Raw genomic sequence first — 69,954 nt, 5'->3', positions numbered from 1 at the left:
TGTGCGTCTGCAGCAGTTGGATCCAAAGGATGATCAGTTTCGGGACTACGGGAACAACCCGCTGAAGTTTTTGGGCAAAATGATAGTTACACTCCAATCCAATGAATGGACAACCACTGCAACCATCAATGTCATCGGAGGCTGCATAAAATATATTATCGGCCGGGACTTGGTGCCTGAACTGGGATTGATGTTGGTTCAAGCGCCATCGGACTAGGGGGCGCACAATATCCAGCAAATTGGTAATACTAAGGAGTTGGATGACGATTTGGATGATTGGCAGAGACATTTCAGTAAGCAATTTCACCATCTTTTTCGCAGGGTAGGGTGCATCCGTAATTATAAAGTGCAGGCAGAATTTTTCAAGAACTTAATTCCGATCCAACAAAAGGGCAGGCGAGTGCCCATAACATTGCAAGAAAAAGTTGATAAAGAGATCGAGAAACTCTGGGAACAAGGTCATATCTAAAAGTTGTAAACATGTTCAGATAAGCATTTTTTCTCCCCTATTGTCATTACGGTGAAAAAGGACGGCTCCGTGAAGCTTGCACTAGAATCAAGAAAACTGAATAAGCAAGTACAAAAAAAAACAAATATCAAATGCACAATTTTGAAGAAATAATGGATATTGTGTGCCAAACAATAAGCGAACGGAAACAGGGGGATGTTTTCTTCTCAATAATGGATCTCACATACGCATACGGACAATTACCACTAAGTGAAAATCCTAGCAAACATTGTAATTTTTTTTGGTGGGAGGTCGCTCCACCGGTACGTATCGTTTCAAGACGGGATTCTATGGGTTAACAACTATTACGGCGGAATTTCAATGGGTAATGGATACTGTTCTTTCTGAATTTCCGTGCAAGCACGCTTTCATAGATGATATTATGGTACTTTCAAAAGGTACCAAAATTGAACATATTGCCTGAATGGAGAAGATTTTATCGAAATTAGATAAAAAACATGGCTTTGAAGTTGGAAAAATGTCAATTTGCGAAAAATGAATGCAAATGGTTAGGACATCGGATAACGAAATCTGGGATTACGCCAATGGTTCGTAAATTGGACCCGATTGATAAGTTAGTCGCTCCGAGAACTCTATTGCAACTGAAGTCATTTATGGGTTCTATTCATAGTCTTCACAAACATTTACCCTCGTTAGCGGAAATTTCGGCGCCACTACGCCCGCTGCTTAGTAAGAAGAATGATTTCGTGTGGAAAAACGAATGTCAAGTAGCATTTGAAATGCTCAAGAAGCAAGTCGCGAACATTGTAGAACTAAAGCATTTTGACGTGCACAAAGATATCCGAATTGTGTGCGATGCGAGCCATAACGGGCTAGGAGCAGTACTCAAACAACTCGGCACCGAGGGTTGTCGACCTATTTCATTTGCATCTCGGTTTTTGAATGCGACGGAGAAGAAATATTTGACGAATGAATTAGAAATGTTGGCCGTAGTTTGGGGTTCGCAGTGTTTTAGAAATTACATTTTCGGTACAAAATTTACTGTTGTAACAGATCATAAAGCTTTAGTGTCATTATTGAATGGAAACAATAAGAAAAACAAACCCCTGGCATATGTTCACACGTTCACGCTTGAACATATGCCAGGGGCTAAAATCGGTCTGGCGGATTATTTATCAAGGCACCCGGTGGGGGAAGCTAACACGATTAACCCGTTGGATCGATCGAATTATTCCTTTTGATTTTGTAATTGAACATATGCCAGGGGCTAAAATCGGCCTGGCGGATTATTTATCAAGGCACCCGGTGGGGGAAGCTACATGGGTGAGCCTTTATGTAACACGTTCACGGTTGCTAAATTGCATTCAATTACCAATTCGCTCGGCTATAACAAGCAGAAAACCACCGGAGGGACTATTAACACGTCAAGGAAATTAGTTGTTTCAGCTAATGAGCGCCGAATTGGAGCAATTAATCTAAATTCTCTACCGGAGGAGGACGGCAAAACGCGTGACCATCGGTTAGCCAATTAGAATGCAGTGACGCGTATAATTGAGTGTAATGACCGCAAAGGCGCGAATATCGTCAAATCGATCACTGAGTGTCAATTACAAATTACAAGTGGAAACAGCAGTGAAGTGGAGTTGGTGGATGCTAGACTGGAGGCGGAGACAACACATACCCGAGATGTTAAGTGCAATACGGTATTCTCAATTCCTTCGGCGTTTGGGGGGGGGGGATGTTTCCGGCGGCATACCCGGGAAACGTAATCATGTGAGTAATCCCCAGAGATTGCAAAAATGTTAAGAAGAGCGATGCCTTACCTGAATTACTCAATCTCATACTCGTGGAGGCCAATTACAAATGGGGCCCCCAAATGCGTACTATCAAAGAATTGGTGGAGAGTAAAGAGCCTGAGCTTGAGCGGAAAATAAAAGCAATGGGTGCTTATCTGGGACAGCATACCCACGATTTCCACGTGCGGGAAAATTGTCTGTGGATGGACGACGACTCGTCATCCCAATTCCACTCAGAAAGACGGTGGTCAATAGAATCCGTTGTTTCCACCACGGGTGCTCAAAAATGTTCGATGCGGCGAGGGACGAGTGGTTTCCCTACATCCACCGGAGTTTGGTGGCGGCCGCAGATGGGTGCAAAGAGTGCACCGAAGCAGGTAAAAGCCTTAAGCTATTGTGCGCCAAGGGTGACATTGGAAAGGTATATGAACCTAAAGAGCCTAATGAATGCGGGCAATTAGATTTTTGGGGTCCGATTAAGTAATTAAATGAATCGAGTAAAAATGTCTTGGTATCTGTTGATCGATTTTCGCGATGGCCTTCGGCGATGATTTTCGGGAATAGTAAGAGCGACAAAGTTCTCAAATTTATGAAACAATATTCCCCTGTAAACGATCATCGAGCCACTGGCTGTGTCTGAAAAACTTTGTTTTAACCTACGCAAAAGAAAAAGATATTGGAAATCTCGAATCGATGGTGGAACGAGCGCTTAGTGCTCTTAGATTTGCTCCTAATGCTACGCTCAAAAGATCGCCGTTTGAAGCTCACCATGGCCGGTAGGCAAATACTGTCCTTCGGAACCTTAAAAAGAAGCCGTCGTTGCAAAACCTAAACCGGAACAGCGTATTGAAACAGAAAGCTGCCTGTTTAGATTCTGATGACCCGGGGGCGATCAAATTTCCGCCACCAATGACAACTGATTGGGAAGATCGATCGGACGTAGACTATGACGTCGAGCATATAAATCACCCCAGGAAACTTGCAGGTGATCAGTTGGTTTCGGTTGCTGATCGTGGCTCGGCGCCGGTGGTTGGATCCAAATACTCCCTGGGAGTGAAATCGCGGGACGCAGATGCACAAACGCCAAATCGTCAAACACAAGCGGACGGAGCTCTTGTTTCCGCGCATCAAGGATACCAATAAAAGGTATAGACCTTTAAAACAAAAAGTAGTTGTGAGTCTCAACATATTTTAACCTTATCTAATGGCTCTGTGCTTAGGAAAGGTGGGGTCGCGGGTAAAACGCTGAATCCAAATGCACCGAAATTCTCGGAGACGGTAACGCCAAAGCCTCCAACGATGGTTGCGTTGAAATGAAGGGCCGATCTAAAGCGAGCAGAGGAAAAAAAGGCCGCGGGTGCGAATGCGAGGAAGACTATACAAGCTGGGACGCGCGCTAAATCGCAAAATTGGGATAACGAGGACGATTCCGATTCGGCTTCCGAGTACGAACCATTACAAATTTCGCGATATGCCGGACTACAGGGAACGAGGGATGAACTGGGGGCTGGACCCAGTGATGGCGACATATCGAATACACCGCTGGCGAGGAAAAATACAGAAGGCGAGGCGGAAACATCCGGCGGAGGCGGTGCGAAACCGTCCGAAGGACACGATACGACGAGTAAACGACCAGAGACTAGTATCGGAAACGGGGAAAGCGTCCCTAATGTAAGCGGCGATGCACAATCGGGAAAGATACCGAAAAAGAAGGGGGAGCGGGTAAGAAGACAATGATTAGTGTCGTATTCAAGTCAGGAGTCTCAGGACTCAGATGGGGAGGGGTCGAAAAAGAGTTCTAGGAAACGAACTGCAGTTACCAAATTCGGAGGCGTAATGATTGACAGCATTTTCAAATCTCGGAGGAAGAAGGGGGAAGGAGACAGGAAACGTGACACGAATTAGGAAGATGAAACCAGTCATGATTGGAAACAAAAACTTTGATTAATAACTCAAAACTATGTCCACTGTAGGTCTAAAACTCAAAAAAATTTGGTTCATTGGTTAAAATTATAAAGTACGATTTAAAAGTGTTATTTGAGGGAATGTCATATATATATATATATTATCAGTTAATTCAGTTCATTCAGTCTATATATATTGAGTTCATTCTGGCGCCATCGGTGCTGGCCAGGTCCTTGGTGCGGTTTTGATAAGTACCTGCCAGTGGTGGTCGCATACACTTGACATCTGAAACAGTTGAAGTACCATTGAATTTATAGTTCAGTTATTCATTACGTTGGAAACTTACAGTCTTGAATTCTGCGTTTTTCACATGGCGCAGCAAGCAGGATACGGCGCGGGAACAGTAAAAAACCAACTCGCAATTACGGCGTTTTGGCCTAGTAAATGCACGGAAGTACCAATGCTGTGGGAGTACTGGATTACTCGTTTTACATGGGGAGTAATAGCGAAACCTTAATTCAATCCGACGGCATTCTATTTTAATCGGGCATTGACCGCGGCGCAAATTGCGGATCTGCCGATAATCTAGTAAGCAAAGAGGCAGTTTAGCAGATAAGTTTTCCTAATCACCACACAGCCAGCGGGGTATAGCTATAAAACTTTTAATTTACTAATGGTACAGTCTTAAGCAATTCGATTTTCAAAAAAGATCCACAACTTCTTTTAAATTGAAAAGTTTGCTTTGAAAAATGAATTTTTAAAACTCGTTTTGCAAGGAGACATTCAAACACGCTCTTAATAAGAGTGACAGTTTCGCAAGAATGTCTGCTTACTGACGAGCACGGGCGGATCTAGGATTTTCTTGAGGGGGAGGCAGATATTCAAATAAAAATCGAAAATTTTGTTGAGCTGTTTTGACCAAAATGCGCGTTTTTTCGGCGCGCGCTCTCCCTCAAAATTAGTATATATTGGCGTCTAAGGCGCCTTTAGAACAGTTTTGTGGTCCGTCAGCCAAAATTGGACATCTCAAAATAGTTCATAGGGGGAACCCTATGGGTCGGTAGGGGGTCGAATCCCCGAGGAAGGGGAAACGTCCCCCGCGCCCCTCTAATTCCGCCCCTGCTGACAAGTATGATTTGATAGATATGAAATATGATTGTCCGGCTGGCCGCAAAGGAACTTATAAACAGAAATGACAATAATATCTAAATAGTTGACAGTTAGTGGTTGCGATATTGAACAAAAATAGTTACTGGACGACAAATTGGTATGTTTTGACCGTCTCGACCAATATTTTTTCTATTTTTCAATGTTTTCGACCAAATTTTGGTATATTTTGACTTCCTCGAACGAATCTTTGCATATTTTGACTTTCTCGATCCATGAAAAAAGTATACGACTTTGTTCGACCCAGCTCACATGTTTCGATTTTCTCGACCAAAAATGGGTATGTTTCCACTCTTTCTTTTTTCTCGACATAATGCCTTTATCTATTCCTGTACGTCTTTTTTGAGCAATTTTTTGATCAATTTCTGCCTCAAGCTTAATTGAACTCTTCAAAAAATTAAGATTTTTGAAAATTTAGAGATGGTTGACCTTAAATACGAATGTGCTCGACCTATGTTTCGATTGTACTCGAACTATGTTTCGACTTTCTTGACTATCAGCTGACATAACTAAATTGAAAAAAATGATAATGTATGCCTTTCGGGTGATGTTGCTTGAGATGAAAATGAATTATAAGAATCAGAGGAAAACAAACCTCTGGCATCAAAAAATATTTTTTTTTAAATTAAAGTTTTCAAGTTTTTTTTTTAATTTTTTTTAAAATCTGGACTAAAAAAGTTAATCTGAACATCTGAACTGATGTTTGAAGAAAGTTTGGCAAAATTTTTTTTTCCCGCCGCAGGAACTCTTAAATCTCGAAAACTTGAAGATTCCCTCTGAAATTTTTAGTTTTGTAGTACGCATGTTTTATCAAAAGTTTGTTGCTGATCACGATTTTCTGATGGACGTCTTTTTTAGGCAATTGTTTTGCTCAGTTTCCGATTTAATTTCAATTGAAATATTAAAAAAAGATAAAACATTGAAAATTAAGATTGTGCTCGACCTATATTTCAACTGTGCTCGAACTATGTTTTCACTGTTCTCGGCCTATGTATCGAACTTGATGACCAAAATCATGTATGTTTCGATAGTGCTCGACCTATGTTTTGACTTTTCTGAGCAAATATGGATATGTTTCGACTTTGTGCTCAACTTAAAATTGCTTTTTGACCGCGGAGTTTCAGCCGGAAATCTGCGCATTTTTGACTTTTAAAGTCGAATTATAAGTCGAGCACATTGACCAGGGGCCGACTACTACTGTCTTGAACCAAATATTGATCGCCGCATTTCCAGATCAGAAGTGCTGTGGACAGAATACTGAGGGCCGTTTAGTTGGGATATGAATGAATTTTTTAGTTACGTGAAATTAAATTACACTTGAAAATAAAAAGTAAACACTCCCTTTATTCTTCCTCTGAAAAAGATTTAGATTGAGAAGACGGTTTAACCCAATTAGGAATTTTTTTGTCACAGAAAAAATATTTTCTTAACAACCCGAAAATGTTTTTTTTTGTTCGTAATTTATGATGATATCTGCGTAGTAAGTGGATTTCTTACAAACTTATTTCATATGACTTAAAATTAATAGTTTAATGGTTCAATTCAGCGCTTCGCCGAACTGAGAATGTAAGTTTACCAAATCAAAAGAATTGAGCAATATCAGGATTATAAAAGAATAAAATTTGAAACGCTACTATCTTCAATAAAAAAGTATTGTCTTGACCCCCCAACTTTTTTTTCAGGTATTATTATATTGTAGCCATTTATGTGCATATAAGCGACACAAAAAATGTTACACAGAGGCGAAACGGATAGAAAAAATGAGCCAGAAGCAAAGCGTAGAAAAAATTACTGTAAAACACAATAACATGCTGCCTATTTTTCAAACAATCAAATTATCAAAAAAAGTAGGTATCCTCTGGCCAATTATGAAACCTTATATGCCATAAAAGCTCACTTGATAGACGCAAACCATGTGAATGAAGCCGTAGAACATGCATATACATGATTTCTAAAAACTAATAAAACTATTGCAATTGGTAAAAATCAAAATTTTAAGGCAAGGCGTTGATAAGTTTTTTCTTCCAAATAAAAGAAGAATACAAAGACAAAAAGAAAATTTTCGAAAAAATGTAAAAATAAAAACAATTCAAAAGCTATATTTAAAACAATTTCGGCAAAATTTCTATGAATGTAATAACTTACACACAACTGGGATTAATTGGAAACAAAACATGCTTACATTTTTGACATGGCAACTAAAACGACAAAAGTTAGCAAAAACACAAAAAAAAATTGTCACGCGAGAAAATACTTTCCGTTTGCAAGAAAAAAAACAGGTCCTGCGCGAATTTTTTGAGCTTGTTGATTTTGACTTCCAATGAACCGAGGTGTCAAATGATTCAATTAATTGTGTTATGTTAACTAGTAGTAAAACTGAACTAGAATCCAGAAAAATTTTGCAAGCCATAAAAAAACAGTTGGAAAACTCATAACTTGCCTCAATGTGTTTGTTTCCCAGGGCCATAAGTGGTCGAAAGGTTTCAAAAAACAGTTTCTACAGTTTCTACAAAAACCACGAGATTCTCAAAAGTTCTAGCATTCACACTATGTACTTCTGATTGGGCTCAGCAGCAGCTCCAAAAATATATCTCAAACTATTTTAAACGGTGTTGGATGCGATTCAAAAAATATTCTCGAAGTAACTCTTTGATGGTTCAACTTAAGTGAGAATCTGACCTCAAATAAGAGCTTTTCATATGAGATCAGAATCCAAACTGTATCCTAAATAAAATAAGGTCTTCATCCAGATGTATCTGAATGATCGAGCGTTCATGACATTGGAAACCAATAAATCACTTGACTCGGATTTCGGATTTTGTCGAGAGAAGGGAAGGATTTTCAAAAAATTTTGATAGCTGTTTTAGGTCGACCAAATTGATTTTCCGAGCTGTCCTGAAGCACCAAAAAGACAGCAGGGTGTACACTGCATATGAGATAACCAAAGCTTACTGTTCATTTTCATAGTTTAGCCATTTTTTAGCTTCCAACGGTCGCGCTCTTCTTATTAACCCAGACAGAAAGAGTTTTTTGAAATAAAAAAGAAATTATCTAAGCGAGATGCATAAGACCTATTAAATAAAATCAATTTTTTTCAGATGTTTTCTTTTTGTTCAGTTTTTTTTAAGTTTTCAGAGCTTTCTGGTAGCTCTGCATTAAACTTAGCCCCTAATTTCAGTATTCCCTAATCAAAACCTTTCCATATGGTTTTTTCACGCATCACAGTACGGTATGGCTCACCTCTTTTTGTTATGGTATATGCACGTGCTCTAATTCAGACAAAACGTGCACGCCAACACCGATGCAAAAGAACACCTGTTTAAACTACATGCTAAAAAACACGCATTCAAATCAGTAGCATAAGCATACCATCTTAATACATAAATTCAATTGACTGCTAGCTGAAAAAAGAGAAAACAAAACAAACTCGGCACTTTAGGAGAAAAACAGGAAAAACATGGCTAAAAAGAAGCAAGAGGTTGCCCTTCAAGTGAGTCACATTTTTTTTAGAAAAAACATTCTTGGTTAAGCACAGTGCCATGTATTATGTTCATACTTTTAAAAAGTATTTCGGCCTAAAAAAGAAAGCCAGGCTATAAAAACAAACGTAGAAATTAATAATTCAGTAGTATAAATTTTTAATTTTTTGGAGCAACTTACAAAAAATCATTTTATTCTTTCCAATATATTTTTAACGTTGATTTATCTTTTTTTTTTGCTTCTTTTTCGTTTCATTTTGTTCCCACTAAACAGTTAAAAAAATTTCTGATGAACCACGTGAGTTAAAAAACTTGAATCAATTCCGCATTTTTTCAGCCTCAGAAATTCGAACCAAATGTGAATATTTTCAAGAATGGCTTCTCTAATTGAGCTTTTTGGCGCTGCAAAATTGCAAAAGTTAATTAAATAAACTATATTATGTTCATGAAGGAATACAAGAAATAATTTTTCATCTACCATTTGACGCTTGGGTTATTTTAGTTTTAGAAGATTTTAAAAAAATTTATCTTCAGTATTAAATACTACGGTTGATTTAATTGCTGAATATTTCTACTCCCTTAACATAATCCATTTTCCAGCGACGAGGACAGTTCTACGGGAAACGTGCGTCCATTCACGGCTTTTTCGGGCGGAAATGTTTTCAGAAAAGCTCAAAGACTTAAATTTTAGCCAATTTTTAAATCAATATTAACAAAATTTTCCTCATAGGAACTTTCTTCTCATCAGGTTTTATTTTTTTTCTTAACTTTTGGGTCAAAATTACACATCAGTGACAAGTAAGAATGGACGCACCTGAAAAATTGTCTAAAAGTAAGTTAACGTTTGGTAGTTTGAGCTTTTAGACAGTATTAAAGTCTGATTCTTTCTGTTTCTTTTAGTTTTTTTTTCATATTTTGGGCAAAAAAATTCATGCTATTCGAAGCTCATGTTCATTTTGTTTTCGGTTTGATACAATTTTTCAACATTATTGCCCAGGTAAGGGGTATTATCATGGGCGAAGAACCGAATGCGCTAAAATTCTCAACCAATCAGTGCCCTTTAAACTGTCTTAAGCTGATTGGTTCAGCTATTACTCAATTCTTTCCAACTTATCAATAGTGCATTCTGGTTGCTCATTCGGTCCTTCAGACATGAGTAACGCCCCTTTCGAAGTAGAGTGATTGGATGTCGTGTTTACTAGATACCTGAATCGGGACTTACTTGAACTAATTTTCAGAAAGAGATTCTGAATGATGAGCAATGGGAAAAAGAGTTGGAGCACAACGGAATTCTAGGTAAAGTACTACTATCTTGAACCATGGAAAAAATCGAAACTGCCAAAATTCAGTTGAAAAATAGTTCTCGCTCACAACGGTTTAAAAAAGCTGTCAAATTATTTTTCTCCTGCTTTTCCGATGGTTTCTAACTGGAGCAGTGATAAAGATCTTTAGGGACAAAATAGTCAATACAGTTGCGTTTTTGATATTTTGAACCACTTTAAACTTAATCTCTTCTGAAGACTTTTAGCTAAACACTAGACTTTTTAGGCGCATATTCATGATAGAAAAAAATCATAGGAAAAAAATTAATTTGATTGATCAAATATTGAGTTCGTTTGTAAATATCATAATAAAAATTTAAGTAAAGAGGTCAAGTTTCTGCGGATATCTTCAAGTGAAAACCTGAAATTTTACCTTTTTTGCCGCTGCAGTGATTGATGCGTATCAGAAGTGGGCAGGTCCTTGCAAAGCAACCGTGGCTCTGTTCCGGAGGGTGAAGAACGAACTTGGAGATGACCTACTGGGCTTCGCCGTGGCAGAGACAGACAACATATCCGCCCTATCTTTCTACAGAGGAAAATGCAAACCCACTTTTCTGTTTTACGCTGTAAGTTAGGAGGCTAAAAAGTTAGAGACCAAGTGATATATTTTGTTCTACTACAGAAGGTGGACAAATTGCTAAAACTTTGGGAAGATGCTCGTAAAATTATTTTCATCAAAGAAAACCTCAAAAAATAGACGGAAAAAGAATTCTTCTTTGCGAAATTCTGGTTACGCACTGGTGTTTGCTTAGAGGCTTGAGCCCATTTGGCAGCCGACAATGGATGAAACCACCACTTAATTATTTAGGGCGGTAAATTGCAATCAGTGGTTCGTAGTTGCAATGCACCTGCACTGGAGAGGACAATCCAAGAGCAACTGACCAAGGAACACAAAGTACAGTCGGGAGATGCAGAGCGGGCAGAGGTAAGTGATGAGTCACCTCAAACTCCGACTTTGACTCAATTCAGACGTTTTCTTAACTGAAACATGACTTGAATGACATTTAGATTTGCAATTTGGAAAAGTGTAGATAAAGCTCATTAAACGCGCATTTTGCCTTTTACCTGAAAAATTTCTCAAGAACCAGGAGCGGACTAATGGAGGGAGGGAAGCGAACCCCCCTTCTCAGGGATTCGACCCCCTGCCGACCCAAAGGGTCCCTATTTGTACTATTTTGAGATATCCATTGACTCGAAAGACTTGTATGGCACTCTTTTGAGTCAAGAATGTTATATGAGCTCCTTTAGCTAGCTGGCCCTTTTAAAATACGCAAAAATTTCCAAAACAGCTTCCCGATTTATTCAAATATATGAATAATATAGTATTTACATACTTGTTCTCTGGCGGCTGAAATGACTTGTGGTGATTTTTGTACAGTACGTGGATCCACAATTGGAAGCTCAAAGACAGGCCGAGGAAGACGCGAGACTGGAGGCTCTGAAGCCGAAGCCAGTTCCCAAGACATGCTCCGTGTTCGTCATCAAGCCAGACGCTGTCGAGGCCGGTAAGAAACTCTAGAAGTCTTTTCTGAAAGAACTATCATACACTATTGTCATGTTCATATAAAACACACATAACGGAAATCAAGATAAGAATTCTTAATAAAAAAACGGTGGGTGAAATCAGATTTTTCTAAAATAAAATTTCAGTAATTGCATTTTTAGAATTTTGATTTAGTTTTAAAAAGCATTAACTTTTATTGGACTTATCCGGCAGTTTCATTGTGAAATGCAATATTTTGGGGAAACAATCTCATATTAATTAGAATTCAACAAAAACAGTGCCAGATCTCATTATAACCTCAAATTTTTCTTATGATAAAAAAACGTGGTACACAGAGACGAAGTGGAGCTTCGCATCAATTGCGATACAAAACAAACATAAAAAATATTAGAAGTACAAAAAAATGTTGAAAGCAAACCAGGTTTACTAAAATTTTCGTATGTCTCGATAAAATTTCAATCTAGGAAAACATGCCAAGCAAAACATTTGAATTTTAAAGTAGCAACTGAATAAAACTGACGAAGCCGAAACAAAGCCGACAATTTTTCAGCAGACACCAGTTCAGCCGAAAAAAAATGATTTTGAAGTGATTAAAAAATTTGAAGTCTCCTACAAAATGAACAACACTTGCAACTATAATGAGCATAGCCATCTGACAGTTGGAAAAAACAAATGAACGCAAGAAAACTAACTTGTATTTTGAAAAAATCTCAACCTTCGAACTTCGAAGAACAAATAGATGACTTAAACCTCTTTGAATTTCTAGAACAAATTATATTTAGCACTTTTTGATGAAGCTAATTCAATTTGAGAAAACTGGATCATTGGGTAAACTTTTTATTCCGCAGGGAAATCTGATAATTAAATTCCGATTTTCAAAATTAGAAGTCACGTTTCTCGTGATTTTAACAACCGATAGTGGAGTTTGCCTTCCTTTTACTAAAAGAAATGAACTGAATTTAAAAAGAAATCAAAAAGTCAAACCGCGAAAAAGTAAGTTTGAGCCTGAACAAAGTTTGAGACTTTTTCCTGAAAAAAAAACAAATCATCGCGACCTATATAAGAGTTAGAAAAACTGACATAGTCTCGGATTCGAAACCTTGATCCTTCGCGACATAGAAATAAAAAAAAATGATGATCTTAAACCTCTTTGAATTTCTAGCTCCTACTGGACACACATTTTGCTAAAACTTACCTTCATTAATAAAGCAAGCTATCAAATGATTCAAGTGATTCTGTCAAACTAGTTGTTAACTAGAAAAAAGTCTATATTCTAGTTTGATAACGCTTGCTTACCACAAACGATTTTATCGCAAGCGTTATAATGGTATGATGCGTTCAGGGGTGGATCTATGAGCTTCTCGAGGGGGGGGGGGATTTTCAAAAAAAAACGAAAGTTTTGTCGATCTTTTTTTTAATTCGACCAAATTGATTTTCTGAGGTCTCCCAAATCACTAAAAAGACCCATTTTGACCATGTTTTCTGCGCCGCATGCAAATTTTTCGAAAAAAAACAGGCCAAAGAGCATTTTTAGGCACTTTTTTGGAAAATTTTGACCAAAAAATCGCTTTGTTTTTTCAAAGCGCGCTCCCCCATCAAATCTAGTATATATTGACGCACCCTCCCCCCCCCCCCCCTAAATCCGCTACTGGACATGGTATGGTTAGTATGACTCTGACGTGTTATAGGTCACGTGGAGGAGATCTTGGAGAAGCTGCGGGAGAATGGGATGGAGATCGTCAAATCAGAGGAGAAGCAGTTGACGGAGGAGGAGACGAGGGAAATGTACAAGGTGCACGAGGAGGAGGTAACAAAAAAAACAACCACCATTATAAAGTTTTGAACGGAAACTATTTTCGATCAGTCTTGCATTACTCCCCGTAAAAATGCAATAAATTTTCTTACACTTTCGTGATTTTTTAATTGATGGATCTTTTTAATGACATTAATTAAATAGTTCACCCGGGAATCTGAACGACGGAACAAGTATTAGCCGGCTTTTCTTAATGTTCCTCCAGAAACCAATATTTAAATAGTTGTTTGGTAAGTTTTAGGCTAATTGTTCTTTTCTTGAAAAAGAGCTTGTGTAATATGGTATTTATGATTTAAATCGGAGGAAACAACGCTAATTGGATAACAAGGATTTAACTGAGGAATCACTTAGAAGGATTGTACTCTTGTTTTCAGCCGTGGTTCGAAGAGCTAATTGAGCTGATGACTGGAGGCCCCTGTCACATCGCCATAGTGACCAAGGGTGCCACGGGCGAAGAAGTAATTCCCGAACTGAGGAAACTAGTCGGACCAACCGACGCCGAGAAGGCCAAAGAGGAGGACCCGGAGTCCCTGCGAGCACTGTACGGCACCAGTAAACTGGTCAACGGAGTCCACGCCGCCGATTCCAAGGAGCAGGCAGCAAAGTGAGAATTTTACTCTAAATAGTTGAATTTGTTCTTTAGTTCTCGAAAGTTCGATCAGTTTCTGTTTCAATGAAATTCCAATCAAAAATTACAAGTAAAAACGGATAAAACTGTACTGCAGAAAATGATTTTTTCTTGATCTGACGAAGTCAAAAAAAGTTTCCAATAAAATTTTAAAAAAATTTTAAAGGAAAAATTTTAAATCAAGAATTAAGTGTGCTTAGAAAATAGTGGGCTAAAGTTATTGCCGAGTAAAATTTTATTCTTGCATGAATAATTGTTAAGGGGTAAAAATGTATATAAAAATTCAATGTGAAACTAGAAAAAGTGCAAAAAATATAGAATTTTCTGAATTTGTTTTTGTTCTAGCGAGCTTGCATTCTTCTTTCCCAACGCGGACCTTCCGATGCAGGAGCAGAAAGAGCCGGGCAAGCTGCAGCGTACTCTTGCCATCATCAGACCAGATGCATACCGGGAGAGAGGGGAGGAGATCCTGTCCCAGATCAAGGCCAGTGGCTTCGACGTGGCCCTCCAAAAGGAACTCCATCTGACTCGGGAGCAGGCAGAGGGATTCTACGCAGAGCACAAGGATGAACCGTTTTTCCAAATGCTCGTCGACAACATGACAAGGTAACGTTGTGTACACACAATTTCACCCGCACAATTTTCATTCCATTTAGTTTAGCGAGCATTGTTCATTTTTTTTCACAATTTGGCCCTGGCTTATGGGAGGTTAGGGTCGAGCGTGCAAGAAAATAAAAAAGGCGATAATAAATAAAGGCGATAATAAAGACGGTTTTCAATTAACAACTTCTATCGATTTTTTATTAAATTTTGCCATTTTTACAACGGCCATACGTATGACTATGAACCAAATAAGAAAGCAACAGAAAAGTAATGAGACTTGATAAAACCAAAACAATTTTGGATTCAATAACTTACAAACAGCCGCTGAGAAATCTGATCAAACTAGTAGTTAACTTGAGATATCTTATAGCACTCCTTTGGCGAAAAGAGACATTTTGTTTCGAAGTTCCAATGTTATTTTTTCTTCATATTCAGTCGAGTTCAGAACTTATATTCTTAAGGCGATTATATTCTTTAATAGACTTCGTATTGGAATTGTTATAAAGATCCAAATTGATATGAGCCTTTGTTTGTAGTGGTCCAGTGTTGGCATTGGGCTTGGCGCGAGAAGACGCCATCGACCGGTGGCGAGGCATGCTTGGCCCCAAGGAGAAAGAAGCGGCCCAAGAAAACCCTTCCTGTCTCAGAGCCCAGTTCGATGTGGAGGCAGCCCAAGTGAACCAGCTGCACGGATCGGATAGTCCGGAGGCCGCAGAGAAGGAGATTGAGTTCTTCTTCCCCAAGGAAAAGACTCTGGCTGTAATTAAGCCAAACGCTATGAACAAGAAAGGTTATTTTTTAATACAATTTCGTTCTCCGAGTCTTCTCTCAATTCTCCCTTTCACACCCACTGAATCGTAACAATTAGTTGAGATTTTTAAGGAAGGTAAGACAAATGTTTTCTTTGAATTTCTGTGGTCAAAAAATTTGATTAGTGTTTAACGAATAAAAGCACTAAAAGCCTTTTGAATCTTCAAGTTTTGAATCTCGTGTCTTAACAGAGGCATGTTTATTTGGCGTGTTTTCTGTGTTTAGAGGAGATAATGGCGCGAATCCGAGAGGCTGGGTTTGAAGTGTCTTCTCAGAAGGAGTCGCACTTGACCAAGGAGATGGCAGAGAGCTTCTACGGAGAACACGCTGACAAGGAGTTCTTCGACCAACTAGTCGAATTCATGTCCAGGCGAGTCATTTTACATATAAAATTCAAGAAGTGACAAAAAAAACTTATTTATTACGCGGCCAAAAATGTGCACTTTGTGAATTATGAGCGGATTCCAGGACGCTCCCTTTGATCTTCTTTTGTTCTTTCATTTTCTTTGAGCGTTCCGACAAAATTTTAACGTGTTTAAAGACTTGTCTCTGGAACCCAGGAACATGCAGACACAAAATTTTGCGCCTATACAGTGCACAGTTTGGCCTCGTTATGTTTGAAATCAGGTAATAAAAAGGTCCGCTGTGCGAACAGCACAGTATGTTTTGGCCTCACTGCATACCATTCCAATGTTGCCCAATTAGACTAAATTGATAAATTTAATAAATAGAAAGCAGAATGAAAAGAGATTAATTTACCAATTTTTTCTGCACCAGAGAGATCAATAGAAAGCCTCAAATGCATATCGACCTGGAGTTATTACGTAATGAGAATGGATTTTTCTTTCTCGGAACAACAAGTCGGAACACTGACGGACGCTTTCTTGTAGTTTGTTAGATTCATTGCTGAAGCAAATTCTGATGAAACGATCAAAAACTTAAAAATAGAGGTCACACTTGTCCAACTTAGAGATCAAATTCAACAAACGAAATGCTACACCTCTCAAGATGCTGTTATACAATTATCCAACACAGCTACATTTTTCAGATTTTCTAAACCATTAATTCGGCATTTCATTAAGCCAGCAATGAATTCAGTAAAATTCAAAGTAAAATTCAGAGCGTTTGAAGCTCTTAGAGCGTGGAAAAATGTGTAAGGCAAGCTGTGATAATCAAATTTGCATATTTGCGGAACAAAACTAAAAGCCATAACCATGGTTTGCAAGGAGCCTTAATCCTCAAAATTGAACATCGATTTTCATTTTAAAACGGTTCTTAATAGCTGATCATACAGCTACTTGAAGTTCACGGGTTAGAGAATTCGGAAAAAGTAGGATTCTTACAGCAAAGTGGGCGTGGACTACTGATGATATCAATTGATATCATCAGTATTGATATCATTATATCTAAAATTTATTGATTACTGATTTCATGATATCTAAAGTCAATTGATGATATGAAAGCGAAATCTTCAAAAAACTAGAGATACGAATGAGCGAAACACTTCGCAAATCGCATCCTTTCAAAAGGCACAGAGTCCAACTTAACTTAGGAAAAGCCGATAACTGTGTTGAAAAAAAAACATCATCTAGGTGTGTTAATAAAGCATAATCGGAATTCCTCGCTTGAAAAAAGCATCCGTTTTTTTAAACAATGGCTAGAGATAAAAACACGATTTCTCATAGAATTCCTGACACTGACAATATCAAGAAATAAATAAGACTTGTCTCTGGAACCCAGGAACATGCAGACACAAAATTTTGCGCCTATACAGTGCACAGTTTGGCCTCGTTATGTTTGAAATCAGGTAATTAAAAGGTCCGCTGTGCGAACAGCACAGTATGTTTTGGCCTCAGTGATCAATTAGAGCTTTTTTTCTGCATGTGCGAATTTGACCATTTAAGTGCTACCTTGCTAGACACAAAAACATTTATGTATTTTATATAACCCTCCCTCACTTCTAATTAATCACTTTTGAAAAAGTTTTTAGAAAAACGGATCGAACCAAACGAATCATGCTGGGAGACGTTTATTGTTGAAGATGAGTTTTTTTAAGCTATGCTAAAAAATATAAATTGATTGAAAAATGAGATCAAGTATGTAATCATAAAATTACAAAAGTTGCAGCAATATCATCAAAGTGTAACGAGCAATTTGTTATAAAACTCGTCGAAGATGAAACGATAAAAACGAGTATTTGTAGTTACTGGGTGGAACATGCAACCGCAGATGAAATGGTTGAATACTAAACGCAAACAAAGTTCGCAAAATTTGACAAAGATTTCTCGGTTGAACCAAAATTTGCAGCACCAATAACGAATCCGATGCCGCCACAACTTCCTGAAGCAATATCGGCTTTAATTAAAGATAACGGATCCAATACCGCCAAAAATTCTATTAACGATGTCGACTTTACTTTTGTAATAGAAAAAATTAGCGAAGAAGAAACTTTAAAAACAACTAGAACATAAAAATTCAGCTTGTAAAGAGTGCATATCTAGCAAAATATCAAAATTGAGTGCACTAGCCAGTAACGAGTAGTAGGCATCCTGTTGAAACAAATGTTTTGGTGAGGAATATGTCCCTGATGTATTTAAACTAGCCAAAGAAGTTGCAGTGTTCAAATAGCTACTTAAAATTGATCTATCCAACTATCGGCAATTAGTCTTATAATTAAAGTAAGCCAAGAGTTAGAGAGATTTTTCAACAAGTTCTTTATGAAAAAACATGATAGATTGCTTAAATAACAGCTCGGGTTCAGAGAAAAACATTGTGTTCAAGCAACAACACGAATCCCAGTTTATGTAAAAAACTATTTGTGAAGTCTTTTTGGTTTATCTAAGCAAAACATTTGACTCTGTCCATAATGGCATTTTGCCATTAGAAGTTGAAGATTATGGACTTGGGGAGAAAACATGCTTCCTCTCGGAAAATTATTTGACTAGCATATAACAAAATGTAGTAAATTTTCAAGGCAAATTTAGGTGAGATCTGCTACAAAGTTCCGATCTGCAGCCTTTTTTCTGCTGTACAAGCATGATATTAATGGCGCCCTTTGAAGTAAAATAAGCTATCTTGCTGACGATAGCACACTGGTTGTCTCACAGCAAAATGAAACAAGACTGCTCGTATCTGGGCGAAGCCCCGAATGTTTTTTCTTCTAAAATTTGAAATTTTTTTATGAAAATCATCCCCCCACACGCCACATAAAGTACAAAAAGATAGATTTCGTTCCTTGTAACAAATCAATTATGACAAATAAGCTTCGTTCAACCAATTTGGAACGATTTATAAGACGGATTAAATCTCGCTCACGCGTTTAGCGCGAAATATGTCGCGCGTTAATTGTCCCAAATTGGTCAAAATGGCCAAAATGGCAATCTTTAAACCCTCATAACTTCACGAAGAATGATCACAGGTGAAATATCTTTTCAAATTTGAGCTCAGGACAACAATACCTTTCGAATGATATTTAAAAAAATTCCGTCAAAAATGGCTAGTTAAAAAGTCGAAATTTGCCTGAAGAAAAAAAAAGAGCACAAATATTCCGTTACTTTCGTATCGAAAGTCGGAACAAAAACTGGGATTTTTTCAGCTTATGTCCGGTATTTGGATGACTGGTTGTACTAATCAAACCATCAACCAATTCAACTAAGTGTGAAAATGTATGCTGTACGAATGATAAATGTTTTGGATAAGCCTAAAAAACGCCATGCGATAGTTACACGTGTCAGGGAGCTTTTATCGACACCAAACATAATTTTGAGGAACGAACATATAGATCCTTTTTGCAAACGATTAGCTAGACTTAAGGGTACATTGTACCAGTTATTTCAAAGAACAATTTGTTTATGAATGTATCAACAAACGAAATCGTAAGCGAGTTGTTTGATGCCAGAAACGTATCCTCCAAACAAAGTTATATAAAAAAAATAATAATAATTTAATTACTGAGCTTTGCAAATCATGGCATTCAAGCAGTTGACAACTCTTTATTACTCAATTGCTTGCTTATCGAAACAATTTAACAAGTTATGCGAAAATCGGCGATAATTTTTCAAGCCTGTGCTATAGAAATTTAGATAAAATATTAGGTCAAACGCCCGTAATATGATGTCATATCCCTTCCGCAGGTCAATCGAGCAAAAAATTCGATACGGAAGCTCAAACTACCTCAATTGTAACAATTTTCCGATGAAAACTCTGCTATCAGCTGATCTGATGACATATAGCCCGAATCAAATATTTTGTTTTCTGCTAAAGACATAAATATGAACCATTTTGCTGATAGTTCATAAATGATTGATATGTTCTTTTGGTCTATTGGCTCAAACCCAAGTTTTGTAGCTAAATAGCCATTTCAAATTAAATGGTTTTATTTTCTGAGGGCCACTACAAGTTGGGCTGTTAAACGCCGTATAGCCGCCCTGATAAAATTTTATATGTACTTAGTTTGTTTGGGTATGAACTGCGATTTGTAGTTCTATATCAAATTAAACATTGCAAAGAAAGTTTTGGCAAATAAACACTCATCTCACAAAAAAAATCACTCAATTATATTGTTATTTTATTAGACACCCAAAACTGTATAAAAATTTATGAAAAAACATGATAGATTGCTTAAATAACAGCTCGGGTTCAGAGAAAAACATTGTGTTCAAGCAACAACACGAATCCCAGTTTATGTAAAAAACTATTTGTGAAGTCTTTTTGGTTTATCTAAGCAAAACATTTGACTCTGTCCATAATGGCATTTTGCCATTAGAAGTTGAAGATTATGGACTTGGGGAGAAAACATGCTTCCTCTCGGAAAATTATTTGACTAGCATATAACAAAATGTAGTAAATTTTCAAGGCAAATTTAGGTGAGATCTGCTACAAAGTTCCGATCTGCAGCCTTTTTTCTGCTGTACAAGCATGATATTAATGGCGCCCTTTGAAGTAAAATAAGCTATCTTGCTGACGATAGCACACTGGTTGTCTCACAGCAAAATGAAACAAGACTGCTCGTATCTGGGCGAAGCCCCGAATGTTTTTTCTTCTAAAATTTGAAATTTTTTTATGAAAATCATCCCCCCACACGCCACATAAAGTACAAAAAGATAGATTTCGTTCCTTGTAACAAATCAATTATGACAAATAAGCTTCGTTCAACCAATTTGGAACGATTTATAAGACGGATTAAATCTCGCTCACGCGTTTAGCGCGAAATATGTCGCGCGTTAATTGTCCCAAATTGGTCAAAATGGCCAAAATGGCAATCTTTAAACCCTCATAACTTCACGAAGAATGATCACAGGTGAAATATCTTTTCAAATTTGAGCTCAGGACAACAATACCTTTCGAATGATATTTAAAAAAATTCCGTCAAAAATGGCTAGTTAAAAAGTCGAAATTTGCCTGAAGAAAAAAAAAGAGCACAAATATTCCGTTACTTTCGTATCGAAAGTCGGAACAAAAACTGGGATTTTTTCAGCTTATGTCCGGTATTTGGATGACTGGTTGTACTAATCAAACCATCAACCAATTCAACTAAGTGTGAAAATGTATGCTGTACGAATGACAAATGTTTTGGATGAGCCTAAAAACACGCTATGCGATAGTTACACGTGTCAGGGAGCTTTTATCGACACCAAACATAATTTTGAGGAACGAACATATAGATCCTTTTTGCAAACGATTAGCTAGACTTAAGGGTACATTGTACCAGTTATTTCAAAGGACAATTTGTTTATGAATGTATCAACAAACGAAATCGTAAGCGAGTTGTTTGATGCCAGAAACGTATCCTCCAAACAAAGTTATAAAAAAAACTAAAAATAATTAAATTACTGAGCTTTGCAAATCATGGCATTCAAGCAGTTGACAACTCTTTATTACTCAATTGCTTACTTATCGAAACAATTTAACAAGTTATGCGAAAATCGGCGATAATTTTTCAAGCCTGTGGAATAGAAATTTAGATGAAATATAAGGTCAAACGCCCGTAATATGATGTCATTTCACTTCCGCAGGTCAATCGAGCAAAAAATTCGATACGGAAGCTCAAACTACCTCAATTGTAATAATTTTCCGATGAAAACTCTGCTATCAGCTGATTTGATGACATATAGCCCGAATCAACTATTTTTTTCTGTAAAGACATAAATATGAATCATTTTGCTGATAGTTCATAAATGATTGAAATGTTCTTTTGGTCTATTGGCTCAAACCCAAGTTTTGTAGCTAAATAGCCATTTCAAATTAAATGGTTTTATTTTCTGAGGGCCACTACAAGTTGGGCTGTTAAAGGCCGTATAGTCGCCCTGATAAAATTTTAAATGTACTTAGTTTGTTTGGGTATGAACTGCGATTTATATTTCTGTATCAAATTAAACTTTGCAAAGAAAGTTTTGGCAAATAAACACTCATCTCACAAAAAAAATCACTCAATTATATTGTTATTTTATTAGACACCCAAAACTGTATAAAAATTTGTCACCGTCAGTATGAATTCGAGCAGTTTTTTTTTGAACACGATTCAAATTTTAACTTTAAAACGCTAATGCAAAATTTTGAAAGTGAAAAGTTAAAAATGCGACATCAAATTGAAGATAAAAATCAGTGGCAAACGTTTTTGCCAATTTTGAATATGTTCCATCTACGGCATATAAATTAGAACCTACAAAATTTTGCCTCCTTTAGCCACGTGTTGGATCAATTAACTTGCCTCAATTCAATTTGGAACTATTTTTGATCCAGATTGAATCGCCGCTAAAGCAACGGTTCCCCCCTTTTTAACTCTAAACAACTTAACACCCTACAATTTCACTCCCTACTTTTTGTTGCCTAGCAATATAACATCGCTACATTTAAAACAATTTCTATGACTTAACACCGTTTTAATCCAAATGAAAAGAAAACTTACTTCAAAGGGGATTTCGGTAACCATCAAAGAATTAAACGAGAGAAATTTTTGCCATTTAAAGCCAGACAAATTTGCGCTACTTAATTCGCGTAAGTTTTGAATAGAAATGACCTTGCAAATGATTTCAATGAAACGTTTCAAACCAAAATGAAATGGCCTTGCCAATATTTTCAATGAATCATTCCAAAATGAACCAAAAACAAGCAATAGTTCAATGAACTTCAAAAGCCCGCAAATAATTAGACGTCCTTTGACTAATATGGCCTGATTTTCTAGACATTTTCAGCCGGTATAGAAATTAAAAAAAGGTTTAACCAATGCCAAAAGCCTTAAAGTCATTATTTTTAGTATCATTCTCGAACTTAAACTTATGACCTGATCGCTTTGTCAGCTGTTTTTGAACTGTTGGCACATAAACGCAAAGCTAAAGGGTTTGCCAGCCCCTAGTCCCAACCTAGCATCCCGAAAATAAGGGCGATTGCCCTGGGAATAAATTGCACTTGCCTTCGACAGCATTTGTTGTTCGAGCAATCCCCATCACAGCCGCATCTCGCTGGTTCCAAAGGGAGGGTGGGAATGAAACTTCACGGTTTGGCACCAAGCTTTTTATATAAGTAGAGCCAAAGTACAGACACAACTCGTCAATTTTCTCTATTTTCTCGGGTTCTAAGCAATTTCTGTCGCATACATTTTGAATTTCTTGAACAATCATGTCATAGGAATCGCCGATCTTTTCTTTTTTTTCAAATGCAAGGGATGGCAGCATTTTTAAAGCCAGCGCTAATTCGTGATTTAGATGAAACTGTGAACTCGAAAGAAGACTCAATCATAATGTGTTTATTGTGTTTGCGTTTGTTTATCACTTGAGTAAAGTATAAAGTGACTGTCAGAATTTAATTTTTGTCAGAATTTGTACGGCAAATTGTTTTGAATTAGCACAAGCAGCTTGTTTTAGTAATCATAAAGGTTTAGCGAAAAGTCTAATTGAAAATAAATTACAAACCTGTAGATAAGAGTCTTAAGTAAATTGGGAAGCCTCCTTTTAGCATGTATAACTAAGAAAAACCAAGTTTTTCATTATGGTGCGTGTGTTAATTGCAGGATTAACTTTGGTGTGATAAGAGTTAAGATAAGGAATTCATAAAGCATTAATTTTAATAGTGAAATGACTAGGTGTTAAAATGTACTGTGTTAAACTGGAAAATAGGAGTTATATTGTTGTCGATTTAAATTGTTTAGTATTGAAATGACTAAGTTTTAAAATGTACGGTGTTAAATTGTATGTCATTAAATTGTAGGACACCAAAGCAACGTGCTAAAAAAATCGAAATCTTGCCGTCACAATTCAAAAACTCATAATGAAAAACAAATCGCAAGTGCATTCATTACCTTTGCTTAAGCTCAAGACGTCATTAGCTTTTAAGCAATATGAAACAGTTGCCAAAAAAGCTAATTAAAACTCACAATTGTGTACAATGAAGGCAAAAACACCGGCAAGGAAAAAAGTAATTGAGTTTTTATTCAAGCTTCAAAGAAAACAAATGGCCTTTACGTCTTTCAAAGTAAGATTGACAACTTTATCGATAAGATTAGTACAATTTGAGAAAATGGATCGACAGGTAACTTTTCATTCGCCTGGATATTTAAAAATTAAAATCCACTTTCGAAACAAGATATATCTCATTTCTTAGCGCCATTTTCGCTTTCCCAGCTGAAGAGATGTTTGCCTTCTCTAAACCAAAAGAAAACGAATTGAACTTTTGCCTGAGAAAAATTTAAAACTTTCCGAAAAAATCAACAAAACTTATACAAGTATCTTCAGTATGTTCATTGAAACTTAAAAAAACCAACTCGAGCACAAATGTTCCATTTCTTTATTCTGAAGTTGAAACAAAAACTGTTTATAGTGTAATTTCATCAAAATTTCAAGAGTTTTTACGCACGCAGTATGATTTGATGTGTAACAAAAATCACAATGAAAAACTTATCACTCTTGATGTTAAAAATTTGCAATCAACGAATTATTTGCTTAATAAAACATCTGATTTTGGCACGAAAGTGCACATCGAATTTGATTAATTTTTTTCTGTAAAACTTATAAAAGATCTTTCTTGCAAGCAAATGTTGAAAACATTATAGGGTATCCAATGTTATCATTGATTACAATGTCAACTAACTGATTAAGTATGCAAATTCGAAATTGTATAGTATGATATTGTGTCTTAATGTTGAAACTCGTGAAACTTTTAGCATTTTTTGATTTTAATCAATTTTTCTGCGGTGAACCAAATTTGCGGACGCATACGCATACGCTCATGAGTTCTCAAATGAGTTCTGAAAATCCAGCTGCTTAAATACTCATCAAAAAAAGGCAGTAGATTATAAATCTCTGGTGATTTTATTCACCTTCAAGCAACAGATTTAGAAATAATTTTATTTTCCAGCCAGATTTTTCTTCTTCCTGAATGCAAAGCTAAAAGATTATTTGTAATTATGTTGAACACCACTTATGTTTCATTTTTGCAAATATATACTGGGGTTCAGACAGTAACCTATCATTAAATTTTTTATATCACTAATTTTTTTATCATTAAATTTCAAATTGATTTTGAACAATTTGAATTCGATCTTAACAACGTGACAAAGGTAAGTGGATGGAAGTAAAAACAAATTAAACGTTTCATTTCTTCTTTTTAGTGGAGACACTTTGTTCATGGTACTAACAAGGGAAGATGCCGTGAACGAGTTCCGTAGGCTGGCTGGCAACAAGGACCCGGAGGCGGCCAAGAACGAGGCACCAGACAGCATCCGAGCTATGTTCGGCGATGACATCTTGCGAAACGCCGTACACGGCAGCTCCACAGTCGAACAGGCGTTCGAGAAAATATCCAAAGTGTTCGGTTAGCATAAAACAAACACCATGTGTTAAGTTCAATTAAAAAGAAGCCTAAATATGATCAAAAACCTTAGCCAGTTTTTGGGTTTTACAACAGCTGAAATCGACAACAATTTCTGTATTCAGATGACGAACAGAAGAGAAGAGATTCGACCACAGCTTCTCTACACGAAGCGTCGGCTGAAGGCGACGAAGAAAAGACTGAAGATGCTGCGCCTGCGGAAGAAGCGGCGACCGCGGAGCCATCCGCACAGCAACAAGAGGACAAAAAAGAGGAGGGGGAAACAACAGGTAGGGGGGGGGGGGGGGGGGAGGGGGCGGGATTCTCAGGTTGAGTAATTTTAGGTCGATGATAAAATTAGTTTTTCAGCTCTCCGCTTGCATGAATGTTACCATTACAGTTTGAATCATGTACTAAAAAGAAAATTAGTGCTGGGTAAATTTCCATGTGAAGTAATTTGGCCAAGGAAGGAGCTCAAAATATCGGATGAGTGAATCATATCATATACTTTGGCAAATCCCCATATCAGATTTGGGCTTTTCTATAGTCCCCACCTGCCAATTTCAGATCTTTAATTTTGTTCATGGGGTTAAATTGTCACGAAAATTCGCATAGATTTTTATTACCAATTACAAACACACTTTATCGACCGTCATATAAAACCTCGTCAAATCATCGAATTCGCCCTAAAACTGATGCAAAAAGAGCCCAGATTGGCAACAAAGCCTAAATGGAGAACCTATTTTGATTTTTTTGTGCAGAAGAAGCTACAACTGAAGACAAACCCGAAGACGCAACAGAGGACGCTGAACAAAAAACTGCAGCTGACGAAACGAGTCCAGCCGAAGAACAGAAACCCGACGAAGCAAAAGCCGAGGAGCAAACCTCGGAAGAAAATAAAACCGATGAGCCAACAACTGAAGAGCCAAAAGATAACGAGGAAGGCGAACAAAAACCCGAGGAGCCGGTGTCGCCAGAAGCCGACGCGACGAAACCAGCAGATGAAGGAGAGACTAAAGCCGAAGAAACGGGCGGCGATGAAACTAAAACTGAGGACGAAAAAACAGCTGAAGATAAACCAGCAACAGAAGGAACAGAGGGCGAGAAACCACCCGAAGGAGAAACAAAACCGGAAGATAAAAAAGACGAAGCACCGGGTAAAAATATCAATTTTCCACATGATACAAAATGTCCTAACATTTGATGACTTTAGTAGTTAATTCCAATTACGGCTAAGAAATCTTAAGTAATCATGGGCTAAGAAACTCTATTGACAACGCAGAAACTAAAAATAAAATTGTTGAGTATCATTTAGAACGCAAGCAGCAATTACAAAATTGTAAGCTTTTATGATATTTCAGCATCCTGATTGAGCGAATTGTTTGCCGGGCAATGAAGTTGACTATCAGCAAGAGACAAGAAGAGACTAGGAAAGAGACGGGGGTCACATTTCAGCACAGCGTCTTTATAAACCACCAGGATCAAAAACTAATTGAAATTTATATTTCCAGAATTTAGACATCCTGCAAATCGTAATTGATTTCGATCTATCAAACAATCAGTTTTCAAGTGGAGAGATTTAAGAATGTTTGGATTTTTGGGAATGCGCAGTTACTTTTTCCTGAAATTTTTTTACAAACCGACCAAAAGATTATACAAGATATCTGAAAATGGCACCGTATTACAAATATCACTTTTGGTCTTTTTTTGGAAAGTAAGCAATTTTTTTTCGCAATCGCGACCCATTTTTTTAGAACATAAAGAACTCTTGGACCTTTTTGGAAAGTAAGAAAAATGAGTTTTCGCGATCGTGTTCCTATTTTTAAGAACAAAGAACGTTCGGACTTTTTTTCGGAAAGTAAGCATAATAGTTTTTCGCGATCGCGTTCCATTTCTTTAGAACATAAAGAAGTCAAATGCACGTTTGAAATACCTAAGGGTTAGGAACTCAAAATTTTTTGTAGAGATCGAATTACTAAGCTCCCCGCTTTTGAACAAATATGTGCTTTTTAACACACTTACCTGCTTTGTGAACATCTGAAAAATTTACTCCAGACGGTTTGCTTTGAGCTAGTTTGTAATAAACACATAATAAGAAGCCAGCATCACGGAATGTTCAAATTACATTAAAAAATGCGAAAATGTTTTTCGAGAAGCTTAAGAAAAAATCAGTTATGACGAAAAAACATTTAAAAAGTCAAACTTGGAGAAAACGTCTTTGTTTGATCAGTTACGCGAGTCTAAACAGCTTTACAAATTCCAGTGCTCTCGGTAAACAAAATTTGTTTTTTGAAATCAACATCATTTAAAAAGCGACTTAATATTATAGTGCACTCTATTACAATTGAGCTTCCTTTGAGTCTCACAAATTGCATGAAAAAAATACCCACCATGAGACAAAATTATTTCCACAGAGCGATATAATATTATCACAAAAAGACGAATATAATTCGCAATTCTTTTATTATCACACAAATACGAACCAATTTTAAGTTTTCCTGAAAAAAGTAAATAATCGCGACCTATGAAGAGTCTGAACTACGTTCATCGACTCTTAAAAATGCTCAATCCGCCTTTTCGACACGGAGAACAATATTATTCTGATGGCCGAGTCAAAACTGAAAATTAATCACGCATGAACACGATGTTACATTGGACTCCATATCATATACACTAACAACTTGAACGTTTAAACCAATCTCAATCAACAAACGGTTGAAAAATGTCAGAGAATTCAATGACAACAAAAATTATGCTTCTCTTCTTACTTTTTACACTTTTCGAGCCTCTTTTAATTTCAAGAATCTTTTAATTGGCACTCGTGATAAAAATAAACAAATTTGAGAAAACTCGAGCAGAGGGTAAAATTTTTTATTATCAGCTAGGAAATCTGAAAAAAAAAATTAAACCCCTTTTGAAACTGAACCCCATTTCCAATTCTTTTATTGGAGAGCATAATTTGCCTTCAATTTGATTTGCCTTCTATGAAAATCAAGTGACATTGAAAAATCAGAATTCAAAACGCTATTGAACAATATTTAGCGGAAGCAACTATTAAATCATTCTCCTGAAAAGGACCAGTGAATGACTACTAATAAAGGGACTACCACACGATCTAATTAAGTGACTACTTTTCGTTCATTGAAACTTGATGCAGTTTATTCAAACCGCAAAATTTTTCCACTTCGGACTAAATATCTTCGGTATATGAAAAGAACCACAAAATTACTTTTAAAAAATTGACACGTTGCTTTTGCACATCAAAGATGATAACTCTTCATCTGTAGCTATTGCAGCTACTGTGTTCTTAGTTTGTGGGAGACATTGAAAAGTTTTTATGAAATATCTTGTTTCAAAATTGATCAGACTGATATTGCGACAATTATGATTGAATCTTAAGAAATTGACCACAAGCCCTAAAACTTTGAAATTCTAGGATTTGACATTTGGCCCGAGTTTCAAAAAACGGTGTATTATGCATTTATGGCCAAAGTGCTATTAAAATTTCAAGTAGGCTTTATATTGATCAGTTTTTCCATGGTCAATTCAATTGGTCTAAAAACGATATGGAAGGTACGCAGAGGCTCTTAAACAGCTGTCCATATAATTACTGAACGTACAAGTACATCCATATTTGGGTACCAATTAATTAAAAAGCTGCTATCATAGGAACTTATCAAATTATTCTTTTTCTCAAATAAAAATAGCCGGTTTTTTTACCAATTAGCCCAGGCTAATACGACCTCAATGTTTTACGTAATCCAATTTAATTGAGGCAAAGCTACAATTTGCAGATGAAGAAAATAAAACAAAAACAAGTTTCATTTTTTTTACAGTATTTTTTGTCATAGTAAGGAGTTGAGTTAGGTAGAAAACTACAAGCATGAAATACCAAGAATTCAGAAACTGTTGAGAACCATATCTGAATTAGACAAGGATTTCCGCCTCTCACTCACTTCTTTTTGAAAAAAAACTAATGCAATATGAACACAGAGGTGAAGTGGACCTTCGCACCACTAGCACTACAACATAAAAAAATATTTAAGTTGTCGAAAAAAGAAAACACTGGGTCAACCAAAAATTTTGGATGTCTCGATAAAAGACAACTGGGGCCCAGCTGAAGCTGGGGGCACCTGCTTGTTATTTTTTTGAAATTGCTCTACTGATGCGGGGAAGAAATCCATAATTTCATAAATTGGACTTTGCTCAAAACCTTAGTTGTTTCTCTACGTAAGTAAGTGAGAAGAGTGAGATTATTGGATAGTTTGGAATATTCCCAGGACATTACACTACACTTACAAAACGCTAATGAGTTGCCGCATCTGCAGAAAATATCGCGCACACGTTTCTTTCCATTGAACTTTTCATCTCAGTTTTGATAAGGTGGTTTTTACGAAAATTCACAAAAGTTTCTACACAGAGGCGAAGCTGAGCTTTGCACCACTTGCCGAATCAAAATGAATGACTATGATAAAAATCAAATGAGAAGAAAAATCAAAAATTGAAAAAAAAACCTACAAAAATCGTTGAAGCATAGGTTTTCGTCAGAGGAATCGGACGTAGCCGCTTATACACGGGAGCTTCTCAACTTTTTCTTTTGATTAAACCAAAGTCTCATATTTTAGCGGTTTTCGAGAAAAATTAAAGTAAAAAATTGGGCGTAGCCACTTGTGCACGGTAGCTTTCCGAAACTCGTTCTTTTCATTGAAACCTTAATCTCAGTGTTCGATAGATTCTGAGAAAAAGCACGAAGCCAAAAATATGGGACAAATAATTCTCCCCACAGAATTTTTCGCTGGCTGTAGACAGAGGGTAAAGTAACAAGAGACGAATGACGTTTGCAGGCAAACAGGGTAGTATGCGATCTTTCCATTGATACCTTTTTTTGAATGTCGTTCTAAAATTTTTCTAAAACAGTTAAGTCTCAAAAAAATGAAATAGAAAACCCGATACCACACAATTTCATAATACCTGTTTTTATCAAGCAGTAATTCTAAGCAAACATGCCAAGCAAGACATTTGAAATTTAAATAAGCGACGGAACCAAACTTACGAAGCGGAAACAAAGCCGACAATCTTTGAGCAGAAACCAGTTGAGCCGAACAAAATTGATTTGATAAAAAAACTTTAAAACCCCCTGAAACTACAATAAACGGCACTTGTAATTACCATGATTCGTGCTTAAAGCACAAGAAAAATCAGTGATGTGGCAGCAAAGCCGAACTTCAGCAGACAAACGAAAGTCAAATTTTAACGAAAACGTTCAATTTTATTCATACCTAAAACAAAACAGCATCCTCCCGGGATTTGAACTTCGGACCTATGGGCACAAAGACGACAGCGGTACCTCTACGCCAAAAGCGAATGAATTTGGAAGCTGCTAAGATAGAGCAAGTTGAAAATTTGTGAGAAAACTTGTTTACGGGGGAAAAGTCTTGTTCCCGATTACAAGACACTTGCTTTCACAGGTGTAACAAAAAGGCGAAGTTGCACTAAGCATACACAAAAAAATATGACTAATAACGCTACCAGGAAAAACTGAATCAGTGAAACTTTGAGTCTACAAAATTTCTTAAGAGAACGCCAATTATGAGTCTACATAATTGCTAAGTGACGCAAGCCAATTATAACGCATTAGCAGTACCAGTCAATTTGAAAAAAAAGAAATTTGCCAATTAACATGCCTCAATTTATAGAGCGGGCGCATTTTAGCTCGTATACGAAAAAGTTCATTAAAAAAGCATCCAACCCTGCCCAGGTTCGAACCCTCTTATTTTGTTGCGGGTCTCCTTCTCTACCTCTACGCTACAGATCCATGATACCTTGACGCTAAATTGCTTTTGGTAATACAATAGTCTGTGTTGATAAGCTTAGCATTAGCTGTACTAAATAGCTGGTTATTGATCAAAAAGAACACTTCCAAAATGAACACATTTTGTCGCAACAATATTTGCGACTAAGATTGGAAAAAAGAATGTTTATACAATAACACAAGCTTTATTTGTGTAAACAAGGATAGCCGGTTGCTGTTCTAGTAGCATAGAATCTTCCGACTAAATTCAAAAGAAAAAAACTACAATTTTTTTATTATAGTGTCGTTTTTTGCCCAGTGTGATGAGACAATTACACAACGCGTAGAATCTTAGCCAATTAGGCATAAATTTCAGAGCAGTTGCTTCGAAAAAAAAAGAATAAAAAAATGTATTTGAATTTAACAAGGTATTAAAAAAGAACAAATAAAAAAAAAACTTTCTTGTATTTAGTGCATAATTTTTCAAATTTTCTAAGAAAATTTTTATGCCCCAGGTAGCGTTATTGCTAAAGGAAGTTTTAACCGTAGTTTTCAGGCTAGAAAAATCAAATTTTCAAAGCCTAACAAACCAGTTTTCATATGACGAACGTTACTCGGTTGCGTTACCCGCTCGAAATTAGAGTATCAGATCTCAAGATCTTCAAAACCAGTTTTTCTAGACACTGGGACAAGTTTTTAGAAAATTTTTCATGTCGCTCGAATCACGCATGAAAGGGCTTAAATATGATATCACTCCAGCCAATCCGATTATCATTTGTGTTGCCTGCTTTTGCGTAGAAAACCAAAAAAAAACAGAAAAACTTAAATACACGAATACAAATTTCCCCTCCATTTTCAACGCTCGGAACAAAAACTGGATAACAGGTATATTTTATATTCCGCTGGCAAATCTGAAAAATTTAAATCCACTTTCGAAACTAGACGTGTTCCACGTTTTTTGTGACTTTGACACTTTTGCTGTACGATAGAGGAGTTTGCCTTCCTTTTAGCAAAGGAAATGAACTGAGCTTAAAAAGAAAACAAAATTGAAACCGCAAAAAAAAATCATTTTTTTCCCCTGAAAATCATCAAGACTTATATGAGAGTTTTCACTACGCTCAAAGACTCTTAAAAGCAATAGCAACGAAAAAAGTTAAACCAAAAAGATTCTCATTTTCCAGGCCCGATGACATTGCTAAAAATAAGTTGTCCCGGAAATATTTAAATTTTAATTTAAATATTTTTACATATTTAGAGAACAGTGAGTCATATACATTTCAATGTAATTCAACCAAGCCATACAATGTTGAAACAATATATCATGCTTCTTCAAAAGCATTAGAAATTGAAATATCAATAATTTGGTATATCAAAACACTGACTTTAAAGTAAATAATTAAGCACATTTATATATCAACTTAAATACAAATCCATAAAAATGACAACGATTTTCCATTCGTAAGAGCTCAATAGAATTGTAACATGTTACATACTACAAATGCTTTGAGCTTAGAACTGGCAATAACTCACATAGAATACTAAACTAAAACGAAGTCGCTCAGCGACTTAACATAACTTCGTTTCATAGAAAAGGATAAAGAAAGCTTTGATGAGAAAATAAGTCTTTTCTTAATTTTTTGCAAATCAAACTCAAATCGTCAGTCATTCATCCTGTCCACAGCTCCAATTTTTGATTTGTTTTGCTTTTATTTTTCGTGTTGGACTTATTTCGCTTCTTGTAATTTCTCAAGAGGAAATGTTACACGAGGAAGGTCATCGACTGTCGCATGGCTCTGACGACGGGTTGATTCGCTGCAGAACTCTGTCTAGCCACTGCGAGGGTCCATTCAGCAATATTTCGATCCAACACGGAACGTCTGTAATCCTCTTTCTGGTGTATTCCTGACCCCAACCTGAACATTTCAGTATAGAACCTATGGTTTACATAAAAATAGAAATGGAACGAACTTAACACAAAAATTGCAACATATCATACCGATACCAATTATTTTTCCAGTAAGCATTAGCGGTCAATTTATGACAAACGAAGTCCAAGTGTGAACGAACGAAAAAACCTCTGAAGTTTTTGCTAGCAGCTTGTTTTGTGCCGCGTAATTTATGGGTGAAGAGCAACTCATAAAACTGCTAGGCGTACTAGAAAGCATCTAGTAACAAGCGAATCGATTACTGGCTTCTTTTAAACTACGATGAAATGAGTGAGATTTAAGAGCAGCTCGTCGACGACCTTTCATTCAAAAACAATCTTGTATATGTTCCAAAAGCGGATCTCGGAAACTGACCTTTAATAAAGCTTATCCGTATGCTGCATAGCGAAGTCAGATCCATGACGGACTTGTAACTACTGTTGGTGCGCAGTTGGGTACTCAGATGGTCCTGGAACTCTTCCATCGTGAACACTTTGAGGTTGAAGTCAGGCGGGATCTTACACACAGTGCCTGGGTCCCAGTTGTACCTCAAGTTGCAGCACTGACTCTGCACAAACAGTGGACTATCCCCCAGACATCTCGCATGTATCTCGTAGTTCTTCGTCCGATACAGATGCAGACCTTTTCCGATCCCATTTCGTGTCCTCTCAACTATTTCCTGTCGGTTCACATTCGACAAGGATCCCAGACAGAACCTTTCGCCAGACGAGGGATCCGTGCCACCGTCTACTGAAAACTGATTCGGCCTAACTAGACACACTTCACCAATCTGCTGGCTGAACTCGTAGTAACGGATCTGACACCAAAACAGCGGCTCCGCATACCGCACGGGAACTCCCAATCGCAAGTTTGCTCTCGGCGACTGCATCAGCATATTGTCCAAGTTGCTTTGTTCGTTGATATTCGAGTTTGAGTTGAGGTTCGAAGCTGATAAAGGAAGATTAGGCGTGGAGCTGTTATGCGTGCTACTCGCAGAATTCTGGAGCCCATACCCCGATTGGGATGTGGGTGCGTTCATTTGAGGTGCATTTAGTGAAGCTGAGTTAATTTGTGCGTGTGCTTGGTAGTGTTCATTGTTCGCCACTCCAGGCGCTGAGGTCGTCGGTCGGGAGGGTACGATGAGTTTGTGCTGAGGAGGTTGCGTGTGGTGGTCGGGGGAAGAGGTGTGGTTGTTAGGGTGGTTAAAACTAAGTTTTCTTTTGTTTGCTATACTTGCACAGTGCTGTTGTTGCGTTGTGTGCATGTTTGAGGATATTGCCACTATCTCTGAGTATTGATTCTCAGTGTCGTTTGAAACTAAAACAGCCAAAAACTTTTTTCAGGAATGCTTCCGAATACCGGTAAACAAACATTTTGGTTTTCATTTAGTTTGCAGCTTTCGGAAACACCAACGCAATCAAAAAGGCCCAAAGACTGTAGACATATAACTGACATTACTCGATAGATAACAAATTTCAAGAAGTTAGCCTTTTATTTCACGCTTTGAAATGTGGAATTATTACTTTAAATATTTTTGAAACTAAATTCAAAAATACTAAATCAGCGGTTCGGAAAAAAATACTGCAGCATTTGGCTTCACTTATTTTGTTTCCAAAAAAAATCATACCCGAGCGTTACTATAATTTCAACTTTTTTACCGAATCTGCTCTATCTTTTAATATTTGAAAATTTGTCACCAATTCAAGAAAACTCGTTTTCGCGCTATATTTTTACAGCAAGCTGTACAAAAAATTCAACATGATGATTTTATATTTTCTCTGAACTGTGATTTTCATCTTTTCAAGAAACTAAAAACAAAAGCGCTAGAACGCATTTAACACTCGAAGCTGGTGAACGATCATTGAGACCACGAGGCTCCAAACAGACGAGCCTTTCTGAAGACAATTAAGCATGGATAATTCGATCATTTCAGAAAATACTCCAGATAAGGAATTGCTCAAACGAATTGAGATATAATAGTCTCTCTCTATCTTTCACTTGAGTGATTTTACGAGTTTCACGAGAACTTTCGCAAGTTGTCAACTGAAGTCTCACTTGTTTTCAGACGCACACTGTTACTCGCGCTGATTGATACGCACACTACCACTCGTGCAGAAGATAATCACAGCAAGCGAAGCGGACCCCAAGTAAGCTGAACTTAGATAAAAGGCAACGAAGAGAAAAATTTCTAAAATTCAGTCAGAATAAATATAAGGCAATTTTCTTGACGTGTAAAAACTGCCTAATCAAGTCAATTACAACTTAGCCAACAGACAGTTAGAAAAGAGTTGATGAACGCAAGTAAACAGTAAAAGAAACGCGGACTTAATTTTAGGAAACAATTTAAAATTTCGAATTTCAAAAAAAAGTAGATGGCCTTAAAGCTATTTGAATTTCTAGAACATTTTATGATTGACATTTTTGATAAAATTAAGCCATTCGAGAAAACTGGATCAATAGGTAAAATTTTGATTTCTCTGGAAAATTCGATATTTAAATTCCACTTTCGAAACTAGAGGTCGATCACGTTTTTCGAGTCTTCTACACTCTCGATGCTCGAGTTTGCCTTCCTTTCGGCAAAGGAAATGAACTGAATTTAAAAAGAAATCAAAGGTCAAACGGCGAAAAAGTAAGCTTGAGCTTGAACAAAGATTAAGACTTTTTGTAGAAAAAAAAAACGAAAAAAATCATCTTATATATATTTTACAGCCCGGGTCTGAACTACGTTCATCGACTTTTTAAAACTATATAAAAATGGGCGTATTACAAAAGCCAACAATGTTGAACAAAGTTTTTGCATCAAAAAATATTTCTGCTTGCAAATAAAAGGAAGTAAAAAAACACTATGACAGTCCAATAGTCCACTCTGGTTTTGTGATATTTTTGTTCGGTCAAATTTTGATTTATAACTAAGCGTGACAAACCTTATATAATCGCTGCCCGAAGCTCAATTAAAAAAGATTTTTCATCTTAGATTGTTTTTGTAAAATATGGAGGATTGAAAATTGCTAATTTGACAAATTTGAAATAAATAACGCGCGATATGTTGCTTTCTTATAGCACGCGTGAGCTGCAATTTAAATAATTCCAAATTGAATTGAGGCCAGCAAATTTGGCTTATTATTACAATACAAGATGCTAACTATATCCCGTAGAATTTAATTTAGCGTGTGGGGGATAAAGGTAGACAAAAATAGGAAAAATCATTCATTTTTTCCATTTTAGTTTGATTAATTTTTCAAGTTTTTGAAGCATAAAAAACTTTTTGTTTAGCTTGTCACGGCAGTAGGAACACTCAAAATTTATCCCTGATATACTTTAGCAGTCTTGTTTAAGTTAAACGCATACTTGAATACTAATTAACAGGTAGCAAAGAATGCGCTCTGTTGAAGCGCGAATTTAGGGGACCGATCGTTAAGCAGACCAACCTTTCAGCATAAAAAGTGAAAAATGAGTCTTTTAGCAGACCAACGTAATACAGTAATGGATGATTGATTGACAGGCTCAAAAAGACGCTCAGTCTGGGGCCAAGCTTCCCCAATTAAGACAATTATCCCACGATTTGGCAACAAAACTATCAACTTCAAAAACACAACAGTCTAAATACAACTTGAATTGAAGCGGAGCAGAGCAAGCGATCGCTAATCGCCAAAGCCGCGTTTGAAGTTAGCTATCTGACTTTATAATTGTTCTGAGTCTGCAAAAAAATTGGTCAGCAAAAAAAAGGTCTGCTAAAATCCCTAGCACCGCGTATTTATTATCTTATTCACGATTGTAAGTTGCATCGAGCTGAAAAAGGTTTACTTTTGAGCGCTCCAGCACTAGCTCCAACAACAGTGCCGAAACAAAATTTAGTTCAACAGTGCCGAAAATGAAAACTTTGTTCAACAGTACCGAAAATATGAACAAATTAAGTGCGGCAATCAAAAATTAAACGGCGAACGCTTACAATCATAAGTGGCACTTACAGATTTTGGAAGAGAGAAAATTTGCAATCTAGATGTTTTTGCGCCAAAATAATTGTTTAATTTGCAGTTGCAGACATTTTAGCGCCGAAATTGGAGTGATTTTCTTTGATAATTAGCGTCAGTAATTTCTCGCTCTTTAGAAAATGCGTTTAAATTATTCTGAAATTTTCCCGCCTTTTTCGGCACTGTTGTACTTCGGCACTGTTGAACACCCCCCTAGTTAATAGATCAATCAACTTTGCATTGTTCGGCGGATTTTATATTCCACATAGCTTGATTCTTTAACCATGAGTTCCGAAATTAGAAGAATTATGCAGTGAAGTCTGCTCCACTTTGCTGAAGTATGCTCTAATTGAACAAGACTGCACCACGTATATCAGGTCAAAGTCCTAAATAATACGACTGCACTTTAACTAGTCTCGGATAGTTTTGGTTAATGAAATTGTAAATGAGTTCATAATACCAATTATTGGATCAACTTAACAATCTCCCCCCTTTCAAGAAAGGGGGGGGGGGGGGGGGGGAGATTCTTAGTAGGTACAATAGGGGGAGATTGTTAAGTAGATCCCAATTATTACGCGTTACAGTTTAAGTCTATGGAATTAATGCGACCAATTAGTTTGCCTCAATTCAATTTGGAACAATTTTTTGGTGCGGGGATAACTCGCCACGCATGAACAAATTAAGTTACACTTTCAGCATCAATAAATTAAAACAGCAGTTCATGTAGAATCAGTTCAAAGCGATAGTAGTGTTTGGTTACAATAGTTGTGAGCGAGCCCCCGCTAGGAACACGAAAATCCAGGGATCTCATCAAATGTTTTTTTTTTGAAGTCGGCACGAATAAAAAACACGCCAAGCGTATATATTTCTCTCTTTCTTCGAGAGTCGGAAAAATAGCTCAAATTGAAGTTTGTTAGAACTTGAACACAAGTGGCTACAACACATTCTCTTATATCGCTGAGAAGGATTCATGCTGCGGACAGATACTGAGATTTAACACAAAAATAGAAATTTGGTTTAAAAAAGTGGACTGATTTTATAACACAAGCTTTGCTTGCTTGAGCGCAATACCTTCCAACTTATCAGAAATACTTTTCAGCAACATTTTTGTTTTTTATATCATTCGAAAGCTATTGTTGTCCTGAGCTTAAATTTGAAAAGATATTTCACCTGTGATCATTTTTCGTAAAGTTATGAGGGTTTAAAGATTGCCATTTTGGGACAATTAACGCGCGATATAATTCGCGCTATTAACGCGTAAGCGGAGAGGTAATCCGTCTTAGAAATAGTTCCAAATTGGTTCAAGGAAGCTTATATGCCATAATTGATTTGTTAATAGGAGCAAAATCTATCACTTTGTACTTAATATGGCATGTGGGGGAATGTTTTCACAAAAAATCTCAAACTTTTTAGAAAAAAAATGTTAATTTTACTTTATTTCATTTAAATTTTCCATGTTATTACTGCTGCATAGACCTTAAGAGGCAGTCGGAACATTCAGGGCTTCGCCCTGATACGAGCAGTCTTGTTACTCTTGTTATTGAATCTTGAAATACAACTTTTTTCAAGGTTTCGCACCAAATTTGGTTACAAACTCTCACTGTCAGTGCCCTAGATGATCACCAATAAAATTTTAATGGGTAAAATCAATTGTATGGCATAAAGTTCAAGTAAATGATATCTAATCTCCAAACTAACTATTTTCAACGTCCGCCCTTAGTTCAACAGATGCGCCTCGTTTTTTAATCTCTTATTCTATACTTTATGAAGTCCTTCGTTATCGAATTCTTTTTAGCAACTCAACATATTCAATTGATATCGAGCAAACAGGTAAACCATGGTCGAGGGAGGAGTTTGGGAAATGTGACAGCACAGCACTGAGACGTTTAATCGAACTATTTTTTGAATGATTGAATTTCGAGTCAAAGATTGTAGATATGAGAAAGTTGTGTGACTTACACATGGGTGTGTGGTCCTCGTACTCCATGAACTCGCAGTCGGGCGGGGAACTCTGACTGGGGACGAAGGAGGAAGATGAGGAGAGAGTCGGCGAGTGAGAGGACTGCTGCTGCTGATGGAGTTCTTGATGATGTGAGATGTTGTGCTGTTGTTGAGTCCGAACAACTCCGCCAGCTCCACTCCCCATGCTGTGCGGAGAAGATATCAGTGATGATGCAACATCAACTCCAGAAGCCGTCGGATAGTCCCCACCGATGCCTACCGCGGTCTCTGGCATGTGAACTAAACAGAAAATAGAAATTGGAAGTCATTAAAACAAAAGAAGGGTAAGAAATCGCCCTGTTACAGAAAAGAGTGCGATTTCTTGAACTTTAATAAAACAGAAGGACTTAGTGATACATTTCTGGTGGTTTTTTACATTCAAATAAAATCAATTCCAAACATAGCCAACCGACAGTTGGAAAAGAGTCAATGAACAAAAGTAAACAAAAAAAATTAATAACTTAATTTGTTTGAAAAAATCTCATTTTGCGTTTTTCCGTGAAAAAAAAACAGAAGCTCTTTGATTTTCTTTAAAATGATGATTGACACTTTTTTGATAAAAATTAATCCAACTTGAGAAAACTGGATCAATACGTAAAATTGTTATTTCGCTGGGAAATCTGATAAAATTCGATTTTCGAAATTAGAACTCGGTCACGTTTTTTGTGACCTTTACACTTTTTGGGCGTTAGTGGAGTTTGCCTTCCTTTTCACCAAATAAATGAACTGAACTTAAAAAGTAATTAAAAATCAAACCGCGAAAAAGTACATTTCAACCTGAACTAAATTAACTTTTCTTGAACAAAAAGGAAAAAAAATTATCGCGACCCATATGAGAGGCTGCACTACGTTCATTGACTCTTTATACATTCTACCACAAACATACAGCGCTGATTTAAATTAACCGGACAAAATAAACAAAACTCGAACTTTCAAAGGCATTTTTCTCAAATTTTGTTAAGATTAGACAAAAACTGAAGAGAAGAAAAGTTGCTTAGAATTTCACCAGAATTAATATGGTGTAATTTTTTCTCCGAAATTCTCAACTAAAATTTTATCCCAAAAATGGATCATTTTGGCTTTTTTCAATTAATCAAAAATTACGCTGAAACTACTTTGTTAATTGATGAGAAATATATATCACAAGAAGTCTCTGACACAGCCCAACAAAGTTCCAGAAAAGTTGAAGCTCCAAAAATTTGAGTAAATTGTTTAAAATTTCTTGTGATATATATTTCTCATCAATTAACAAAGTAGTTTAAGCGTAATTTTTGATTAATAGAAAAAAGCCAAAATGACCCATTTTGGGGTAAAATTTTGGTTGAGAATTTTGGAGAAAAAAATTGCACTGTATTAAATCTGGTGAAATTCTAAGCAACTTTTTTTCTCTTCACTTTTTGTATAATCTTAACCCAATGAGAGAGAAACGCGTTTGATATTTCAAAATTTATTCGTTTTGTCCGGTTAATTTAAGTCAGCACTGTATCCTCCTGTAAAACACAAAGGCATTATATTCTAGTTCCCTCCAAATGACAGGAAATAGAAGGTAACTAAGTCGATACAGCACAAGGCGAACCCATTTAATTAAAGAAAAAAGTAATCAAACAAAATCAAAGTAAACAAGCTTTTAAAATAAAGAACAATTATCAATTATACTTAAAATTACGAAATCAGAATTAAAATGGAGCTTTGATGAAAAAAATCCATACTTTGGAAAGTCAGACCACAAAATATAAATTAGACATATGATAGCCCTACAATTCAAGTTTTCCAAAAAAAATGCGGATTTCCACATATATAAAAAAAACAAGGTACGGCCGGGATTTGAACCATATATTTCTAGTGCAAGTGAGAAGGCGCCTGAACAATGTCGGGTAGCAAAAAAAAACACGTTCAATTTTTGAGAAAAGTTGTTTACAGAGAAGAAAGTCCTTAGACTCAGTTCGATCATTAATACTTACCAAATAAAGATCCATGAGATGTTTTTGCAGTGACTGAAGGTTTTTTAACCAATAATTATTGGACAATTTTGGCCCACTTGATATTAATGGCTAAGGCTAAGTAGGCTTGGCATAAATATGCTACGCATAACCCCGCATAACTACCGCATAAAAAGCCTCTAATATGAAATCGAAGAATTTCCGCATAACTGAAGCAGCTTTGCCAACCAAAACATTGAACATAAAAAAATCTTCAAAACTAAAAAAAATGAATATGTAGTTTTTGAACTCTGTTGGGTCAACAAACTCATGGAAAAAAATTTTCTCGCAATTATTAATTGAAAAATCTGAGGCTTGAAAAGTTCAACTACCAAAATTTTCAATATAAAATGGAAAAAATTGACTAGTACAATTGTGATGAGGGTCGTTAAAACAATAATTTTGACAAAAATATAATCAAGCCTTTTTTCGGCAGAATTTTATTAATTTTTCGGAAAAAAGGCCCGCATAATTAATAACCAAAGGCCCGCAGCCCGCATTGCATACTTTAACTACTTACTGCCGCAGATTTTTGCCAAGCCTGGTGTCAAGATACTGAGGGCAATTTAAAAAGATAACCGACCATTTCATAATTTTAATGCAAATTTAAAAGACTGTCTTCCGCCACGTAAAATGAGAGCACGTCTATTGGAAAATAAGCACTCTTCGATTCATTAAAACCAGAAATCTAAGTAGTATCTATTATTTGGAACGAATTTGACATTTAAAAATGGTCAGGGATTATAAATGGCCAAATGAAAATTTAAAACATAGCCTCCATTTTCGGATTACAACTCATTCAGCTGCAGAATAGGGATGGTCGAGTAAAATAGAGAGAAAAAAAGAAGAAAAAGGCGCAATCTCTCTCTCTCTCTTCTCAGCTATTCACGTGTGAAGATGCAATAATGCAGAAGGGGAGTATTTACAATTCATTGCGTGTTGCGCGGAGGACGAATTCGACTGTTGGTCCCTTGAAGTCGATCTGTTATGTGGCTGATGGTGTTGGTGCGGGGCTAAAAGGGGAGAGGTGAGGTCATAGAACACGCCGCCATAGTTATTGCTAGATGCCAATTGGTGGTGCTGTGATGAAGTGACTTCTCCCGATGCCATGTTCCCTGTGCTAGTTTGGTGTAAGATGACGCCGCCGCCACCTAAGACACACAAAATACTTTCAATTACAGTTTGAAATCGAGAACCAATTAAGCAGAGCCGGTCCGTCACATCAATCTTTCCTAATGGGCTTCTAGCGCCAATGCCGCAAAACTTATCTGTCAAAGGATCTTGTAAAACATTATGCCTTTAATTTAGCCAAAAGCAAAATAAAAAAACTACAAAATATAAATATTTCTCAAATTTTTTGCAGGAGGCGGGGTAATTAAACGTTAAAATTAATTTCTCGAGCTTTAAATACCTGCTTGTGAACAATATTACCTGTTTTGCTCGTAAACTGTTTTGATTTGAACATTTCATTCAAACTCAAATCACGACGATAAAAATAATTTCAAGGTAAAAAATATATGGCCTTAAAACACTTTGAAATTCACGAAACTTATGATTGACACTTTTTTTTGATAAACATAATACCTCATTTGAGAAATTTGTTACGAAAGGTTTCGCTGGAAAATCGGAAAATTAATATCAAATTTCGAATTTAATGTTTTTCGTGACCTTTACACTTTAGCTGTTCGATAGAGGAGTTTGTATTCTTTTTAAAAAAGGAGACCAGCTGAACTTAAAAAGAAATCAAAATCCAAACCTCAAAAAACCAAACTTGATCTTGAAAATTTTTTCTGACTTTACTTGTGAAAAATCACCATGACCCATGTAGAAGTCTTCACTACGTTCATCGACTCTTACTGCATTTAAATATCACTTGGCAATACATTTGTTTATTTTTTCACATTCCAAAAATTTGATTTCACAACAGTCGACCATGACGTTATTAATTATTCAAATCTTACTTGGTATACTATTTGAAGCAAACCTACAGATTTAGTCTAATATCTTGACAACTGCGCCAAATCAACGAAGCAAAGCGGATAAAAGTATGCAGATAAAACACATGAGCATACCCTGAACACTAAAAATGAACACTTTCGCGGAGAACTAACTTCCGTGAATTATGTTCGACTCAATTTCTTACTTTTACTTAGAAATTTTTAACCTCATTACCTGTTATCCGCACTTCCAGGCAGGGTTCAGATTTTTAACTACTTTGTCAGAATTATACCACACATTCTTGGCTGACAAAAAACATGGAACCAATTTGAAACTTCAATTATGAAAAACTTAAATAGGCAAAACTTAGGCCATGGTATAAAATAAAATTGATACGTCACAGGTTAAGGGCACGCAAGCAAAATGCAAGCTTAGCTACTTTTTCAGAATCTAAGACTTCCTATCCAGACGAGACTTCCTATCCAAACATACAATGCTTACAAACATATAGCTTGCTTCATATTGTTGCAGTATGACGTAATATAAAACAATAATTAAAAACATGAATAAAAAACACCTGTTTTAAAACATGTTTTAAAACCCCCCTGTTTTAAAAACAGCCAACCCTGCTTCCAGGCCACCCTTTGTTTTATGTAACACTCTTTTTTGCTGCACTTTGATTGGTTGAAATTAAGACCGAGTTTCTGATTCATATCTATTTAAGAACTATTTACCTTTCTTGAAAGGGGAGGAGGCACTTGTCAAGTAGATCTGAATTTTCAAACATAGCCAAACGAAGATTGGAAAAGAGTAATGAACGCAAGTAAACATAAAAAACACTGACTTTGTTGAAAAAATCTCTACTTTCGAATTTCAAAGAAACAAACAGATGCTTTTGAGGCTCTTTAATTTTCTAGAACGAGTTAAGATTGGCGCTTTTTTTGATAACATTAAACCAACTTGATAAAACAGGATCAACAGGTAAAGTTTTTGTTCTACTTTCGAAACTAGAAATCGTTCACATATTTTTGCGCCATTTGCACGTTCGTATTTGGTGAATGCAACTTACGTCACTTTCTTCAGATGAATTTCAATTGAACTCAAAAAGTGCACATATACCTAAGTGCATTAACTAATGCGTCAATATGTATGAATGCACATCTGTAGTTATTAGAGACTTTTATGCACATTTTAAGACTTTTTCCCAAAAAAAAATTTAAAAAAAATCAATAAGACCTATATAAGAGTCTTCACTGCGTTCATAACTCTTAAAAATTCCGCAAGACTTTTCAACCAAAGACTTCCATTTGAAACTTAGTGTCATTTTAACCCCAAAAGCTAATAAGACAAATCGAACTGGCGATCGTACGCAGCCAGGCCGACAAAATTGAGAATGAAAACCGTGATAATCAAGAGAATACCCGAAACAAAAATAGTGAACAAAACTTTTCTAGGCTGACCTTGATTGCGTTCGGGAGACGGGATTCCTGCGCCACCTACAGCAGTCGGAACAATCATCGGCACACTTCCGAACTGCCGCAACGTCTGCCCCGACGCCACTTGAGACGAATCAAAATTGTACATTGATGTCACGTTGTCGTACAAGTGCGAAGTGGAATGGGCGTGAACAATCTGTCCATTCAAGGCATAGGCCGATTGGGAAGGATAAGATGACGTAATAGTCATGCTGGCTGGACCGGATTCTTGAGACCCTTTTCTCGAATTTCTGCCGATCGAGAGAGTTTCGCTGAATTCGTTCGGGTCCAATTTCACTTCTGTAAAAAAACTGATTGAGTCGCGTCTACTGCTATTTCCCGATGACGTTTCTGCGTTTAAAAGATAAAGAAATAAGTTATTTTGAAATATAGCTACTGAATAAGTATAAAAAAATTAATGAATTTTCTTATTCATCTGTCAATAAGCTGTTGATCCAAGCTGTTTGCACCACTTCAATAATCTTGAAAAAGAATTAGCCACTTCCAAAGAATAATGTAGATTAAAAATTTGCAGTTAGAAAGTATAAAAAATTGTAGTTAGAAAACCTTCTACTGCGTAATTCAAGATTAATTAATGTATTTGCATGAAATCTCTAAAATCGATACCAGTGAATTCCAAATTACAAAAAGAATGATTTACTACTAACTAACCAATGAGTGAAAAATGTGCGCTTTCTGATGTCGAGTTATGTGAACAATTGCCGCGTTCAGAAAAAGACCCGGTCGAGAGATCAACGAAAGTCTGGGGCGATTCCGGGGAAACCTTGCTGACGTCTTGGCTCCTCGGAACAGAAGACTGCGTGGGCGTAGTTTCGAGAAGTGACGATAAAATTGGCGTAAACTTCTCTGATGATGTATTCAAAACTAACGGGGGTAAAGAGTCACAATTTGAGTTTCTAGTTGCTGAGTGGCTGGAATTACTAGAAGTAACTTTGGTCAAATTGATATTGCGATCCAAGTCCACTGCATCGTCTACAAAATATCAAGCCTTTCTGTCATAAAAATTAATCAAGTAATTTAAATCAAACCAGAAAAACATTTATATGATGCGATGCCATTAAAAAACGTCTAGAATAAAAATAATTTACCATTAATGTAATAAAAATGAAGTTAAGCGCCGGTACTTACTTTAAATTCGATACTTGTTTTTTTATGGGCCATATATAATGCACTTCGATAGGCGGATCATCGACTCACAATGAACTTAGACGGATTTAACGGTATTTTCACGGTTTCTGAAGCAAGCGCTTCATTTTTGACAATATCAATTTGATGCTTGACAATCTCACCAAAAAATTAAATGCAGATCGATTACTTCCAAAAAACATTCTAGCTGAATGGTAGAATTTTTTTTCGATTTTACAAAAAGATTAAAAAAGAAACTAAATAATTAATTCTTTCGAATCGGTCGATCAGCTGAAATAATCAATGCTATAAATATCTAATTGAGATTTACAAAGAAAAAGCTTATTTGTCAGTCAACTATTAAAGTTTGCCTTATGTAGGGAAATGAGTTGCCACAGAAAAAAGAAGCACCCCGGTACTCAAATAGAAAATTTTTATGTGAAAATCTATTTGTGAATTTAAGTCATTTTCATTCTCATTTTTTCACCCCACTTCCGTTTTCGTAATTGGAGAGCGTAATTTGTCTTCTTTTTAGTGAACAAAATCGAACTAAAGTTGAAAAAGTCAAAAAAAGTTCACATATATAGAAGAAAATTAAGATACATGAAAAAATAGAACTTCGTCATATTTGAGAGTCATAGTAAAATGGGTCAATTGGAAAACAGTTTTTGAACAAACAAATTTAAAACAATTTCAAAAAATTTTTCAATTTTTTTTATTATTAAAATTGCGCTAAAACCACCAAAAACTACCTTTACTTGGCTAAAACTAAATTTTCACGGCTTAAATAAGCTATTGTAAGCCTGCACGGTCATCTTATAAGCTAGCAATTAAAACAAAAATCCAAATTTTCAAATCGGTTTTTCTCGACACTGAAAAAAAAAATTTTATGTCGTTCGAATCACGACTGAAAGGGCTTTACTACGATATATCACTGGACCTATTCCGATGATTATTTTTGGTACCTGATTTTGCGTGGAAAAAAAAGAAAAAACTAAAACACACCAAAGTTCCTTCCGATTTTCAATGATCGTAACAACATGACCAATAATTTGCCTGAGCTCAATGACACCACTTAATATTTAACTGAGACATTCAACTTAGGCAATCCAGGATTTTCTAGGTATCAGAAATTGCTTAAATTACTTATCAAAAAGATTATTGATTAATCATCACACCGTTTAAACTATTTGCTGTTTAGGTCACTAAACTCAACTTCACCTAAGCCTTTGATTTCTTGAAATCAATTATATCACATCAAATGTTCTCTTTACGTTAGAAAAAGAACCTTTCAAAACATTTTAAATGTTTGGAACATGCATGAAACGAAAAATACGAACAAAGACAACAGATTTGAAAACAATCATGCATACTTTGATTTAAAAAAATTAGCAAACTAAACGGCAGTTCCTGCACTTTTTAAATGCCAAGTTTTTCGAAAATTTTAAATCGCACTAAAAGTATCGTAATCAAGCGATAAAAAATTTTATCCACCTATTTTTGCAAAATTCGAAAGATCGAAGTTGTTCAGTTTTTTGAAACATTCTGAATTGTTGAATAAGCAGATTCCAGATTCAATATTAATTCTGGGTCTTCCTTTTTATTCCCGAAAAATCAATATTTCAACATCTTGCACAAGCTATTTAGCTTCAATATGACTTTCAAACCAATTTCAGCATTATCTCAAAATTTTTTTGTTCATCGTACAAAGTCAATTTTTTATCAAGCCGAATGAGCCAAAAATACACATTATTTGGTAAACTATTCCAATTTGTTTCAAATAAGCTCCCAGAGTTTCGTCCAGACCCAAAAAAATAGCTCCAGAAAAAAATGACTACTTTCACATCTGCGCCAACTGGGCCTTGTTAGAAATCGGCTAACCAAAAGTCATCGCATTTGTGTTCACCAAATCTATCAAAGCCATCAAAGTTTTGTTCTCTGCGTTTATACATTGAATATGACAAAATCTCAAATTTAAAAAATGGGAGGAACAATTAAAAAGCCCCTTAACATTTCTATTAAACAACAATTGTACAACACAGCTACGATATTTAAAATATTTGAAAAAATTGACTATGTGCGAAAAACGAAGACATTTTTTCTTGTTCCACCAGAAACTACAAATTTTCAGGAGCAACGTACTTATTCTTAAGAAAAGTTTTTTTAAAGAATTAACATAGCCAACCGAAGATAGGAAAAGAGTAATGAACGCAAGTAAACATAAACAACACCGACTTTCTTGAAAAAATCTTAACATTCTAATTTCAAAGAAAAAAATAGATGCCCTTTAAGCTCTTTGAAATTCTAGAACAATTTATGATTGAAACTTTTTTGATAATATGAACCCAACTAGAGAAAACTGGATCAATAGGTAAAGTTTTTATTCCGCTGGAAATTTGAAATTAAATTCCACTTTCGAAACTAGAAATCGTTAACCTTTTTTTCGCGCCATTTCCACATCGATATTAGGAGAGTGCTATTTACGTCACTTTCAGCAGATGAATCTCAATTGAACTCATAAAATGCATATATACCTAAGAGCATTCATAAATGCATCGATATGTATGAATGCACATCTGTAGTTATTAGAAACTTTTAAGACAATTCTTGAAAAACAAAAAAATCAGCAAGACCTATATAGGAGTCTTCACTACGTTCATTACTCTTATTCAATTTAAATCAAAACTCAGATAAAATAAGAGTACGATCGCAGCTTTCTTATGGATATCACGAACAAAAAACAAAAAAGCAACGCAAAATATTTCTCCAATCGTAGAACAAATACAAACAAGAACTAAAAATTAACGGAATTAAATTACCTGCATTAAGACATGCCACCAGAAGTAAGCTGACACGGTAGCCCAAAAACTAATTTTGCAAGGCAGAAAAAAAACGATTTGCAAAAAAGCAGTTCCCGGTCTGATTCGAGTCTCTGACCTTTGTCTCCGGCATAGATGTTACTTTTGAACTTATAACTATTGAATGAAAATTGATATACTAATGATGTAAGCTGCGGATAACACCAGAAGTCCAGTGGACAATGTTTATAACCTAAAAAGTCTACTATCCGGTTGCAGTACCCTGGATAACTACTTGATTAAAACACTGTTTGATAAATGTTTTCAATTCTCTTTGTTTTGAGCATGCCAACTCTGGACACATCAAAAAAAATCGAGCTTTATCACGCCAAGCTCTTCTGTGCAAATTACTACAAGGTTTTCAATATCAAGCTATACAAAACAAGAAAGCCGCTAAGATGGGAAAAAAATCGAAAAAAAAAATCGAAACTGTCAAAGAAAACTAGATCTCTCAAAATGATTCAGGAGAGCTTTGAAACAAAGACAAAAGGATGTGAAATTAACACCAGAAAAGTTATGAAGCGGTAACAAAGACAAAGATACATTAGAAGAAACCCTTCAAGCCGAATAAAAATCAACAAAACTTATAAAAAAGTAAAACCCTCGTCCTCAAAACACACATAAACATACAACTTTATTTATCCTTCTTCAAAGGAAACAACTTGAGGCCACTTAATTGATATAATATAGGCCGAAACATCTTAAGCCGAAAAAATAGCTGCAAAAAAACTCTAAATTCTAATGTTTCCTTCAACCTGAAAACACGCAAACACATTTTTTTGCCACGTCGAAAGATGCAATATGAGGACATTAAGTCGACACAATATAAGCCGAAACCAATCAAGCCGAAAACAAGAAAAGAAAAAACAAAAGCCTAAAAAAATTGTTGTCATAAAGAACTTCAACTATAACTTCTATTAAGATTTTAGCAACTTGTGCGATCCAGAGGTGAGCAAAAAAAAATTGGGCTTCACTTGAAACAACTCAAAATTAGGCCACTAAGCCGATAACATATAAAAACCGAAATCATTTGGGCAGAAAAATGTTTTCAGCGAAAAAAAAACAGAAAAAATACTAAGTCAAGAAATTATAAACAGAAGTAAATCAAAACACTAAGAACAACTACAATATAAATTGCGTTTAGCAAAAAAAATCTAAAATTTGGCATATAAGCCGACAAAACATAAGCAGACAGATAATAAGCGATATTTTTTTTGAAACGGAATATTCGAACTTAGGACCTTTGCTGTCCCAGACATATTCGTTACCTCCAGACCAAATGTGCGAGAGACGCAAAAAAATGCTTGGGAGAACTCGATAAAAAATAAAAAGCTCGGAAATGCTTTAGTACATTGAGAGAGCTTGGAAATCGATTTGGTCAACCTAAAAAAAAGGCTCGACGATTTTTTTTGAAAATCCACCCCCCCCCCCCACCTTAGAGAAAATCCTAGATCCTCTCTTGTTCCATTTAGAGAAAATGAAATAAGGACGTATGTTAATTTCCGTGTCTTATTTTAGGAAATGGAATTTCGGTGAAGCTTATAAGGATTTCCATGGTAAATACAGAAATTCCTGTGCCGGTTTTATTGTTGTTTTCACCATAAGAACGTACTGAGCTTCATTTGAATAGAAACTCACCAAAAAAAAATTTTAATGAAATCTTTTCTAAAAAAATCTAAACTGACGTGATCAAATTTGTCCAAAAAAGATACCATAAATCATTCTTTTCAAACCGAATTGATAAACCCATCAATTTGACAAGAATGAATAACTTCTGGATTGACAGAATGTTGTTCTGTACTTATTATTATTATTTGCATGCAAATGCTAGTTTTGAGGGCTGATTACAACATCTAGTCCTTATTAAAAAAAGCTTGCCCGCGGGGAGTTCAATCATTGATCATTGAGTTTCAAGTGATTCCAACTTCGCTATTATGGGCAATTAATATATCAATTAGTAATCCAATCACACCTCTCTAAAAGCACTTACTCTATAATACTTCGTTAGATTCAATTCCTTTCGTGAATTTGCTAGCTGAAAATGAAGAGAAAAAGAAGGACTAGCTCTACACTGTGCGACTAAAAGCAAAAAAAGCAGAAAAAAAATAAAATGAAAAAACTTATGAAGCTTGAATATCGTTTTTCAAAAAGTAAGTGTAAAAGTACCGGTTGATAACCTGATGATATGTAGACGACTGTCACCTGACGACATAGTGACGTTTTGAAGCATAAATCAAATCTAGTACGGAAACGCTGCTTAGTGTTGTCGCTAGGGGTTAAATTAAAATTTAGTTCAAAGACATGATGAATGATGATAATTAAGTTGAGGATGTACGTTGAAAAAGTACAGAAATGTGCTGAAAAACCATTTAAAGATATCAGGACAGAGAAACGCGCTTTCTATTTCTTTAACTAAGAAGGTAACTTTGTAATTTCTTAATGAACGGTGTAGATAAATTCAGTTCAGAGTCACAGTCTAATTGGCTTATCAGTCACTCGTAACCAAAACAAAAGAAGTTTTGTTTCCGTCGTCGTTGTCTAGTCTAACCACCAAACAAAACGCATGGTGGCACCCCGAATAATAGAACTTAAGAAAATGAAAAAAAAAATAGAAGTGATTCTTCAACAGACTCCCTGAAATTTCGACAGTCTCAAAAAGTAAAAGGATTCCGCAGATTAAAATCAATATCAACCAGTATGTATCAATTGGCTGCTACGTGCTGAGAGCTTGCCAGTACCAAGACATGAACTGTAAATGAAATTGCCTCGCAGTTATCGGCTCAAAATCCAGGCCAGTAGGATATAATAATTCAGATTGTATCAATTCTGCCATCGCTTATGTGCACTAACCCTTCAGCGAATAAAAACACAGTTTTAACGATTCTGGGTGGTCGAAATTTTTCTGTCATTTGGCCCATCTGTCATTCGAATAGCCACCAGGTCCGCATTGTTCTTTGAACCTTGAGATGCGAATTAGAAAATTTTCTGAGAAAAAGTCTGCCTTTCCGTCAAAATCGCAATGAATCCATGGTTACAACTGAATCGCAATAAATTTGGAACACTTGCTATCTATTGTACAATTTGCCAATGGAGGTTGTGCTCTATGTGTAATATTCTTAAGCATCTGAATTTAATGATCAGTTTTTTTTCTGAGCGCGAATGCAGGTCTATTTCGCGGTTTGAATCTACTTTCAGCTATACAAATATTTAGAGATAATTAACAGATACAATTTTTTTCTCCTTAAGCGAATCTGAAATCGCCGAGGAAGAAGGAAAAGTATTGCTCCTTCGTATATCCTGAATAATGCATCTCATTAAAATTTGAATTAGTTTTTGTTACTATAATTGTACTTTGGCATGAAAAATTACTCCCATGGGATCCACAAATTAAATCAATTTTTCTCACTACAGCAAGCTTGCAAAGAATGTTTTCAAACCAACTTGCATAAAAAACCTCATGAAACAATTGCTCAGAAACTTGGCCAATAAACTACAAGAAAGTAACAGAAAAGGAACTACCTCAAATAAACTTTATGTTAATACTTAAAAAAAAAACTCTTCATCAACCCATTGTAACAGTTGCAGCAATCCAGGTCTTCCGATGTCACCTGTTATCGTTTTTTTTGCAAGGGTAATAAATCAAGCTTTCAATTGACTTGGTTAAATAAATTGTTAACCTGAAAAAAGCGTATACTCCGATTTGATAAGGCTTACCAATGGCCAGCGTAATAAAATTCGTCTTAGCGAATGTAATGCTAAACAAAAATAGCCAAGCTGAGCCAAAAACAAACCTGTTGGCGAAAATACTTGCTAAAATTTTATCTGAAATGCATCCATGGTATACTTAAGCCTTACCATGCTCAGAAAAAGTGAAAAATCTGCCATCGTAACAGCTTTCGCTCCTTTGCTGTAAGCCTGTTGGCACAACCTTTTTTAAAAAAAATTAAGGGGCATCAGGAAAAAAATGGCATCCGGTAAAGCGACAAAACTATCGGGACATTGAAAAGATATTTTAAAACAGCTTGACTTCTACATAATATAAAGCTGAAATGCGCGTTTATGATAGGCACAGACAGTTAAACAATATCCCAAGATTTTCACTTTGCAATCGAGACGAAACCGAAAACTCTAAGCAAAAAATACAATGAAAAACAGTTACAAAAGCAAAGAAAATCATTTCAAAATTGCTTCATTTTTCATTTCTCAAATTCCTTCAAGCCGGCTAATAACTTAGTTTCAACATGATTCAAAAATATAGTTAAATGCTACTGAATTGACGACAACAACAACAACTAACCCGAGCGATCAATCGACAACTATAGAGCCGAAAAAACATCGGCAAAAAAGTAATACCGATATTTTATTACTATACATACAACTATATGTATCAAAATGAATGCACATAGTTTTTTGACAAAAACATACCCAGAAAATAAAATGCAAAACTAGCATCGAAAAAATAACTTACCCAGCGGTAACAATACCGAAAAACTGAGCCGAAACCCTTCAAGCCGTGAAATACTTCAAAAAACTAATCAAATAATAAAACTTGTCCTCATTCCCCTCAAAACACATACGCACGCAAAAACTTTTTCCGGTCATCAAACGACGCAGTAAGAAGCCACTGAGTCAAAATAAACACAGAGGCGAAATAAACACTTGAGCTTTGCTAGTATTGAAACAAACTTGAGCTTCACTAGTTTTGAAACAAAAACATACCGAGACAATAGAATGTAAAAATAAAATCGAAAGATAATTTACCAAGCGATAAACACCTTGGCAGAAACCTTTGAAGCCGAAAAAAATCAACAAAATTTAAGACTTATAAAAAGTCCCCGTCGCCCTGAAGACATTTAGAAAACATTATTTGCTCGTCAAATGAAACAATATGAGGCAACTAAGCCGATATAATATAGCCCGAAACCTAAGAAGACCAAAAAAAAAAAAGAAAATAAAAAAAGTTTAAGACTAATAAGAATTTATTAAGCCCCCCTCGCCCTCGAAACACAGAAACGCACACATAAACTTTTTTTCGATCGTCCAAGGATGCAACATGAGGCCGATAAGCCGATATAATATCGGACGAAACCTATCAAGCCGGAAAAAAAGAAAAAAAACGGCGATGAAAAAATTGTTGTCATGAAAATATTGAATTATAATTTCGAATAAGATAGTTAGCATTTTTCAATCCACATATGAGCATTAAAAATATGATTCCATTGAAACAACTTGAAATAAGGCACTAAGCCGATAAAATATAGGCGAAATTATTAGGGCAGAACAAAGTTTTTATTAGAAAAAAAAACGAAATAATATATACGATGTCAAGATTAAGAAATAATAAAAAAACAGCAGAGCTAAATCAGAACACTAAGAGCAATTATATTGTGAAACTAAAATTCAAATAAGTGGTTTAATTGGATGGTAAAAACAAAGCGAAAACTCAGCCGACAAAAATAATACGAAAGCAACGAAGTCGAAAATTCAAAAAAAAACCTAAGAAATATCATGTAAAAAAACTGAACTGCGATTTTATTGGGGTAACAATAATAAGGACGCACAGTGAGAGTAATAGAACAATGAGCGCAAATAAACGTGTACTGCGTGCAGTCATGTACTGCATGCTTGTTGACATCTGTGGACGAGGTTGTTTACGGGAAAAAAATCTAGTACCCGGTTGCAATACCCTTGCTATCGAAAGGATAAATCAGCCGAAAAAAAAATTAAAAAAATAAAAATTTAACAAATCCAGTTGGTAAAATTGCAACCAATGTAAAAATCAAACTTCATTTCGTCAGGATTTTTAAAATGAAACAAAGACTTACAGTAACTACAAGGAAAATCATTAACAGCAAAAATAAACAAATCTTAGATGTGGCAATTAAGCCGACAAATATAAGAAGAGAAATAATAGGCCGACAATCTTATTGGAAACAGAATATTTCCCCTTTGAAAAAAAACAAGTCCTGATCAGACTCCAACCCAGGACCTTTGCCGTCCAAGTGTATTTATTAACTCCGGCCTAAGTGTGCCGGAGAGGCTAAATGATATAGATTCATGATAAAGCAAGGTACCACCAGGAGTCCAGATGATTCCTGTGAACAAAGTTTTTTTCGGAAAAAAAACAGAGAAGAAGAAGAAGAAGAAGAAGAAGAAGAAGAAGAGACTTTATTAGTGAATGATACTACATATAAAAGTGAAATTTTGAGTTGGCGTAATTCAAGCTTTGAGTTAAATTGTTAATGTTCAGGAACGACATGTGTACAACAACAGAAGTACCCAATTGCCATACGCTTGCTTCCCGAAGGGTAATAACAACTTGAAAGTGTCGGAATTGGGAATTGATCGCCATGCTCAAATAAGCCGAGCTAACGTGTTGAGCAGCATAACTAAATGCACAAGAGCGCGCATACTTAAGCCCAGAAAAATGACAAATTGCCAGCATTCGATTCTCCAAAAATTTAACCAAAATGATCGCGTGACCGCAGGTTAAATTATATTTTTTTCACATTTGAAATTCAAATATTTTTAAGGCTATCAATATCTCAACGGGGATAAAAATCTTCTCTCGCTCTCAAAAAAAAACATTTTTTTGAGATTGAGAAATTTTTTTTTCATAAACTGCTCCATAATGCTCGGCTTGAGTTGAAAAAAAAAGTGGACTGAAAATTGTACAGTACGCTCTCACGCTCACTTTTCTGAATACAAAAACATACTGGAAGAAATTATAATTTTCACAATCTCTTTCATTAAATTTTAACAAGACTGCTCGTATCAGGGATAAGCCTGAATGTTCTGGCTGCCGTTCAACGTGTTTGAAACAGTTTTTGAAAACATCAGTTAAAAAATTCAATAAAGTTTTTCTAAATTATTTTTTTCCGGATTTTTTAGTAAACTTCTCCGCATACGCTATGCCAAGTACAGAGGGATGTTCTTAGCTACTAGTGCCGTATTAATGACACCAAATATCTTGCCGCAATTCAATTTGGAATGATTTATGAGCGGATTAAATAGCCACTTACGCGTTATTAGCACGAAATATATCGCGCGTTGATTGTCCCAAATTAGCTAAATTGGCCACTTTAAACATCCCATATTTTTTCGAAAAACTATCACAGGTAAAATATCTTCTTAAATTTGAACTCAGGACATAACTGGGTTTCAAATGGTATTAAAAAATTCCTTTCAAAAATTGCTCTGGAACAAAATCACCCGCACTGGAACAAAATATTCCCCAATTCTTCGAAAGTCGGAAAAATACCTCGAGCTACACTATCTACAGAGTCATCGAACGGTTTCCAAACCCAAGGTTTCACATATACTCATTACGATCAAGCCACTATTTAGCTACAACAATTTCAAGTAGGCCATTAAAGTGAAACTTACCGCGTACACGAGGTTAATTTGGACACTATACGAAGTTAAAGAATAATGAGTAATAAGATACTGCTTTGAGCCATTAAACGGCCATAAAGTACAAAAAGGCTTTGTTATTTATTCTCTGCCTTTGATAGTTCTTATATCACTTATATATGAAAACTAATGTAGATTCCTCAGCACCAAAAACAGGTCTCCAAAACAAAAACAAACAAAACTCAAATCAAACACCAGGTCATAAAAAATCTAATTTTGAACCAAATTATCCAGTTTGAGGCAGTTAAACTTGATTCAAATGTGCTTTGAAAGTAGCATTTGGAGCCGTAGTTATATAAACGCATAGGATCCGCGCTACAAGAATTAGTTATTTGAAAGATTTGGCTAACTTGAATTGACGCAGAAATATTTGAGAATACGGATCAGTTATGAGCAAGAATAATTTGAAAGTAGGGTTAAGGTTTCGCCTATACAATTTAACAACTGTTCAAGAGACACCAACTAGGCAAACTGAGCTTGAACTTCAAAAGAGTCATTTCCGACCCAAGTGTGTCGTTATTGTATTGTAATCAGCGCGCCTTTCATCGCAAATATAGACATCATACATTCACGTGATCAGATAAAGAAATGGGTATGACCAAGTAAGTCTTCAGTAGCCATCATGAATGACTTCAGCTCGGTGCTATTCTTGTGATAGCTGGAGTGGAATGTCGTAGTCGTGGGCTTGCTTTACCGACAGGGCCCTTAATGTGCTAGTTGAAAGAAGTGCAATTAAAACTCTAATCTACAGCCCCGCGCCGCACTGAAAATCGCCCAAATAATGTCGACAGCGGTCACCTATCTTGCGTCAATATCAATAATTCATGTCAAAAACACCAACACTAAATCATTGCAAATCTTTACAACTAAACTGGTCTATTTGACCAAGTTGTGAATTTAGAGACACAGTTTTAAAGTCACGTGTCATAAATTTACGAGTCCAATCCGCAAGAAATAGAATATGACCAACTTATTTCTCTGGGATCTGTAACAACGATGATGAAGTCATAACGCAACTATAGTCAATTTTCAGCTAACGCAACTAGATTTTTACAACTTATAGCAGACAACCGAAAATAGCATCTCCAGTAAAATAATAAAAAAAAACAGAAAGCCAGACAGGCCCGGTTAAATCTGAAGGAAAATCAAAAAAAATTGATGTTTTTGGGTTTGCGAGATTCGATGTGTTCCATTCAGCGTTATGGTGACGTGCGAGAATGGTTTGAAGCAGCGCCACTATAAAGCGCAGTCATGAAAGGACACTTTTTTGATTTGAGAAATGATTAAAGAGCAAACAATTTCCCAGACAGTTCAGCCTGTTTGTTCATTCCCTGTGTGATTGTTTGAGAACTCCCTCAGTCGGAGGATATCCCATCAGCAATTCAATTAAATCAACACAAATTACAATACAAACAGCATCAAAACAAGCAAAAAATCGTCTACATGGATAAGCAGAGCAAACGTTTGTAACTTAGAAGCACTTTGCAAACTGTGCACACGCTGTCCTACATAGCCTATAAAAAGAGCAATAAAATTTCGAAATGTTGCAGCGGCAATCGAATCGAAACTATCAGAGAAAAGTTGTGTAAAAGTGACCCAATTTCCACCATGCCGACAATCAGAACCCAGTTGATCGCTACGAGGAGCTTTTCTAGGTCAGCGTAGGTTCCTTGTTCTTTCAATTCCGCGCAATTATTGCAACGCGGCGGTAAATAACCACTCTTTCAAGGAAGCATGTGACTCACTCACTTCCTGAATCCATTTCAACTCAATGCGAATGAATTACTCAAATCACATTAACACACCGGTGACAATTGTTTGAAATAATCACAAAACAAAGAAAAATTATCCGTATCAGGGTGACTTGATAGGTCCAACTGCTGCTTTCGAGTCTTTTCAGTTACACTCCTTTAAATAGAGTTATTTAGCTTTTCCTTTTTTGAATACACACAAGTCAAGCAAACACAACTTTTTTAACCCTGTTCGCGGTGTTAATACCCCTAGGTTTAAATCAACCCGAAAAGACACAAAAAAGCTAAATAAACCGCAGTGAAGAGGGCATTTGTGTTTAATTTTTGTAGAGAAAACAAAGAAGTGAAGAAGAAAACCCTCTAGGACTATTCTGAATGAAATTCATCAATTTCGCCTGCCCCATTTGAATACTCAGCATTTGTTAATAAAATCGAGCGAAGTTGGAAAAAAAGGCAGCATTACAGCCATTTAGAGGTTTATAACTAAAAATACGCTTTTCAACTAGCTCAACACAGAGGCGAAGTTGCGCTTCGCAAACATTAGCGAGAACACGACAAAAAAGCAGCTTTATTAAATTAAACTAGCGTTTAACTTAAATTTTAAAATGACATTAAACACGTCACATCTTGGAAACTAAAAGCATTTGAGCAGTCGCATTTGGACGCTAAATTCTCACAGTACCCAATTACAGGGAAAAAACTTAGTTTCGAAAAAGATTGAAAAACCATAAAAACGTCATCTGGAAAATTAAAGTCCTGAAAAAACATATGTGGCGGCAAGATTCGAAACCCCCTCGAGTGCCCTGGCAGCCCCGAACAAAAGGGTTGAGAATTTGAAGAAAAAAATTAAATTTAAGTTTTCTTGAACATTTTTTTGAAAAAATCGCAAAAAATGTCAATCTCGAAAACTACAGAAATTGAGCAGTCATATTTGAAGGCAAGATTAGCAACCCCTGAAAATACTCTGACAGTCCCCTCCGCCCATTACAAAACAGAAGGCTTCAAATTTGAAAACAAAAATTAAATTTGCTGAAAATTTTTCGAAAAAAAAAAACACAACAACGTCATATCTCGTACACTACAAAGATTTGAACAGTCATAATTGAAAGTAAGATTCGATTCAAAACCGTCGATAAAATTCTGTCAGCCGCTAAATAGAGTGTTGAGAATTTCAAAATTTGACAACAATTTTTAAATTTATGATTTCTAAAAGTTTTTTGAAAAATCACAAAAAACGTCTTATCTCAAAAACTGAGAGGATTTGAGCAGCGCATTTTGACGTACGATTTATTTAAACTCCTGAGAGTACCCTCACAATACACAACTGCAAGACTAGGAATTTCAAATCTTCTGATTTTTTAAAATCTAATTTTTTTATAAAAAAAATTAAGAAATCTTAAAACACGTTATATCTCGAAAACTACAAAGATTTGAGCAGTCAAATTTGGAGGCAAGATTGGCAATCCTTGAGAGTACTCTCACAGCACCCAACAATAGGGTTGTAAATTTCAAGTTTATGTAAATTATTGTATGAGTTGAGTTTTCTGAAAACCTTTGAAAAACATCACAAAAATCGTCTAATTGAAGACCAAACTCGCAAACCCTGGGGAAACTCTGACAGCATCCCACTTTTGTGTTGCTAAATTTTAACTAGGTGGAACAAACACTAGACTCTAATTGTAAAATCGAAAAAAAAATTCGTACGCATTGCAATTTGCGATATAGCTTACTTAACAACGCATAGATACGTTATGCCCTTAACTGTTGCAAAAAAAAAAACAATTAAAAATGGCAAGCATTTAAATATAGTATCTATAGATAGATAAATAGATATAGAAAATAGCCTTGAAATGGTAAAGCAGCTCTATCAAGTGAAAAAAAAAGTAGTTACCTCCAATTAGCAAAAATTCGGCTAGGTCTAGGATTCGATCTTCCGCCTACTGCAATCAGGAGATTTTGAGTCTCACGCACTAAGCACTCAGCCACGCACGCACGCTTAACCACCGACAAACCCAAGTCACAAATAAAGCAGCTACCATATGCTAACAAATTGCCAATGCTATGCAGCAAAAGTGATGCTATGCACAAATTGACACAAATTTGCAAGTAATAGTTTGAATGCTATGCACAAACAGACACCATTTTGCAATTGGAATATAACAAGTTTGAAAAAAAATCGCTTTTTTCGGTTCAATTGATGGATTTAAAATGCATCGACTGTGTTAAACTATTACTATTCGAATGCCAAAGCACATACTATCAAAAAGCTGTAAAGGTGGCCCAAAAGTCAAAGCTTAATTTTCCTGAAGATATCAAAAAACACTATTTTAAGCCAAAAAAGTTGGGAAGTTTTTTCAGTCAAAGACCGGTTGTTTTTTTTGTTTCGCATACTGTGGAAGCCATGAAGTTAAAAATAAGCAACACGAAGCAAGCAAGCTGGTAAAAGGTTCGATTAAAGCTATATGCCTGAAAACTAAAAGACAAAATTGTTAACATTTTGCTTTATTATTAAAATTTTTGTCCTCTCACTCAAGCCCATTTTAAAACGTGCATCAAAAGACGGATAAAAACACACAAAAAAACTTTTTGGTCAAACAACTGACAAATTTTACGCAATCATACACAATTACACACAGGGGCGAAGCAGAGCTTCGCATCACTACCGTCACCACAAAATAGCATTGCAAGCTAGCAGACAGGAAAGAAAAGGAGAGCCACTGATTTCAAAGAACACGGAAAAAATTTCTTTTCAAAGAAACCATACATTAAAAACTTCAAAACGTTGTCCGGAAAGATTTTCTAATTGCGCAAAAAACGCGTCCAGAAACACATTCGACGGCGTTTAATGAAAATTCAAAAACAATTATCAACAAAAAATAAAAAAATAGTGTCACGAATAACTTTGAAAAAAAAAGGAAAATATACGGAGTCGAGGCTAGCAGAATTACAACTGCAGAAAAACATGAAAGCATAGAAAGCAACTACAATGACAACTGCATAGAGCAAAAAAATTAAGATGTGGCAACTAAGCCGACAAAACATAAGCTTTAATAAACCGACAATTTGTTTGCAACTCATAATTTCCCATGAGAAAAAAGCAGGTCCCGGTCAGATTCGAATCCAAGACTTTTGCCGTCCCAGGCGCATTTGTTGCCTACAGGTTCAGCGTGCCGGAGACGCTGCGAAATTTGAATTCATTATTAACCAAGATACCAACTGATTCTGTTATACAAGTTGTTAACCCAAAAAGGTCTATATTCCGATTGATAACGCTTGCTAATTACAAGCCTACTAAGGTCTACCTGCTATCAGCAAATTGTGGCCATAAAAAAGCTTAGTTTCGAAAAAACAAGAGATAACCCAAACGAAATCAAATCGAAAACATAGACATTAAACAGTTGGAAAAGAGTCAATGAACTCATGGAAACAGAACAGAAACTTCACGGAAAAAGACTTATTTTTCGATATATATCTACTTTCAGTAAATATGGCCTTATAAGCTCTCAGAACAAAAAGAAAATTTTACGATAGCATTTTTAGATAAAATTAACCCAATTTGAGAAAACTGGATCACTGAAAACTTAATCATTCCGTTGAAAAATCTTAAAACTGAACAACTAAACTAATTTACCGTCTTTTTAGCAAACGAATTTGAATTGAACTTGAAAAGAAAAATTACAAATCAAAACTGCGAAAAATCAAATTTTAAGACAAAAAAAACAACCCGATCAACAAAAGTGTCTTTTGTGAGTTAAATGAATTTTAATGCCTTAACTTTCCTCAACCATCGTTTTATATATACTTTCAATTAGTAAACCTACATACTACGATTTATTTATACTGAATTTCGTATAAAGCAGAACATAGCTCATATGATCGATCTGGTCTTCAATTCACAGACCCAATTTGTATTTGTTTTTAAACAAAGGAATAAAATAAATTCGTACTAAAACAGAAAACCGCGCTCACGCTCCGCTTGTGAATATGTGTTCAGAAAACAATAATATCCAACGACAAATTTAACACAGAGGCGAAGCTGAGCTTCGAACCACTTGCGATACAACAAGCATAGGATTAAAAAAGCAAGACACTCAAGAACTATCAAAGAGGAAATCGAAAGTTGTAAGCGTAGCAGAAACAACTACAAACAAAAAAAATTTTCTGTTTAAATTTTTTAAAATTTTTAAAAAAATCCAACTGGGGTTGAATTTTAGCATTCAAAAATTTAACTTTGGCGACGAAGTCTTAATTATCTCATGAAAAATATCGAAAAGTTCTAGGAAACAAAATATTAGGCAAATAAACCGACAGAATTAAAGCCGAAGGCCCATTAGCTGAAAATTAACCAAAATTAATGGCAAATTCTTCTTGGAAAATATACATATACTGCCCAAAAAGTATCCGCGAAAACAATATAGGTACTAAAACCAAGGTGGTAAGCACAATTCGGAAACTAAACCGAGAGCTTAATCGAATGCCACAAAATCATCAGCAAAAAAGTACTTTCGATGTTCTATAAATATACATACAACCAATCTATCAAACTAAATGCAGATCGTTTCGAAAAAAGCGTAGCAAGACAACAGACTGCAAAATTAGCATCGGAGCAAAACTTATCAAGCGGTAAAAAAAACCAGCAGCAGCCCTTCAACCCAAAAAAAAATCAAAAACTTCTGAATAAAAAATTCGAGTCCCCCTTCTCCTCAAAACACACACGTACACAAAAACTTTTCTCGTTTATCAAAAAATGAAATAAGAGTCCACTTAGTAGATATAAACTCAGCCGAAACCAATTAAGACAAAAAAAGGAAAAGAAAAATAAAAAAAATAACAAATCGAGATGGTAACAAAACAACCAATGCACAAAGCAAATTTGGATTCGGCCGAACTTTTAGATGCTAAGACAATTGACAAGTACAGTGAAACTATTTTGCGCAAACAAATCTGATTCTTAGATCTGGCAACTAAGCCGACAAAATATAAGCAGACAAAAAATAGGCCGAATTTTTTTTTTGAACCGGACTTTTTACCGTTTGAAAAAAAAAAATGGGTACTCGTCAGATTCAATCCCAGGACCTTTGCCTTCCTAAGCGTATTCGTAACCTACAGGCTAAGCGGGCACGAGACAGTAAGAAATTTGTATTCGTTATGAACCAAGGTACCACCAGGAGTCGATGAGTCCTGTGAACAAAATACCACCAGGAGTCGATGAGTCCTGTATTAACGGTAAAAAAAGTCCAGTAACCTATTGCAATACCCTTTCTTATCGCTAGGGTAAATTTTTTTTTAAAGTAACAAGGAAAAACTATAAAAGACAAGAGTCAATGAATGCAAGTAATCAGAAAAAAAACACCGACTTGTTTTTTGAAAAAATCTCAACTTTCGAGTTCTAAAGAAAAACTAGATGTCCTGAAAGCTCTTTGAATTTCTAGAACAATTTAGGATTCACCCAAATAAACTCAGATTCAGAAAACTTGATCAATAAACTAAATTTTTACTTTGCTGCGAAATCTGAAAATTAAACTTCCACTAACGAATCTAAAAGTCGATGGCGTTTTCGTGAGCTGTGCACTTTTTCTGTTCGATAGTGGAGTTTGCCGTCCTTTTAACAAAGGAAATAAACTGAAACTAAAAAGAAAACGAAACAGTGAAACCACAAAAAATTAAATTTCAGTCTGAACAAATCTTAACACTTTTCCTGAAAAATCATCGCGACCTATATAACACTCACGCTCATCGACTCACAAAAACAAAATCGCTTTGAATTGCAGCAACTACTGAAAATTTAATCAGTCTTTCGTTTTTTTTTATGATCAGAGATTGCCATGTTAAAGACAAAAAGTACGAATTACATCACAACAAATAAACCTTGCTATTACAGCTTTTAAAGTTTGTTCGGCAGATCAAGAGCACAAACACGAAATTTATTTCAGGCTTGAGAAAATGAAGTGAATTTCTTCAATAACTTCTTTGGGAAAAAAAATTCCGCGACAAATATACTACAAAACACAAATCTTCCAGCAGAAGGAACAAAGCTAACAGACAGAAGGAAAAAGTCAAGGAACTCTTGAAAGCCGAAAAGTCTACTGATAATTTTTTGAACATTTTTCAACAATCAATCAATCAAGTTTTTTGCGCCACTTGTTCTTTCGTTATTGTACAACTAAATTTGCCTTCAATTTAGCAAAAAAACCTTGAATTAAACGTCAGACACAAAAGTCCAACCGCGAAAGTTCAAAATACAGAGTGATAAAATTTTAAGACTTTTTCTTGAAAACAAACACCACACGACCTATATACACGTACATGTCAATATTAATGTGACTTCGTTCATTTACACAAACCTCCGAATATTTCAGACTAAAATATAGGAGAATACCTGTTTATACTTTAACATTCGTTCGCATAAAATTAGGTCCATGGGAAAACTTCAAAGATATGGGTTTCAAAACATACGGCAATCCCTTTTCGAAAATCTAGGGATTATAAAACCTCCTGAACATAACCCAGGCGAAAGGATCAATTTGGAGCAAAAATAGGAAAAAACTTGTAATGCCCAAGACTTCTATTGTCAAAAACTGCATTCAACTTGTGATGAAACTTGATGCGCACAACAGATATTTGGTTGTATATTGGTAAGTGGCAAGAAAACGTGACAGAAACTTGAAGTGGAATTTCGTTTTCATTTTTACTACAAAATTTGACTCAGAAGCAAAGCTGAGCTTCTCATTCTTTACAAAACAGAACAAAGATAGCATGGCACAAAAACTGGCAGAAAATGAGACAAAATCTATCGCGTGAAAACCAAAATAACCAAAAAAAATCAGGCTTCGTCTCAAATTCTTGATTTAAACTGATTTCGAAAAAAAAATTCAAGGTTAAATAAGCACCGGAAAAAACTAACAAAACGGCAACAAAACCGAAAAAACTTGAGCATAAATACGTTGAGTCAGAGAAGAAGTTTATTTTCGATTCGACTCACAAAATCAAAAAAACTCAAAAAAATATGAAGCCCCACTTCAAAACACACACGCGCATAACAAACTTTTTTGCTCACTCGCAATAAGAAGCCACAAAGACGATATAATATAAACCAAAACCTTTTAAGGCGAGTAAACAGAAAAAAAATGAAAAACTCAAATTATACCAAACCCGAGTGGGTAAATTTACAACCAATATTACATAAAATTTCGAATATCGAGCAATTCTGTTAGATAAGTTGTTAATATGGAAAAATTCTATCTTCCAATTTGATAACGTTTGCTAAAAAAATTAGCCGAAAAAACTAACTGGGTATTTTCCCAAAAAGGTAGCCCAGAATTTGAACTATTTGCCTCTTAGACAAAGACTAGGCGTTACCTGTACACTGCCCAAACACAACAATTTATTGTAATTTTTACTCTATTATTTAAAACACACCATTCTACTAATTTCAGCATTCCGTGAACAAAAATTTGCAAAATGCTAACCATTCTCCTTTTTTAGTTTACACTGAAACTGATGGCAATATTTCGTAAACTTCGTTTCATGAACGTCAGAATATAATCTGAGAAAATTAGGTGACATTTTAAAACTAATTTTAAGCGCATTAAGTACCACCTGAGTTTTATGTACCATTTATAAATGAATTACTTACGCGCCAACTGACAATTTTGTGAAGCTTCATCGAGCAACAATTAAATCATAAAGTAGTCGCCGACTTTTTTAAAATTAAAGTGAGCCGCGCAACTGAATATGTGCCAAAATCCGATCCCATTCCGAATAAATTTTTTCTTAATGGCTTAAAATTCCCTCAATGTTTACAAGAACAATAGTAGTAAAAACCAATTGAAGCAACAAAAAGAAACAACTATTGGAACACATGCTGAAGAGAAAGAAAAAACCGGGACAGTCTTGTTTAAACCTAACAGATAAGCAGACAAAAAGGAACGAGACATGATGGTACCATTTACTTCGATAAAAAAACCACGTGGATAGGATTATAAGACAAGCTAGCTCAAAACTCAACTTAGTTTAATAAGAATTAAAATTGAATAGAAAAAACTAACCATCATCTGACATACAAAACTCCACTGAGTTCTGACTCGTTAGAGATCCGTTCACGTGAATTCCATCGTGTTCACGCTGCTCCCCACCTTTCTCTTTTATACGCGATATGTCCTCTACTATTGGCTTTTTTGATGTGATTTCTAGCGGAAACGTGAGCTGGTAGTGGTATGGGTTAATGCACGTGTACTCTTGCATGTGGGTCAGAGAATTGCTCTTATAATTGTAAGATGATGATGCTGTGGAAGATGATGCAGACGAAGACGAACCACCGCTAGCACCACTGTTCGTAGCAGGAGTCTGGGCTCCAGCTGACGTTGCTGGATGACATGCGAGGAGTTGGGTGGCTTGTCTGACACTGGGGTTGCGCCACAATTTAAAAACAGCTACATGGGGCACCACTTTGCGGGCCCCTATTTGCATTCTGCCGTCCATAGAGGGCCTAGATCAAAAAAGGCAATTTTAAAAAGTTTTCATAAAAGAATTAGCAGCAAGATAATTTCTTTTCTACGGCCCAAAATTAATCTTCTTAATAGTTTGATAATTGAATTATAATTTTTGAATTTGATTGGTTGAATTTAACTAATACAAGACAAAATCTACTGATTAATTTCAAAGATGAAAGCTCGTGTGAAGTTTTGGTTTTGTGTGCGCCTATCCGAAAAGCCCCGTAAGATGCTCGTTAGCTTAAAAATGTTAACTATTTTCAGGTTCAACACACTCACTTCAGTGAAAAAAAAATACGTCGAAATAAAAAGCGTGTACGCAGAGCTTCGCACCATTTGCGGTACAATGCCAATATAAAAAATAAATCAAGTCGAAAAAAAATGAAGAATGCTGAAAAAAACTAGGTGAACCAAAATATTTGAATGCCTCGATAAGAGACAACGAGGGGCATAGCTAAAGCTGGAGATAGCTGTTTGATACTTAGTGAATTCAGTTTTCGGGAAGAGATTTACAGAACGGTCTAAAATTGCGAGATTAGTTTTTCAGAAAACGAAAAAAAGTGGTTAAAATCATCCCCCATAGATTTTTCGAAGGCTGTAGAGTGGATTTAAAAAAGACTAGGGGATTAAGCTTGCACACACAGGGGAATGAACGGTCTTTCTATTGCAATTCCTTTTTTGAAAATCGGCATAATTAGGCCAAAAGTGAAAAGATTTCGAAAGCGTCAAATAAGATAAAAAACCTAATCCCATAAATTTCCATAATACCTGTTTTTATCAAACAGAAATTCAAAATTAACACGAACAAGCAAGAAGTTTGAAATTTAAATTTACAACTGAACAAAACTTGGGAAGCGGAAACGATGCCGACAATCTTTGAGCAGACGCCAGTTGAAAACCAAACAAAGCAATTTCGTTCGCAGGAATAAAGAAGAAGCTGGAAAAGAACTAATCAAAACGAGGAACCCGACCAAAATTCATCAAATGAAAAAAAACAAATTACCGTTTACATCAGGTTCAATTGTACATTTGAAGTTTAAAAACAGACTGAAGCAAGCAGTTACAAACTGAGCCAAAAACATTGACCTTTTTTCCACTTTCCTCGTATCTAAACCATTCCATTTTCTTAGTAGTTTTACCTGTTATTAGGGCTGAATGCGTGATGCTACGATATAAGGTAAGAAGAAGTTTGTTAACCATGCAAAATTTCATTTAAATAAGACAATGTAAAACTGCTTTATGAAACTTAATATCAAATGTGGGTGGTAGAAAAGAGCCAAATAATGAAAGAAAAAAAATATTAGACTAAAACAATGAATTAAAAATTGGGGAACTTCAACAAAGCAGCAAATGTACCTCCATACCAGCCTAGACAAATTTAAAAGAATAGTCTTTCAATTAAGTACATATACTAACAGGAGTAGCCAGTTGCTTGGCAACTAGCACAGACAGTTCGGACCGACCACATTCATAACAGACAGGAATTCAAAATTAACAAGAACAAGCAAGAAGTTTGAAATTCAAATTTGCAACCGAACTAAACTTACGAAGCGGAAACGAAGTCGACAATCTTTGAGCAGACGCCAGTTGAAAACGAACCAAACCATTTTTTTTTAAATTTTGAAATGTTTCAAGTCCCCATTGAAACTACAATGATAAACGCTTGCAAATACCTTGATACTTGCTTACTGTATAAGGAAAACACGTGATGCGGCACCTAAGCCGACAAAACTTGAGCCTACAAACGAAAGTCCAAGAATTCAAGTTTAAACGGAAAAAAAGTTATATTTCATAGATACTGAAAAAAACAAGGTCCTGCCGTGACTCAAACCCCATACCTTAGTCTGCACAAGTAACAGCGTTATCCAGGCGAAGTAGGAAATAACGTGCAAGTTGTTACGAATCAATAATAGAGTTCAATTTATTGTAAGAAGAGTGGTTTGCGTGAAAAAGCCTAGTTCCCGATTATAAGACACTTGCGCTCGCAGGAACAAAGAAGAAGCTGGAAAAGAACTAACCAAAACGAGGAACCCGACCAAAATTCATCCTTGTTGAGCAAATAAAAAAAAATTACCGTTTACATCAAGTTCGATTGTACATTTGAAGTTTAAAAGCAGACTGAAGCAAGCAGTTACAAACTGAGCCAAAAACATTCACTTTTTTTCCACTTTCACTCGCATCTAAACTATTCCATTTTCGTAGTTGTTGTACCTGTTATTATGGCTGAATGCGTGATGCTACGATATAAGGTAAGAAGAAGTTTGTTAACCATGCAAAATTTCATTTAATTAAGACAATGTAAAAACTGTTTTTTGAAACTTAATATCAAATGTGGGTGGTAGAAAAGGGCCAAATAATGAAAGCAAAAAATATGAGACTAAAATATTGAATTAAATATTGGGGAAATATTGAATTAAATATTGGATTAAATATTGAATTAAATATTAGGGAATTAAAACTGATTTTTTTTCCAAACTTTGCCGTTTGAAGGTGCCTTATAATGAGAGACAAATGGAAGCTTAGAAATTTATCATAATCGATTACAGTTGTCGTCAAATTAAGAATACAAAAACAACAAGAAAACGCTATATGAAACTTTTTCCAGAAAAAAAAACATTTTCTCGCTCTTAAGAACCGACTTTCATCTAACAAACGTACCTCGTTCGCTTTACTCGCTCGAAATACGACTTAATTTCCGAGCTTTTCTACAGAGGGCAGGATTCTATACGAAAATCAGAACCGTTTATTGCCGTGAAGCGCGTCTACCGGCGACATTAGGCCGATGGTCGGCAAAAGCAATCTTCTACCAATTGAAAAAGATTTAGGAATTATGCTTTCTTATTGAAGGACAAATGGCCATGATTTTTCATGTTGAACCTATGACTAGACAAAGATTTATCCCACGAGCCTTCCTGTTGATAATTTGTGGTACCTGATTTTGCGTGGAGAAAACAAAAAAAAACAATCTAAACACCCGCAGACAAAGTTCTTACCCACTTTTAAAAATCAATACCCGAAGACAAAGTTCTCACTTTGAAAATCAGAAGCAAAAGTAAAACACGCTTAGTTCTGCTTTTGTAGAAAACATTTGTCATTGGTCACTAACCTTTTGATAAAAACGCATTTCGTTGGTTGGGTACCCCGTGATGCGAGTGCTTTCAATAACTCATCAAAACTTCTCGAATTTAGATTTTTCACGAGAGCCAAGGCAAAACGTTCTTCCCATCTAGCCTCATCTTCACCGTTACTATCTTTCGAAGCTGCTTTCAAGGAGAGAAGACATTTGACCATCTGCGTCCGAGGCTGAATGACAGCCTGAGGAAACGGCAAATCGTCTTCATTTAGTGGCAGTGAAAGTTTCCGGCTATACTTGAACATTTTATTTGCCTCTTTGATGAAAAAGAATCTTTATTTTGCTGCAGCTCAACTTCAAATAAGTAGTGCCACTTAATTTCAGCATCATTCCATTCTGTAAAAATTTTGACCAGTCATAGTTACTGTTTTTTTCTACCACATCAACTCTGAATAAATTATTTTAAAAGTCCGTGAACACGAATTCAATTCTAATTAACTTGTCAGAAAATAAAATTTTTATGAACCGTAGCTCATTAGCAGCCGATCAAAGACCCAGGACGTCGAAATAATGTTGCAGTCTGCTGAAAACAAGATCTCCCGATACAATTTTGTATCATTTGCGAAGCGAAAAACAATAACAATTTGGAAGACAGAGAACGTCATCAGTAGATATCATAACGTGTATTTTAGGTTATTATAGTGTTCGACACTTTTTTCGATCTTCTGATCTACTGTATGTACGCACTATTCTTTCTATTCTGATGACACTTTTAGCAGCGCAAACGTTCAAAAATTACAAAACTATCCTTAGTTTATCACTTCAATAGCAGAAAAAATAT

The 69,954-nt window shown here is 35.7% G+C and overlaps 2 protein-coding genes across 5 annotated transcripts; one reads left to right on the top strand and one right to left on the bottom strand.

The window, feature by feature from the left end:
• Positions 1-8,636: 8,636 nt before the first annotated feature.
• LOC134852906 (thioredoxin domain-containing protein 6-like) lies at positions 8,637-26,858 on the top strand. Of its 3 annotated transcripts, none has more exons than XM_063868768.1 (15): positions 8,637-8,827; positions 9,417-9,441; positions 10,059-10,112; positions 10,529-10,704; positions 10,947-11,063; positions 11,517-11,643; positions 13,331-13,449; positions 13,830-14,059; positions 14,429-14,689; positions 15,223-15,476; positions 15,722-15,866; positions 25,101-25,303; positions 25,426-25,590; positions 26,062-26,457; positions 26,662-26,858. In XM_063868768.1, exons 1-15 carry the CDS (start codon positions 8,795-8,797, stop codon positions 26,667-26,669), a joined length of 2,313 nt encoding a protein of 770 aa, XP_063724838.1. In that variant the 5' UTR covers positions 8,637-8,794; the 3' UTR covers positions 26,670-26,858. The 3 variants fall into 3 exon arrangements, with proteins under 3 accessions (XP_063724838.1, XP_063724846.1, XP_063724854.1); XM_063868784.1 differs by lacking the exon at positions 8,637-8,827 and adding an exon at positions 9,018-9,114; XM_063868776.1 differs by lacking the exon at positions 9,417-9,441 and having other exon boundaries at positions 8,638-8,827; positions 10,055-10,112.
• Positions 26,859-32,362: 5,504 nt separating this feature from the next.
• Positions 32,363-69,557, bottom strand: LOC134852891 (uncharacterized). Of its 2 annotated transcripts, none has more exons than XM_063868747.1 (8): positions 69,147-69,557; positions 65,597-66,036; positions 45,053-45,373; positions 44,366-44,731; positions 41,894-42,118; positions 38,947-39,228; positions 33,392-34,333; positions 32,363-33,004 (listed from the first exon to the last, which is right to left on the bottom strand). In XM_063868747.1, exons 1-8 carry the CDS (start codon positions 69,416-69,418, stop codon positions 32,865-32,867), a joined length of 2,988 nt encoding a protein of 995 aa, XP_063724817.1. In that variant the 5' UTR covers positions 69,419-69,557; the 3' UTR covers positions 32,363-32,864. The 2 variants fall into 2 exon arrangements, with proteins under 2 accessions (XP_063724817.1, XP_063724824.1); XM_063868754.1 differs by having other exon boundaries at positions 44,366-44,680.
• Positions 69,558-69,954: the final 397 nt, after the last annotated feature.

This window comes from Symsagittifera roscoffensis, chromosome 1, assembly GCF_963678635.1.
Source record: "Symsagittifera roscoffensis chromosome 1, txSymRosc1.1, whole genome shotgun sequence".
Lineage (NCBI taxonomy): Eukaryota > Metazoa > Xenacoelomorpha > Acoela > Convolutidae > Symsagittifera > Symsagittifera roscoffensis.
Note: the sequence above shows the minus strand (reverse complement) of the source record. Positions and strands in the feature narration are given on the sequence as shown.

Bases quoted from the DNA above. Each gene is read 5' to 3' on its own strand.
- LOC134852906 (XM_063868768.1), top strand. From the start codon at position 8,795: ATGGCTAAAAAGAAGCAAGAGGTTGCCCTTCAA. The intron at 10,113-10,528 runs GTAAAGTACTAC...TTGCCGCTGCAG, and splicing joins GGAGCACAACGGAATTCTAG to TGATTGATGCGTATCAGAAG. The intron at 14,060-14,428 runs GTGAGAATTTTA...TTTTTGTTCTAG, and splicing joins TCCAAGGAGCAGGCAGCAAA to CGAGCTTGCATTCTTCTTTC.
- LOC134852891 (XM_063868747.1), bottom strand. From the start codon at position 69,418: ATGTTCAAGTATAGCCGGAAACTTTCACTGCCACTAAATGAAGACGAT. The intron at 42,119-44,365 runs GTCAGCCTAGAA...TGTGTGTCTTAG, and splicing joins GTCTCCCGAACGCAATCAAG to GTGGCGGCGGCGTCATCTTA. The intron at 39,229-41,893 runs GTAAATACTCCC...TTTTCTGTTTAG, and splicing joins CGCGCAACACGCAATGAATT to TTCACATGCCAGAGACCGCG.